The 72,089-nt window shown below is 44.4% G+C and overlaps 2 protein-coding genes across 2 annotated transcripts; one reads left to right on the top strand and one right to left on the bottom strand.

The window, feature by feature from the left end:
- Positions 1-42,828: 42,828 nt before the first annotated feature.
- On the top strand, positions 42,829-43,924 carry LOC125547002 (dirigent protein 16-like). Its single transcript, XM_048711061.2, has one exon. It carries the CDS (start codon positions 42,929-42,931, stop codon positions 43,748-43,750), a length of 822 nt encoding a protein of 273 aa, XP_048567018.1. The 5' UTR covers positions 42,829-42,928; the 3' UTR covers positions 43,751-43,924.
- On the bottom strand, positions 43,876-47,207 carry LOC125545227 (UDP-glucuronic acid decarboxylase 1). The gene is made up of 7 exons (XM_048709117.2): positions 46,503-47,207; positions 45,968-46,115; positions 45,798-45,877; positions 45,237-45,320; positions 45,073-45,147; positions 44,487-44,579; positions 43,876-44,407 (listed from the first exon to the last, which is right to left on the bottom strand). The coding sequence occupies exons 1-7, from the start codon at positions 47,190-47,192 to the stop codon at positions 44,219-44,221; spliced, it is 1,359 nt and encodes a 452-aa protein (XP_048565074.2). The 5' UTR covers positions 47,193-47,207; the 3' UTR covers positions 43,876-44,218.
- Positions 47,208-72,089: the final 24,882 nt, after the last annotated feature.

Here is a 72,089-nt window from a genome sequence, read left to right as displayed (position 1 = left end):
GGCCTTCAGGATACAAAGGTTCCTGAGTCATTTTACCAGTTCTAGTAGCCACTCTAACATAATAGTCATTATTCTTACTATTCAATTCATTGAGCAAATCATTTTGAGCTTTAAGTACTTGTTCTACTTGAGTGGTAACCATAGAAGCATGTTTACTAATGAGTTTAAGTTCACCTTTAACTCTAGACATATAATCACCCAAGTGTTCAATCATATAAGAATTTTGTTTCAATTGTCTACCAAAATAAGCATTGAAGTCTTCTTGCTTAACCATAAAGTTATCAAACTCATCCAAACATTGGCTAGCAAACTTAGTAGGAGGGATTTCAGCTTTATCATATCTATAGAGAGAATTTACCTTTACTACCTGTGTCGGGTTATCAAGACCATGTGTTTCTTCAATAGGCGGTAAATTAAGACCATGTATTTCTTCAATAGGAGGTAAATTCTTAAGATCTTCAGCTTTAATACCCTTTTCTTTCATAGATTTCTTTGCCTCTTGCATATCTTCAGGACTGAGAAATAGAACACCTCTTTTCTTCGGAGTTGGTTTAGGAATAGGCTGAGGAGTTGGCTCAGGAGCTGGCTCAGGAAGTGTCCAATTATTTTCATTTTCAACATATTATTCAATAGAATTTCAGCTTCATCCGGTGTTCTTTCCCTGAAAACAGAACCAGCACAACTATCCAGGTAATCTCTGGAAGCATCAGTTAGTCCATTATAAAAGATATCAAGTATTTCATTTTTCTTAAGAGGGTGATCAGGCAAAGCATTAAGTAATTGGAGAAGCCTCCCCCAAGCTTGTGGGAGACTCTCTTCTCCAATTTGCACAAAATTATATATATCCCTTAAGGCAGCTTGTTTCTTATGAGCAGGGAAATATTTAGCAGAGAAGTAATAAATCATATCCTGGGGACTACGCACACAACCGGGATCAAGAGAATTAAACCATATTTTAGCATCACCCTTTAATGAGAACGGAAATATTTTAAGGATGTAAAAGTAGCGAGTTCTCTCATCATTAGTGAACAGGGTGGCTATATCATTTAATTTAGTAAGATGTGCCACAATAGTTTCATATTCATAGCCATAAAAAGGATCAGATTCAACCAAAGTAATTATATCAGGATCAATAGAGAATTCATAATCCTTATCAGTAACAAAGATAGGTGAAGTAGCATAAGTAGGATCATATTTCATTCTAGCATTCAGAGTTTTTTGTTTAAGCTTAGCTAATAATTTCTTAAGATCACTTCTATCATTGCACGCAAGAAAGTCTATTTTAGTTTCTTCATCCATAACATAGCCCTCAAGCACAATAGGCAATTCATATTTATTAGGAGAGCCGTCATCATCACTTTCATAAATACTATCGGTTTCAATAATTTCATCTCTCTAGCCCTAGCAAGTTGTTCATGAAGAAATTCACCAAGTGGCACAGTAGTATCAAGCATAGAAGTAGTTTCATCATAAGTATCATGCATAGCAAAAGTGGCATCATCAATAATATGCGACATATCAGAATTAATAGCAGAGGCAGGTTTAGGTGTCGCAAGCTTACTCAAAATAGAAGGTGAATCAAGTGTAGAGCTAGATGGAAGTTCCTTACCTCCCCTCGTAGTTGAGGGATAAATCTTGGTTTTTGGATCTCTCGAGTTCTTTATAATGATAAGCGGATATAAATCTCAAGTGACTCAAAGAATAGAGCTATGATCCCCAGCAACAGTGCCAGAAAATAGTCTTGATAACCCACAAGTATAGGGGATCGCAACAGTTTTCGAGGGTAGAGTATTCAACCCAAATTTATTGATTCGACACAAGGGGAGCCAAAGAATATTCTCAAGTATTAGAAGCTGAGTTGTCAATTCAACCACACCTGGAAACTTAGTATCTGCAGCAAAGTGTTTAGTAGCAAAGTAATATGATAGTAGTGGTAATGATAGCAAAAGTAACGGTAGCAAAAGTAATGTTTTTGGTATTTTGTAGTGATGATAACAATAGCAACGGGAAAGTAAAGAAGTGAAGAACAATATATGAAAATCTCGTAGGCAATGGATCGGTGATAGAGAATTATCCCGGATGTGGTTCATCATGTAACAGTCATAACCTAGGGTGACACAGAACTAGCTCCAATTCATCAATGTAATGTAGACATGTATTCCGAATATAGTCATACGTGCTTATGGAAAAGAACTTGCATGACATCTTTTGTCCTACCCTCCCGTGGCAGCGGGGTCCTAGTGGAAACTAAGGGATATTAAGGCCTCCTTTTAATAGAGTACCGGACCAAAGCATTAACACATAGTGAATACATGAACTCCTCAAACTACGATCATCACCGTGAGTGGTCCCTATTATTGTCACCTCGGGGTTGCCGGATCATAACACATAGTAGGTGACTATAGACTTGCAAGATAGGATCAAGAACTCTCATATATTCATGAAAACATAATGGGTTCGGATATGAAATCATGGCACTCGGGCCCTAGTGACAAGCATTAAGCATAGAAAAGTCATAGCAACATCAATCTCAGAACATAGTGGATACTAGGGATCGAACCCTAACAAAACTAACTCGATTACATGATAAATCTCATCCAACCCATCACCGTCCAGCAAGCCTACGATGGAATTACTCACGCACGGCGGTGAGCATCATGAAATTGGTGATGGAGGAAGGTTGATGATGACGATGGCGACAGATTCCCCTCTCCGGAGCCCCGAACGGACTCTAGATCAGCCCTCCCGAGAGAGTTTAGGGCTTGGCGGTGGCTCCGTATCGTAAAATGTGATGAATCCTTCTCCTCTATTTTTTATCCCCAAACACGAATATATGGAGTTGGAGTTGAGGTCGGTGGAGCTCCATGGGGCCCATGAGGCAGGGGCGCGCCCCCCACCCTCGTGGCTAGGGTGTGGGCCCCCTGGCCTTGATTCTTTGCTAGTATTTTTATTATTTCCAAAAAATAATCTCTGTGGAGTTTCAGGTCATTCCGAGAACTTTTGTTTCTACACATAAATAACACCATGGCGATTCTGCTGAAAACAACATCAGTCCGGGTTAGTTCCATTCAAATCATGCAAGTTAGAGTCCAAAACAAGGGCAAAAGTGTTTGGAAAAGTAGATACGATGGAGACGTATCAGAACCTTGTAGGCCTTCGAACGCCGGATAATGTAGCGGGCCTCATTCTGATCCTCGGGAAGCTCCTCCTTATTAAGGTAGGCCAGGAATGGTTCGGTCCATGGGGCAATGACTGCCATAATGAGATGGGCCGACAGTGTTATTTCGCTGGTTGAGCCTCCGAAGATATCGGTGTGTTCGGAATCTGGGGTTGTGTTCAGATCCGGACTAGTGTTGCCGCCCTCCCCCTGCCACACCACAGATGGCTTAAAAAGCCTTTCCAGAAAAATGTTGGGTGGGACGGGGTTGCGCTTAGCGCCTATGCAAGTAAGAACGTCCGCCGCTTGATTACTTTCTCGGGCCACATGATGGAACTCGAGTCCCTCGAACCGAGCCGACATTTTTAGGACAGCATTACGATAAGCTGCCATCTTTGGGTATTTGGCATCGAAGTCTCCATTTATTTGAGATATTGCGAGGTTTGAGTACCCGCGCACTTCTAGGCGTTGTATGCCCATGGAGACAGCCATCCGAAGACCATGCAATAAGGCCTCATATTCGGCTGCGTTATTGGAGTCTGTGTATAGTATTTGGAGTATGTATCGAATGACGTCTCCAGTAGGGGACATTAAAACGATGCTCGCTCCTAGTCCTGCCAGCATTTTGGAGCCATCGAAATACATAACCCAGTTGGAATATGTGTCGTACTCTTTAGGGAGTTCGGCCTTTGTCCATTCGGCGACGAAGTCAGCCAGTACTTGGGATTTGATAGCTCGAAGTGGTTTATATGTAATGTCAAATGGGAGGAGCTCAATGGCCCATTTGACAATCCGTCCTGTGGCATCGCGGTTGTTTATTATGTCGTTGAGTGGTACTTCGGAAGCCACTGTGATCGAACACTCCTGGAAGTAATGTCGTAGCTTTCGGGATGCCATGAAGACCGCGTATGCTATCTTTTCATAATGGGGGTACCAGGATTTGCATGGAGTAAGGACAGTGGATACATAGTATACTGGCTTCTAAAGCGGGAATTTGTGTCCGTCCTGTTCTCATTCAACGACGAGTACGGTGCTCACCACCTGATGTGTTGCCGATATGTACAGCAACATGGGTTCGCCGGCGTTTGGTGCGGCCAGGGTTGTGTTGCTCGCTAGAAGAGTTTTTATTTCTACCAGTCCGGCTGTTGCCGCATCCGTCCACTCGAAGTGATCGGTTCACCGTAGAAGACGATAGAGTGGCAGTGCCTTTTCTCCCAATCTGGAGATAAAGTGGCTTAGAGCTGCCACGCAACCCGCGAGTTTTTGGACTTGTTTAAGGTCTGTTGGCGTAGCCAATTGTGACAGAACTTGGATTTTGGCTGAATTTGCTTCAATTCCTCTATTGGAAACGATGAAGCCCATCAGCTTTCCTGCAGGGACGCCAAAAACACACTTTTCTGGATTGAGCTTAATGTCATATGTGTGGAGGTTGTCAAATGTGAGGCGTAGGTCATCTATTAGTGTTTCGGCATGCCTTGTCTTGATTACGACGTCATCCACATAGGCTTCAACTATCTTTTTGATTTGTTTCTCCAGGCATGTTTGGATCATGCGTTGATAAGTGGCGCCGGCATTCTTGAGTCCGAGGGGCATGGTGTTGAAGCAGAATGGCCCATATGGGGTGATGAATGCTGTTGCAGCTTGATCGGACTCCTTCATTTTAATTTGATGGAATCCGGAATATGCGTCAAGGAAGCATAATGAGTCATGTCCTGTGGTAGCATCAATGATCTGGTCAATGCAGGGGAGGGGGAAGGGATCCTTAGGGCAAGCCTTGTTGAGGTCTTTGAAATCGACGCACAGGCGCCAGGACTTGTCTTTCTTTGGAACCATCACCAGGTTTGCCAGCCAGTCTGGATGTTTTATTTCTCTAATGAATCCTGCCTCGATTAGCTTGGCTAGCTCCTTCCCCATAGCTTGACGTTTGGGTTCGGAAAAGCGCCGCAGTGTTTTCTTGACCGGCTTATATCCCTTCAATATATTGAGGCTGTGTCCGGCCAACTCGCGTGGGATTCCTGGCATATCAGAAGGGTGACAGGCGAATATATCTCAATTCTCGCGCAGGAACTCTCATAGCGCGGTGTCAACCGTTGGGTCTAGTTGTGCACCAATGGATGCTATCTTCTTGGGGTCCGTTGGATGGACTTGGAATTTTACTATTTCTTCTGATGGTTTGAAGGAGGTGGATTTGGGTCGTTTGTCTAGGACCACATCATCCCTGTCCACCATGGAGCGCAATGCGGTTAATTCTTCGGCTACGAGGGCTTCAGATAATGCCTCGAGGGCCAAGGATGCGGTTTTATTCTCGGTGCGGAGTGCTATGTCCGGATCACTAGCTAGAGTGATTATACCGTTGGGCCCAAGCATCTTAAGCTTCATGTATCCATAATGGGGTACCGCTTGGAAGCGCGTAAATGCATCTCGCCCAAAGAGGGTGTGATATCCGCTGTTGAAAGGGGCCACTTGGAAGGTTATTTCTTTGGACCGATAATTCTCCGGCGTGCCGAATACCACATCGAGTGTTATTTTTCCCGCACACCGCGCCTCCCGACTGGGAATAATTCCTTGGAAGGTCGTGCTGCTTTACTCAATGCGGCTCTTGTCTATTTCCATTTTGTGGAGTGTATCTTCGTAGATGAGGTTTAGTCCGCTGCCACCGTCCATGAGGACCTTGGTGAGCCGAAAGCCGTCCACGATTGGACTGAGGACCAAGGCGGCTGGTGCTCGGACTGTCCTATATTTTGGTTCGTCACCGGCATTAAAAGTTATAGTCGTGTCGTTCCAAGGGTTTATTGTTGCTATTTGATAGACTTCGGCGAGTCCGCGTAGTGCTCTTTTGCACCTATTGTTTGAGGCGAATGTCTCGAAGACCGTCAGTACTTTGGGGTCGTTGTCCTCTAGGGGGTGTAGTTCTGGGTTATTCTTGGTGAGGATATCCTCGCCGCTCTTGGCCACTTGCCGGAATATCCAACATGCTCTAAGGCTATGTGTTGGTATGTTATCCGGTGTTGCGTGTATTTTGCATGGCCCATCGAGCCATCTTTCCAGAACGGTTCCGCGCCCCGTACTGGACATATATTTATTTACTATTGAGCTAGGAATGTTGCACGGGTGCGCCCTTTTTGCCTGAATGAGGGGTTGAGTGGGGACCGAAGATTCCCAGCAGGCTGCTTGAGTTTTCCAAGCGCTTTCCATTGCGTTGTACTTCTGTACGATAGTTGCCAAGTCAGCGAAGTGTAGGATGTGACGGCGGTTGATGGCGTTGAGGATTCCTAAGTGTAGGATGTGACGGCGGTTGATGGCGTTGAGGATTCCTTCGTCCCTGCAATTGTTGCGGAACACTAAGATTGCTTCCTCGTCGCGGCAATCTTTAATCTTGTTTTTGACAAGAAGGAATCTGGCCCAGAAGTGGTGGACCGTTTCCTGAGACTCCTGTTGTATGCTCATGAGAGCGCTTGTACTCGGGTGGGTGGGTGGATTTAAATCTAAACCCTGACCCAGTTTTCGATCCGGAGTCTGAAGGTCTTCCGAACTTAACAGATCGGGCTCCGGGATATCCACTGATTTCTTAGGCCCGTCGTCTGATTCTATGTTCGGAGGGCAGGATGCATATCCTCGCAGGTAAGTGTCCGGCTCTTCGAGACCACAGATACGGACATAGTCCGTCCTTAGTGTGGAGGAAGAGTTGTCGACTCGCTCCTCGACTACCGCTATCTGGTGGGTGATCGGTGGAGATTTGATTTCTCTCTGATCGGGTTTAAGCCCAATTTGATCGCAGTCTGTAGCGACCCCCAGGGCGGCGATGCGATCTAGGAGCTCGTTTAAGGATGAAAGCTTCGTTGGATCCATCTACTTGGAGTGTTCGGAGTCGATACGAAGGGGGTTTTCTATGACCCGAGAGGTCATCATCGGCTTAACAACCGAACGGGCGGGCATGGTAAAGCCGCTCTGCCGGAGTGTTTGGCCTAGAGCCAGCATTCCTCCGGTGGTGATATTATCCTTGAGAACAAGGCGAGACATCGATCCTGTCATCGACGTCATAGTGGAACTCTCAATGAAAGCACCAATGTCGGTGTCAAAACCGGCGGATCTCGGGTAGGGGGTCCCGAACTGTGCGTCTAAGGTCGATGGTAACAGGAGACAGGGGGCACGATGTTTACCCAGGTTTGGGCCCTCTCTATGGAGGTAATACCCTACGTCCTGCTTGATTGATATTGATGAATACGAGTATTACAAGAGTTGATCTACCTCGAGATCGTAATGGCTAAACCCTAGAGGTCTAGCTTGTATGGCTATGGTAATGTATATCTCCCCTTTCCGGGCTAAGTTCTCCGGTTTATATAAGCACCAGGAGGATCTAGGGTTACACAAGGTCGGTTACAAAGAATGGAATCTACATATCCGGTCGCCAAGCTTGCCTTCCATGCCAAGAGAGCCCCATCCGGACACGGGTGCAGTCTTCGGTCTTCGTATCTTCACAGCCCATTAGTCCGGCCCATGGCTAACAAGTCGGACGCTCGAGGACCCCTTAGTCCAGGACTCCCTCACCAGCCGACCAGCTTCGTCACGTTAGCTGGATCTGGGGCTTTGCCTCGGCGAGCCAACCTTTGCCAGCATCGCCATGCCGTCGCTTCATCGCCCATTAGGCAATGAGTGTGTGGATCTAGTCCCAATTTTGGAAGTAATCTCTCTTCATATTGCTACAACAGATAAACCAGGTGCTATTAATCCTCGTAATTTTTTCTTGCTTTGGTTTATTTTTCCTGGGGAATTGTTACTCTGGTTTGTTCCATCATCTGTACACAAGTCTGTCAAATGGTGGCCGCATTAACGATGGTCGTGTGGTGGTTCGGTCAGTTTCCGTATACAGTTCGACAAATGTCGAATCTGGAACTCAGACCGGCCTATGAATTCAGGCTTTGCCACGCCTTCACCGCGTCACGCCGACGCCCTGCATCAACATTGACTTCGGCTCCATGCCACATCTCTTTAAATAAATTATTTTTGCGAAAAGCAATTATGCAAGGATTTTATATATTTATATTATTCTTTTTGGACCGCACTATTTTATGTGTGTAGGTGATCGACTTCGACTGCGTTACGCAGTCACTTCGGCAAGCCAACGTCGTCGTCCCAATTGGCATAAATCGGCTCGCATGATCACCTTGTTGATTGAATTGCCATACCGCCATGTTCAGTTGCCTCGGGGACTTCGACATCATCAAGAGGGTCCTACCTCGTCGGGTGTTCGACTACATGCCATATTTCTTTTATTATTCATTTTGCATAAATTATTAATCATGCAACTTTTATTATTTTTTATTATTATTACTATTATCTCCGGCTTGCACTATCTTCTGTGCATAGGTAAATGATCCGGATTGGGCAGCGCTGTCACCTCGGCGTATCAACATACCACGTCACCTGGATGGACCGGGGGCTTCGTCATCTCTTCATTAACCACGCCGGGTACTTCGGCGTCACACTGCCGACCTGCATCGGCCGTGCTATGTTGCCACTTCAAAGCGTCGAGCTCTTCGCTCTGCCACCTCGGGACCGGCTTGGGGCTAGGACCTCGCCCGTCGTAAGCTCGGACCGCGTCATCAATGTCGAACACATTAACGAGCTAAGTCACTTTTATGCTCAAAGTTTTACATTTTTAATTTGTTTTCGGTTCGACCATGCTCACATACGTTATTTGTTAAAAACACTTCTCTTACCCAAGTTTACTGGGGGGGCTCTTAAATTTATATGAGCCGTTTTATAGTAAATGTGTTTTCTTCCTAGTTGTGGCAAAATCTTTTTCTAGCACTCCTTTTTTCGGCGCGAGTGTGTGGTCAATAGCCGGATAGCCCATTTTCTCTCTAATGACCGCTCGAGTTTAGTTCGCTAAACTGGCCTAACGAGAAGTACTACGCCTTTGGGATAGGAGGTTGAAGCCGAAGGCTGACCCACTCGACGTCTTGAGATCAGATGTGTCATGTTAAAGTACGACGGAAGCACAAACTAATTTTAGGACCAATTTTCGGATTGGCACCAACAAAATTGATTTAGTTCAGACATAGAGTTTCCGCATAAGTTTTTTGGTTTTTTAATCTTATGGCACTTTTTGATCTATTTGTGTGCTTTTTTATGAGGCGGGACATCCTCTTGACCGAGGTACACTACGTAATAATCCAGCTTGGGAAATCTTTTTCGACCCATAGTTCGGCATTTTTTCTGCCGACCTGCACCTCGGTGTTGGGTCCGAGCATAAATCCTGCAGTACATTGCCTGACACTTTTTAAGCATCAACAATATCAACAGGGGGTTGTGACTTGAGCCGAACCCACCAAAAGCCAAGGTACTCCGAGGAGTCCTCGGCAAAATGTTCTCGGATATTGCTTTATATGCATCAGTTTTGAATTGTGTCTTCGGTCAATAGTTGGGTTGCCCGGCTCCTGTGCCTGCCTCCTACGTTCCGCTTTGTTCGGCTAGGTGCGCAAAGGGAGAACCACTGCGATTGTGCTTCCAGCTAGCATGGTTAAGTGCCTCAGTGGAAAAAGCCAAAAATCGACTGTCACAATAAGCGTAAATAGGTCAGCGATCCGATGAGTGTATTAAACTATAAGATTGATAGAGGTCACCCCGTGTTAAAATACGGTGTTTACAACATTGGACGAAGTGTTTACGGCTTGACCTCGACTTTCGCCGAACACTAACCGGGGCTAGTTACTGGCCTCCCAACTTTAAGCTCGTATGACTAAGTGAAAGTTATAAAGCCCGCATATCTGATTGCCTCATTTCTGCTAACACAATCGCCTTCGGGCACCGATACGTCGGCTAAGGGTTGTTTTGTTATCGCAAAAACACCCTGCATAGCATCCACAAGGGGTGGAAGCCGACGATGGGCCACTTTCAACTGATAAACGGTCGCAATGGAGTCAAAATAAACATATCATCGGTGTTTGTATTTAATATACGAGGGCTGCTTTCTGCAATCATTGTTATAAAGCCATAAATATGCATCAATTTGACTTAAGATTTTGGCCAAGATGGGTTGCCTGGCTCCTGTGCTTACCCCTACGTTCCCGATTGTTCGGCTAGGCGGTAAAGGGAGCACCTCTGTGATTGTTACTACCGGGTCATCCGAGTTAGTACCTCGGACTAGGTGAAGCCAAAAGCTAGCGATCTTAAAGGATATAATTGGTTGGCAACGACGGAAGTGAAAATTTTGGTTCATTAATACCATATAGTTCGGGAACTTTCCCCGAACTAAATCCTCAATATTTTCCTCCCACATTGATTGGAGGTGAGGTTTCATGATCATGATCAACATGACAACCCAAAGAAAGGAACCGATAGCGGGATTATTTTCTTTGGAAGATGTTTCATATCTCTCTGCGTACCTTTGTTTATAAAACCATATGGCTGGATTGCCTTGTTTTCCATAAATCTTTACCCTTATAATGGCTTTATAAAGTAGGACAAACACTCCCCGGCTTCTGGCCGAGGAGGTTGAAGCCGATGGTCGGTCAACAAAGTTTTGTACAGTGCGGATCCGAGCATTAATGATGTAAAGTACTTGGATACATAGAATCATTACACATAATTTGTGATTTTACTCTTGATATCGATCCTTAATTCGGCCACCCGTGCCTGCATTAAGGCTCGGGGGCTACTGGGCTTCGGACTTATCATTCACTAATCTTAAAGGGGCACATCAATCCCCTGATCTGGTGTTGCCACCCGACCAGTGTCTCGGGGGCTACTGCATTGCCTATTCAATGCAGAAAATTCAAAGTGCTCAGTGTTCGGCTGGAACGGACTATGCGCAAACGCATCTTCGGACAACAATAGTATGCTGTCGAGCTGGGAATTGATCCTCGGGATGATTTTACGAATCAATCTGAGTCTCAGGGGCTACTAGGGTCCGCGGTTTGATATTATCCTTCAGGTACATCCCGGATATTAGGCCAACACGCACCTTGAGGGTTGCTGGCTATACATCTCGGCAGAGAATACATTGCACAATTCGAAATCAAATTCATAACAACCAGCCCATGGGAGGGGTGGTGCACCACCTCGGATACAGTCCGGCATTGGTGCTCGACCGCAAAAGATACCTCAGAAGCAGTCCGGCATAAAGCTCGGTTGCAAGTGGCTGGCTCCATAGAGGGCATCTCCGGCATTAAGCTCATTTGAACCCTTTTAACTTTTGAACACCAAGGTAACCTATGGATACAGTCCGGCGTTGGAGCTCGGATACATTCCGTCGTTGAAGCTCGGAAGCGGTCCGGCGTTGGTGCTCGGCTGCAAAAGATACCTCGAATGCATTCCGGCGTTGGAGCTCGGACGCGAGAGGACACCGCCGCACGGGAAACACTTCAAACCCGAGGTGGGCGTAAAAATAACAAGGCATTGATAACGACTGGTAACTTAAAGGGGATCCTCGGATACTCGACGTGTAAACTCTTCGGACTCACTTCGGTGATCCTCAGGATCGAAGATGAGAAGATTTGTTGAACCAGTTTTCAAGACCGATGACCGAAGATGAAGAGCAGTTCGGAAGAATCGAGGAGCGTCCCCAACTTGAAGACCGGTACAGGGGGCCACTAACGGTGTCCTGGACTAGGGGGTACTCACCACGTCGTCTCTCGACCAGGTGGATCGGGCCGAGGACCCCCATGGCGATTTACTCATGGGCCACTTCGGGCAGCCCATGCCACATTCAAGGAATATTCCACAAGACTTGATGATCAAGACAAGGACTCCTCTCCACCAACATATTCGACTAGGACTCTTGTTATCCTAGGCCTCTGGTACATTATATAAGCTGAGGCCAGGCTAGTCGATAGATCATTATGACATTATTCATCATACCCTCAGGTTTTAAACCACAACATATGATCTCACGGTAGATCAACTCTGTACTTGATATGCCATCAATATAAACAAGAGCAGGGCATAGGGTTTTACCTCCATCAAGAGGGCCTGAACCTGGGTAAAACATCGTCTCCTTCGTTCCTGTTACCATTGATCCGAGAATCCACAGCTCGGGACCCCCTACTCCGTGATCTGCCGGCTTTGACACTAACAGCGAGGGGCTCAAAATCAAGGATTAGCCAAGGATTTGTGGGGGTCGCGTCCCAAGAGGTCTCGCCGCCACAACCGAAGGGACCCTGAGGAGCCATTGTCAGGAAAGGACGTGACACGCGGGAAATCACAAAGATAAGGTACTTACTCGTCTACGGCTATGTACTTCCTCTGCTTCAGCGGCCGGTAGGCAACACCACTGAGGATTGGAGGGCCCTTCCTCTTGTGGAGTGCTTCAAGGTTCAGGCGAAGCTGGCCGAGGCTCGGGGCGTGGCTCTCAGCAGCTGGGGCACTTGGCGAGGCTTCTGGGCACCAGGCCGCACCTACCCACCAGCCGCCACCTTAGGACCACTCGCCCGAGCTTCGATGGCAATCTCCCTAGGAGCGTCGGGCCGCACCAGCTCTCCAGCGGCCGCCTCAGTAGCGACTGCCTCGGGAGCACCTGGCGACACCCGCTGCCCAGCAGTCACCCCAGCTGTACCCGGTGGCGTTGGCCCCCTGCATCCACAACCGGGGCACGCGCCGCAGGGTCGATGAGCAAGGCAGCCACAAAGATGGGATTCTCGCGAGGCCCTTCAAGCCCCACCGGGCGCTGCCCCCACTCGTCAAAAAGGGGCATCTGCCTCATGAAGTACTCCTTGTTCGACCATTGGTACAGGAGGCAGCCCTCTTCCGGAAGCGCGCCCGACGCTCGGTCGCCCGTCGGAAGCTCGAGCATCGTGCGCAGCGTCTTGGAAGGAAGCGCAGGCACTTGGAGCCTCATGGGGTCCTTGCTTCCGGTGAAGACCCACATTGGGTGAGAATGGCATTGGAGTAGAGCGATGTGTCACCGGACGAACTCCTTCACCACCATCGGCGTCGTCACCCCGACCTCCTTCAACCTGGTCAGCCTAGACCATACATGGGCAAGCCGGCGATCGACAAGCTTCACGTGCCCCCAGCCGAAGCTGGGTACCGCCGGCACTCGCGGGAGCAGGAGCAAGGGGTTGCGCACGCTGACATCCACATACACCCACTGCTTCCGAAACCCCCTCACATCTGGCTAAAGCGCAAAGTCGATGCCCGAGCCGGTCGTCTCCACTACGGCCTGGAAGGCCACGCATCTCAAGCGCTGGTGGGCGTCGACCAGATGAAGCGAGAAGAAATGGCGAAACAGGGCTACGGAAGGGGCAATGCCACCATAGCCTCACAAAGGAAGGCAAAGACAGCAACGGAGGATGATGGATTGGGGGTCTAGATGCAATGCCTGGATTTGGTAATGCGAGATGATAGCATTGATGAAATCGGAGAAAGGGGGATCAGGCCAGCCAGGAGAGCGTGAAGATGGATGGGGATCTCGGTGGCTTCCATGTCAATCATGGCCCGGGAAGCGGGCCAGACCGTCGTTGCCTTCCATTCATGGGAATCGGTGGCAAGGGCCGAACGGACCTTGGCCAAACCCTCTTGATTGATCACCATCGACCGTTCAAGAGCAGGCTCCAAGACCGGCTGAGATTCAGCTGGAGTGCAGGCTTTCCCCTTCTTCGACCGAGGGGCCATGGCGACAAGAGAGGGTTGGTGCCAGCGTCGAATCTAGGGGAAGAGTTGCGGGTTCGCGGAAGAGAGGTGGAGACAAGGGCAAGCACGACGAGCGATGAGGGAAGTTCTACGCTAACAATGGGCGGCCGCCCGGCCTGGCAGTTATTAAGGTTGTGTGGGGAAGTGGAGGCGCCCACGTCCAATCAAGCGCCATGCGTTGACCAAGGCCGCAGGCGGTTAGGGCCTGCAGTGCTCCGCACTTGCCCTTTGGCTTTGCCTCGAAGCCAAGTCCGAGCGCGCCTTGGGCCCAGGGGCTACTGTCGGTGTTTTGGGAATGGGGGTACCCAGACTTGCCTGCCCGCGGCCCACAGCGTGGCTCCATCGACAGCCTGGCACGGCCCACCTCCAGCATAAAAAACTCAAGACCCTCGCGAGGGGCCAAGCCTCGCGGGACGGACGACACCAAGACCTCCACGCGGAGCGGCCTCCTCAGGCCGAGGAGCGGAGATTTCCATGCAAGCTTCACCTCGTGAGGCTCAAGATGACGTGGGCCATGACGACCAAGGCCAGGCGAGCGCCAGCGGGTGTAGTGCACCAGTTTCCTCTTTGGTGCTAAAGAGGCAAGCGCAAGTCCGGAGTCCCGAGGAATCAGCCAAAGGTTTCCATTCCGGTGCTACAAGAACAAGAGCGCCAGGACGGCAGGGCGGAGGTCATCGCCGAGCCCACCGCGGCGTCATGACCAGAGGCTTTTGCAGGCGAAGACTACTTTTGTCAGGATAACATGTACTAGTTGTCCCCCTTAGAATTTGACCGTTGTGGGATCCCTTCCCGCCTTCATTTGGGAAGAGGACCAAGGCCACTATAAATAGGGCCTAGCCACCATCGTCGAGAGGGACCAGACGGGGTCAAATCCAGTCTGTCCTCACACTCACCAGCTCACTGGAGCACAAGAACACGCCTCCTCCTGAGGCTATTCTCCCACTGTACTAGTTCATCCTCAGCCCCTCAAGGCCAATCCACCACAAAATAGGAGTAGGGTTCTACACCGCAAGGTGGCCCGAACCTGGGTAAATTGTTGTGTCTTGTTTCCTTCCTGTTCATCGAGCTAGGCCATGAGATCGGTGAGTAGGCAGCCTTGGGAGGTTGAGTTCTTTGCATGCACCATAGAGTTCGAACCTCTCAAGGGTTTGCAGAACCCGAAATCCGACAACATTGCTCGGCCCCGACCACCCACCATAACCGGGAACTCCCTGATATTTTCCTCGCCCTTGCTTCTACCACGGTTTTTTTCGTCATGGACGGCCCAAATAATGTCATGCAGCTACGTCTTCGGCCCGCCCAGGACGAAACACCCATTTTCTGTCATGATTTTTTGTCATAGAAGTAAGAGCCCAACACATCTATGATGATACCGGGTTTTGTCACAATCATCATCTTAGAAGTGTCATAAGCATGACAGGGGAAAAATTCGTTCGGCCCAAAATGTCACGGATGTGTCTTTTTTTGTAGTGAGGGTTAGGAGACATAGGATCTTAATCCAACCACCTGAAATGGTCGACTGACCCAAATGATGAAAGTCAGGCAACTTGCATGTAGACACTCTCATATATTCAGTACTATTATTGTAGGTGCAAGCAGTGTCCTCAACCCATCAAGCTAAACAACATGCCACTCATAATTCCAAACTTAGTTGCTCAAATACGAATATGATATGATGCTAACATGTACTGAAAGAGAGAATGTTTAATTGGTCAGTTAATGTTTCTACTTTACTTTCGAAAAGCACATGCGCCACATATCGAGGGATAGCAGGGAGTTGCGTTCTTTATGCGGTCTGGTTCATCATGTGTGGCCAACCAACATTTTATTATCCAAAATCTACTTGCTCTTCTTTAGCATGCTCCTCTTCTGTTCTTCCTTTGTAAGTACTCTCTCCGTACTAAAATATAAGTCTTTGTAGAGATTCCTCCATGGACTACATACGAAGCAAAATGAGTGAATCTACACTGGAAAATGTATCTATATACATCCGTATGTGATCCATAGTGGAATCTCTACAAAGATTTGTATTTAGGAACAGAGGGAGTATAATAGTTGTACAGTATGTTCTTTGTAGTGAAGAGGAGCAGGGACATTTGCAGTGCATAGGTCTATTTAGTTGCTTGTCATGGACGCTTTCAACTCTTTGTGTTGGTCTTCATGTTGATTGTCATGGACACTTTCAACTCTTCGTATTCGATTGTATGTGTTGCCTTTGAGAGTTAGACTGATAGTAATAGTACTATGCCTTCAGTTGTAGAGAGCTGGTATGCGAAGCCTTTCTAGCCATACCGGCAATCCTAGCACATATATTCCAGCAAGTTCCACTTTCCTGATTTTACTCTTGATGCTTAGGGTTTTCCCATTATATCTACACTACGATCTGCGTAGGTACTTTATGTCCTACTAGCAGTTGTCCACCCTTTAAAGCTAAATAACACAACAATCATATGTCCTAAGGTTCTTAAAATACGAATGTGATATGATACTAACATTAGCTAACAGACACACATTTAATTGGTTAGCTAATGCTCCCACTTGAGTTTCCAAATGCATGTGGCCGCATATAGAGAGACATCATGGAATTTCATTTCTTTGTGCGCTCTGATTCATTATGGGTGGGCAACCAACATTGTATAGAAAGAAGGGGAATCTCAATAATATGCTTCCCCTTCTATTCTTAACATGTTCCTCTTTTGTTCTTCTTTAGTAAGTACAGTATGTTCCTTGTCAGGAAGGGTAGCAGGGACATCTGCAGTTGACAGCTCTATCGGGCCGGTTCTGCTACATGATTTCGCACTTCGAGTTGGTCTGCCATAATATCTCGGAAATGGTGGGAGCCATGCGGTCTTTGATAGACTAAACTGATAGTAACAGTTTGCGCCTTTAGATGAATAGAGCTGGCATGTAGGTGATCGATAGGCTGCATATTAGTAGCGGCAAAACCCTGTATTTTCCAGCCAGTTCCGCTTTTCCATTTATTTATGGTGGTTATGGTGTACCCTATTATCTACACTATGATCTGCCTACTAGCTCTGTGCTCTCATTATCATGGTTTGGCAATAAACTTTCCATACGGTATATTATGAACCTATCATCTGCCAACTATCCTTACATCTGGAGCTCCCAACAGAGAGCCTATTTTTTGTGTAGTTGTGCCAGATTATATTAATCTACTCACCATATTATAGCACACATGGGCTATCTCATCAGAATCCAGTGATAGCACACAAGCGTTTACAGGGAGCCCTATTATATTACAATATCCTCTGCATTACAAAGATAATCTCACTACTATTTATGTTTTCATGCTTTTTAGATATTGTACGTAATCACAATGAATATAAGAATGCACACATCAGAAGAATATTGCGGAAAAGTTCAATGGGTAACAAACTTGGCATCAAGGGATTGAGGTTCATTGTGGATGCAATGAAACCCACGTGCTCCCGACCTATATATTCGTATTCATAATATGATCCTAATGACTATTCTGAGCTCAAGGAGTCAAAGGCAGATGGCCTATCCTATTCACCCAATAAGGTGCCTGTTCTAATTTGGCAAGGTTTTATTGGTTGCACATATCTTGCATAAGGTGTCTTGCATTTATTTTTGCTTCGTTGCTCCACCATATGCTTAGTTTACTCATGATATATGTGAAGATGACATGCCCATCCATTATCAACACCTATTCCATTTGTCGTCATACCATGTGTTTTCCATTCCAATGTTATTCTTGTGTTTCAAACATCCAAAAGGAAGAGGGTGATTGCAGAACCTGAAGGAGTACAAGCAAAGTCCTTGAAAAAGGTGGTGCTACCAGAGAAATCACATAGCACCCAACGTATATTGGCGATAGAACCAGCACCGCAAAACCTAGGATATCGCAACTATGTTGGTCGCTGCTTTGCTCTTGTGAGTACCTATTGTCCTATCGTTGTCCTTACATTCATACCTGGTGGATTATGTGACATCATTGTGCATTATAGCTTGCTTATCCACTATTCGCTCCAAATTATCAGATATATATTAATGCTTAAATTAATGTAGAATAAACTCAATGCTTATGAAGAAATTTAGTTCTGCATTGTTCTTGTAAGTATTTGATGTCCTTCATCACTGTACTTATATTTGTCAGCTAGTTCTTCATGTACACTTTGCAACTTATTTTCCCTTGTCCTCCATTTTCTACACATTATATCTACATTTACTCTTGCCAAAATATTAAATAAAACCAATGTTACTGAAGAAGTTTAGCTTCGCATTGCTCTTGTCAGTGCCTTTTGCTTGTATGCTATATTTACATTTGTACTCTGCATCTTAAGTTAAATAATCGCCATTTGTTCCTATATTTTCACATCTTTATTTACTCTTAACAAAATGTAGAATAAAGTCAATACTCTTGAACAAGAGTGTGCGGTAAACTTCTTGAATTGCCCCCCCCCCATCAATATGGACAAGGGCTTTATAGACCCTATCTTCACTACTAATGTAAGTTTGTCCTCCTCGAGCCTTCAAACTTTGTGTGTGTATTTGGATAGCTATGAGTGCAAATGTTGTTTATTTTTGTAGTCTGCATCAAATTTCTTATCCAAAGTTTATAAAGACGAAGTACATAAACATAAGTTTGTCCTTCTCAAATTCAGTCTTTAGTTGTACAACCTAGTTCCTTATTCGTACCATGTAAATTAAACTAAACATAGCAAGTTATCTTCTTTAGCACTATGTGTATGCTTGTGTTCTTGATCGGTAATCCAGTGGTGTGGTGAAACTACCAACAACAGCACAATGTCATATCCTGCTATGGCTCAACTATGAACAATGCAATATTATATTAATGTTATTTAAATCGTGTTTCTTTATTTACCAATCTAAAATGGTATAAATTGAAAGTATAGTCGCCATTCATGCTTATACGTTGTTTAGAACTACATGTATGCTTGTGTTCTTGATCTGTAATCCAGTGGTCTGGTGAAGCTGGCCGCTCCTACACAATGTCATTTCCTGTCGTCTTAACTATGAACAATGACTATTATGTTAATGCTATTTTAAACTGTGTCTCTTTATTTCTGACAAAGAAATGAGATGAATTGTCAACACTGATGCTTATACGTGCAAAACCTGTTATCTACCTACTTGTTTCTCTTTCAGGGTGACAGCACTGCTGCTAGGAAGGACTACCACAATGATAGTGAGATGAACCCATTGTTTGTCCCTCTAACACTATTCTAGAGAAGACGGCAACACATATCGAGGGTAGGGATACAACCACGAAGTCATATCTTTATGTAGTGTCGAACTTACTCAGTGACACAAGCTCGATGATGTCGCCGCCTGAATCTGTTCGACTTCTTCAGTCTGAAATTCAAGCAGAAAGACATGCTTCCGCTCAAATCCGACTGGAACTCCAATCTCTATGCAAGATTAAATGTAAGTACAGGACGTCTATTGATGCTATGCAGCTTAAGTTGGTGGATATAAGCGCCAAAGAAGCGCAGTCTCATTAGGTTTCTAAGCTACTTGCGCTGCAGCTCCTGGGCCGGGCTAACCTTTCTTGAACTGTGTTGAAGTGTTGTCGGTTCTGTCTATTATTTTTTCGGCTTGTTTATGTAATACGCTGTCTGGTTGCCCTTTATTATCACTAGCGGCGAACTTTGATGCCCAGGGGATGTAATATGTTGTAGTTTCTTTGTTGTATAGTCTAGGTTTATTCTTCGTCACGATGTTGTTATTTATTTGTTGTTTCTGCTGTCATCGCTCTGAGAAAAGGTCATAATATTCGATCGGTGCGCAATGAGCCAATAGGTTAGGTTTATAAAATAATAATTTATGTACTAAAACTGGTCGGTCGCCAATCGCTAGTACGGGCCGAACCGTGGGCCTACAATCATCTTGGGCCATTAGTTAGGTCTAGTCTTAATCTGGCCCACTATTAGTTTCAGGAATTTAAAAGGTCGAGTAAACCGCTTGCCTTAATTGGTTTGGAAAATTAAATAGGCTTTTAACAGATTAAAAACTAGATTCATCCTTAATTGTGGCGAACAAATCATGGGCCGACAGCGTGCCATAATATAAATCGGCCCATTATTGGCCCATTCAGGTGACGAGCCATTAACAGGGTGAAATGTTTTTGAGCCTTGGTTGACCCAATTACATGACGGGCAGGAAGCAGGCCGGATGTATAACAGGCCTAAATTAGGCCCAACACTCTCAAGGGCCTTTAATGGGCCGATAGGTAGTTTGGGCTAGAATGTATCCACGAAGACTACGGGCCGTTAAGAGGCCGAAAGTAACTACGGACCATAATTAGGCCCAGGTGCAACTCGGGCCTTTATTTGGCCGAAAGTGAAACCGGGCCGAAAGAGGCCCATACATAGACAGGGCCTCTAACAGGCCGAAACTAATATCAGGTCGAACTGTTAAACGGGCCATTAAGAGGCAAAAGAGCAAATCAGGCCGCCAATGGGCCTAATGGCACAGTAGTTGTTAAAAGGGTTGTATCTGTTATGGGCCGTAATTTGGCCCAAGAAATGAAAGTCAGTTAACGGGCCAGATCAGGTGTGGACCGTAATTTGGCCCAAACTGTTGCAGGATGTTAACGGGCCGAAACTGATGTGGGCTGTAAACTGGCCCAGAATATTGCAGTCATTTAACGGCTCGTATCTGATGTGGGCTATAATTTGGTCCGGAAAATGTTAGGCTGTTAACGGGCCGGCCCATTAGATCGGATGAAATCTTGTGGGCATGTTCCTGGGCCGGCTTTTAAACCTATATGGGCCTCTCTTGGGCCATCCCACATGTCAATGTTTCATTGGCGATTCTTGTCAAATGGATGGTTGACATCTGTCCCAACGTTGAGCCGGCATGTGGATCGTCGACGAATGAGAATTTTACACGTGGAAAATCGCCATTGGTCTGGGCTGTTAACGGGTTATCGGATCCAAACCGGGACCCGATAGCTTAACGGTGACCCGTTACGGTGGATGCCACGTGTCGGTTACCCTTGACAAAAGCACTTCTATGACGCGTGATTTATCGTCATGGAAGTGGACACTTCTATGATGATAATTTTGGTAATGTCATGGAACACTTCTACGACAGCACATGTATGACTATCTTGATTTTGTCATAAAATCGTCATGGATGTACATGCATGACAGAAAACGTGACCTACTGTGACAAACACGTATATTTCTTATTGTTGAAATCCAAAATTAAAGTATCTGGGCTCTCTTCAAGCTTTCTCACAAACAGTTTAAAAATAGATTTTTATTTTTGAAGTTTGGATAAACCATTGCTTCGTCTGGTGTCTACAATACATATGACTCATTATCATCACGGAAGTGTATTTTTTTATAGTGTACTATACTAGTAGTACTACTTGTATACTACATACTCCCTCCTTTCCGGTTTATAGGGCTCATCTCAAAAAAATGTTTTTCCGTTTTATAAGTCTCAATTCTACTACTTACCACCACATGTTCAGATTTCAAGGTGTATTAAATCACTACATGCAAGGATGAAGGAAAAACTCACCAATGCATGTAGAAGTTCTTGGTCATTTAGTGGTCATGCATGCATGTGGTGCAATGAATGCATCGGTATACATAACTTTTTGAGAAAAATGAGATTACTAATTAAGTCCTTTTGAAACCACGAAATTAGTTCCACCATTCGTCATCTACCTTGGTTGAAGAGATTTTCAAATTAAGCCCTATAAATCGGAAAGGGGTATGTACTAGTAGTAGTATTTGATTTGACAGCTAGCAAACCAGGACGGTAAAAAAACCCTGAGAAATGGACGGTAAACTAGTAAACCAGGACAGTTCCCAATACGGCTTTAACAGACGAAGGAGAGGGTAGCAGTTCCTGAAATACTAAGTGGCCAATGATGCATCCTCCTTTAATTAGCATGCTGAGGGAAGTAATGAGAGGAGGACGAGGAAAAGAGGCAGCACAGTATGAATGCAACATAGTTTGCACTGATATAAAGGCACCCCTCCATTCCAATGCATCTACCACGTCGTACACACCTACACTAAGCGCAACAGTGGTCACTCCAGACCCATGGTGGCGATGGGCATGAGCGGCCAGCGGTTGTGCCAGATGGTCCATGATGCCGCCTGCGACATGGAACCGAGGATCATCTCCGGAGGGAGTTGGCGGCCCGTTGGTTCATGGCTATCGTTGACGCCATCTACAACTCCCGGTTGGACAAGATTATCGTTGCCACCTTTAACAAGTTCACCGTCGTCAAGAAGCTCATGGACGACATCGCCGTACTCCTCCAGCCAGCATGCTTGGGCTCCTCATTGCCTACCACCCTAATCGGCCTCCATGGCGAGAATCTCTTTCAAGGACTGGTGGCCCTACGACTGCCTGCTGACGCAACAAAGAATGTCCACCTCAAGGTCGCACTCGCCACGAGGTGCCTCGCCCTGCAATAATTCGTCAACCTACACATTCGCGTGTACAAGGAAGTCGTGTACATAGGTATCTACAAGGCCGGTGAGGACGCTACGATGTTAGCCTTCGTCAAACGGTTGGAAGCCTTGGACGCCTTTGTCGAGAAGAACCTTGACCTCGCCACAAAAGTCGTCGCTCCTGAGCCGTCGGCCGGTGGCCCGACACGCTGATTCGAGGAGGAGGAGGAGGAGGAGGTCGTACGTTGATGGATGCATCTTTCTTCTTGCCTCCTGCAACCACCACTGCGATCGCTTCATCGTGGCCTTAATTCTTATTGTGCTATTGCATTCTCGTTCGAGTCAATAAAGACATGTGCGACCCCTTTGCTCACATTTGGAGTCAATTATGTGCATCACTGTAACTAGTGCTGAAAAAAGGCCTCTAGATTGGATCTCGTGATTCTGTAACTTGCGGCGGCGGAAGAAGTATTTCGTCGACTCCTATAGGTTTTCTGGGATTTTAGAGTATTTATAGGGTCGAAGGTAGGTCAAGGTGGTGCCTATGTGCCCCACTACCCATCAGGGCACCAGAGGCCCCTCGCACGCCCTGGTGTCTAGTGGTCCCCACAGGCCTCCTCTCGTATACTCTAGGAGCTTCTAGGGTCTCTTATCACTAGAAAAAATCTCCAAAAACTTTCGTGGCAATTGGACTTCGTCTGGTATTGATATTTTGCGAAGTCAAAACAAGTAAAAAACAACAACTGGCACTGGGCACTAGGTTAATAGGTTAGTCCCAAAAAATGATATCAAGTTGCTAGTAAATGTATATAAAACATCCAAGATTGACACTTTAATAGCATGGATCAATCAAAAATTATAGATACCTTGGAGACGTATCACCCCCCTTTAGACATACCTTTGATCCTACAAAAACACGTCCGGACTGCATGTTCCGGACGTATGTGAACGGTTTGAGGGCCAATGTTGGAGATGCCCATCTCCAACACTGTCTCCTAAACAAGCACAATATTTATCCGCGGACTAGTTTGGACTGGTCCATAGACACGAATATGAGAGCCGGCCATCCAACTCTGACCCCCTGAGCATATGTCCATGTTTTATTCTTTTATCAACAACAATCGAAATAATTATAGAAATAGCAAAATTCATCCATAAATTGCTTGCATATATTCCTAGTACAACAATAGTTCAAATTAAAATATTACATTTGAGATAATCGGATGTTCACCGAGTTTTTCAAATTTATTGATTCCAAATTTAACAATACTCGAGTCAGAATCGGCACAAGCCCTTTGACACATTGTTAAGCTTCATCAACAATGTATGAATATAAATGGCCCACCCTCTATCATGTAGTACAACACTACAATGCATCCGGGTTATCCAACGTGAAGATTATCAACTCGAAACATTGAGTGAATCAATGAATTGACCAACATGTAGAGCAACAAGAACAAAACTTACGATCTCCATTGGTGACAAGCCCGATGGTCACACACTAACACTGTCTCCACTCGTGCAATCGCACCACAAAACATCATGACGACATTGGAGATGGTATGCCATCGATGGGCTAGCGACTTCACATTGCGATCATGGATCACATACATGTCACAACACGAGGTGTTTTTTTCTCAAGAAATGAAGCACACACATTTTTTCGAAAACATTGAGCCTCCTTGCCACATATCTACAAAGTACGCAGGTAGGACCTTCCACGCAACGCACATCAATCATCCTCCATCATCGTCTACCCTGCCATCGTGCTTACTCTAGACGACGCTAGAGCAAAGTGGGGAGGAAAGAGAAGTGGTGCGGTGTGGTGTGAACGGTACCGCAGTCCTGCTTTAATATCCATGTTATGCGAAGGGACGGGAAGACGGATTCAATGTGGTGCAATGGCCATAGTCGACTTCTTGGTCATCGCATCGACATTGAAGCGATACCGCCTGCTGATGAGTGATATTTTTACACTCCTCTACCCTTAATTAAATTGATATATTTCATTAAAACTAAGGTATTTGCTCTGATATTGACACTAATGACTAATGATGCATAGGATTCCAAAATCCTCTCTTTATTGTGTTTCCACAGGAAACAAGCTATTTATGAATGAAATCAAGTGAGAATATGGCACCCCGGCTCAGAGCACCGGGATGCCCCGTGTTCTAGCCTAGAGATCACGTCTCCTAGAACACAACACTGCTTGGCATAGAACAAAACTTGTCTTATTACAAATAATGGGGTACAAGGGTTCTGATATTACAAGGTTTACATAGGCAAGGCGGCACTGCACCTGCTAAGGTAATCCTATGACAGCAGCAAACAACTCGTAGCAGCGGAAAGACTTCTAGCAACAAAACAACAATGATGATGGACTCCTCTACAAAGGGACACTGACCGGGATACATCCTAGCTCACAAACTCGGGATCCTTGGCATTCAACCATGGCAACACCTGCAATCTAGCATGACACGCCAGGTGAGTACTTTGAATGTACTCGCAAGCTAACAACAACCAAAAGCATCAAGGCAAAACAATAACATAGCACTAACAGGTTAAGTTGTGAACAACTATTATGAGTGGAGGTAAGTAATAACCATGATATGTAAACTAGTAGTAACGATAAATCCTCGTTTATGTTCACATGGACCATCTCACTCTTGACTATCCAGCCAATCAATATATCCTCGCGATCACTCCGATATCACCTCATAATCATCATCAAGATCATCCCATAATCATCACCAGCTTCCTGCTAAATTGTTGCTTGCTCAAATAATAGTATAAGTCATTCCATCATCATAGTGTTGATCTAACAATGTGACCTACTACAAACTTCCCAATACCATGGACATGACTATTCGAATATATTTTTACACTCTGCAGAGGTTGCACACTTTACTCACACTCTGAAGCTCCTAGCCCCGTACTTTTGTACGCTTGCCTTACGATGGACCGGTGTTGCTTACACAAACTCATCTATGTATTCCTCTTTTACAGTACCACCGACATACCTCTTGGGCCATGCCTTGGGTGACCCTGCGTCACCCTTGTGACACCTCCCCCCCCCCTCGGTGGCTAACCAAAACTATCCCCGTCGGGTCACGAGCTCAATAACCAAACCAGGTACATGGGATTATAGCCACCTACCTGATCAGGGTAGCACACATGTATAACCTTCCCTCTTTGGAAGTACCGATAAAAGAGTATATCGATAAACCAAGCCAGGCCTCCCCATAAAGACAGATGTGGCTGCACTAGGTAGTTCGGTTCAGTGGCACTTGACCAAAGAATGACGGAATTTAACCCCAAGGTATATCTCTGTCATAAGGTTACTCCAATATCATTTATCAACCGGTGACCCAAGTCATAGCAAAATCCAACCAACAATCCAAATAATAATATAGCCATATCATTTCTACTTACTCCATAAGCCTAATATCAAATGTGATCATAATGAATATCATAGTTAATGATCCTATTAATCCAATGGTAACATGGCAATATCAAGCTTGTAAACTACTAGTCATATCCAATCCAATCACCAACATGGCAGTAGCATAACCAAATAATACTCCAAAGATTTGTCATGGAAAAATCATTTCTAGTTAATTCAAGTTAGGGAAAATTATTAATTAAACCATGGCATTGCATTGCAACCATGCAAATGAGAGTTGTGGCTTGCCTTGATCCAATGGAGTGTTGAAATACTCCTCGTCTTCACACACAATTAATCCCTCTGGAAAAACATCATTAATAAGTAAATATAAATATGACATAAACCAATTTCTTTGTCTTGAAATTCTAGACAGCAGAGAAAAATGTCAAACTCTACCAAAAAAATAAAAGAGCTCAAAAGAAAATTAATGTAAAAAGAATCATCTCAATTGAACTTTTATTTTGGGAGATATTGATGGTCAAAGTTTGGGTCAAACTCGAATTAAAATGGATTTAAACTGATTTTCAAGAAATTCCTGGAGAAGCCACGTTGATGTCGTATTTCCAAAATGTGTTTTCACTTGAAAACACTTCTGTTGGGGTTTAGCTCACTGGCAGGTGGGACCTCCCCATCAGTTTTGAAAGACGGAGAGAGAGAGAGAGAGAGAGAGAGAGAACAGAGGACGGGGGTTCATCGGTGATGGAACGGTGACGAGGAGGCAACACTAGAGCTAGGAGAGGGCGGATGCGGATCGAGCGCACACTGAGAAGTCCATCTGTACCTGCATCTCATCGAATGGTGGACGGATGGCGTCGGTGTCATCGTCTCCAAATGCGGCACACCTCGGGCATTGATGGTTCTAGTGATTCGGATGACAATCGGCTCGGGTAAGGTGCTGGGGAGGGTCAATGGGTTGTGGGGAGATGGATGTTGGGCTCTGTTTGGCAGGAGGAGCACCAGAGGGAGCTAGGTAAGAAGGGAGCCGAGTGGCATAACTCTCGCTGGAAATGGAGAAGGAGGGCTCCCCGGCTTTGCTCCTGATCTCCAGGGGTGGTTGAGGAATGAGTGGTGAGGAAGGATGGGTTCAGGGGCAGCTTAAATAGCCAAGGAGAAGATGTCGTGCCCGAGAGCCGCCGTGGGGATGCAGACGAGCTCCAGCGAGGGCGGTGTGTGGCACATGCCTTTGGGAGTGAGATGATAGGTCAGAGGAGAGGTAGTGGAGCTGCAGTGATGCAAGTGAGTGATATGTCTCCAACGTATCTATAATTCATGAAGTATTCATGCCATGTTAGCAATAAGTTTATATGGTTTTGATGCACTTTTATATGATTTTCATGGACTAACATATTAACTGAGTGCCCATTGCTAGTCGTTGTTTCCTGGTTGTTTTTTGGTTTTCCAGAAAATCCATACCGAACGAAGTTCAAACGCGACGAAACTTTTTGATGATATTTTTGGACATAAGTGAAAAATCATGGATATCGCCTAGAAGGGGGGTGAATAGGCACTTTAAAATAATTACAGTTTAGGCTTGAAAAAATGCAGAATAAAACTAGCGTTTAATTTGTCAAGCACAAAACCTAAATCGACTAGGCTGACCTATGTGCACCAATAACTTATGCTAAGCATGATAAACAACTAAGAGATAGCAAGATATATATCATGTCATACCATGGCTATCACTAAGTAAAGTGCATAAGTAAAGGGCTCGGGTAAGAGATAACCGAGGCACGCGGATACGATGATGTATCCCGAAGTTCACACCCTTGCGGATGCTAATCTCTGTTTGGAGCGGTGTGGAGGCAAAATGCTCCCCAAGAAGCCACTAGGGCCACCATAATATCCTCATGCCCTCCCACAATGCAAGATGTCGTGATTCCACTAAGGGACCCTTGAGGGCAGACACCGAACCCATACAAATGGCAAATCTTGGGGCGGTCACCGAACTCGTACACTTTGGCAACCCTTGGGCGTGGTCACCGAAACCCGTACAAATTGCTCGAGGCAATCTCCACAACCTAATTGGAGACCCCGACGCAAGCCCGGAGCTTTACACCACAATGATTGAGCTCCGCGACGCCACCAACCGTCTAGGGCGCCCAAGCACCCAAGAGGAACAAGCTCTAGGGTACCAAGCACCCAAGAGTAATAAGCTTCTCAACTTTTCACTTCCACATATCACTGTGGAGAACTCAAACCAATGCAACTAATGCAATGGAAAGGGCACACGGAGTGCCCCAAGTCCCTCACTCTCAAATCCCACGAAAGCAACAAAAGCTATGGTGGAATATGATAGGAAGAACAAGGAGAACACCAAGAACTCCAAGATCCAGATCCAAGGGGTTCCCCTCACATAGAGGAGAAAGTGATTGGCGAAAATGTGGATCTAGATCTCCTCTCTCTTTCCCCCCAAAAACTAGCAAGAATCCATGGAGGGATTGAGAGATAGAAAGCTCGAAGATGGTCAACAATGGGGACAAAACACGAGCTCAAAGGATGGGGACCATTGGGGAAGAAGCCCCCCTTAAATACCCCTCCCCCCCCCCGAAATCCAACAATTATGTCCACAAGTCATGTGCAAGCGGTACTACCGCTCGGGGGAGTGGTACTACCGCTTAGCACGGTCAAAACAGCCCGACGAGATAGAAAAACACAAATGATAGTTCTGCCGAAGAGTTAGTACCGCTAGGGGGAGAGGTAGTACCGCTCGAGGGAGCAGTACTACCGCTTAGAGAGGTACTACCGCTGAAGCGGATTGGGTAACAGAAGCATAAAAATAAGAGGAAGTGGAAGCGGTACAGTACTGCCTAAGCGGTACTACCGCTCGAGGGAGAGGTACTACTGCTCTCTACTACCGCTCAAGCTGAAAAACTGCCCAAGAAAAATAGAAGGATCAAGAAAACCAGAATTGCCATAACTTTTGCATATGAGCTCCGAATTGAGCAAAATCAAGCTTGTTGGATCAATGACGACGAGTACTATCCAAACAGTGACTGGTTAAAGTAAGAAAAGGCAGTAGAAAAAAGCCAATGATATAGAGATGTGAAACCTCTATGGATGAAGAACCGGCAAAAATTCCAACATCGAAAACATCACAGAAGATGCATATGAACTCTTTTTTGATGAACTCGAGCTTATCATGAAGATGACCATAAGCTGTAAAACTCACAAAAATAAACCCAAACAAGAACCAAGAAAGGTGATGAAAGGATGCAATGGTTTGATCTCTCTAAGAATGATACGATCAAGCTAATTACTTGAGAGCCCCCCTTGATAGAAAGACAATCAATCCTATAACCCGGTCTCCCAACTACCATCATGAGACTGATAATATAGAAAACCCATCAAGGGAAAACCTTTGCCTTGCACATAGTGCACTTGAGCTAGATGATGACGATCTTGACTTCCTCAAGTTGGACCACCTTTCTTGATTGCTTTGGCTTGATGAAGACAAGTAGATTGCTCCCCCATAATCCACTATGGGTGAGCCACTCTTTAGCACATCTTCACAAGTCCATTGTCACCACAATGGACGGCAAGCTTCAAGCATGATCTCTTCGTGATGCTCCACTTGAACTTGCACACCGCAATCTTGATGACGATCACCAATTGATGTCATCCTCATGGGTTGTATGAGATCTTCCTCTTGACGCAAGCCCATGGAAACATACCTAACTCCACATAGAACTCTCACGTAGACCATGGATTAGTACACAAAGCATAATGGGCAATGCTTACCATACCATGGGATCACTTGATCCCTTTCGGTACATCTTCTACGCTTTGCGTGTTGATCAACTTGATTCACACTTTGACTTAGTCTTGATCAACCTTGTGTCATGTCTTCTACATGACCAATCTTTGGATAATTCCTTGAATAGCACATTGGTCATCTCCTGAACTCCTTGAAACCAACACATGGACTTCAAGAAATGCCTATGGAAAAATCCTCCAAATATAACTCAACGCAGCCATTAGTCCATAGATATTGTCATCAATTACCAAAACCAAACATGGGGGCTGAAGGCACAAGTGCTCCCTAGGTGGTTTTGGTAATTAATGACAACATATCTCTTGTTGGACTAACACTTTTACCTAGTATGTTTCAAATAAGTTCAACAATGAAGTGGCATGGACTAGAGGATGTGGAACCCCTTCAAAATGCTAAGGACAAAGGATTGGCTCAAGCTCCAAGCTCAATACTCTACATTTACTATTTTAGTGATCCAAGATCACATTGAGTCTATAGGAAAGCCAATACTATTAAGAAGGGATGAGGTGTTGCTTAATGGCTTGCTTGCTCAAAGTGCTTAGTGATATGCTCCAAAGCCCTCAACCACTTTCTCACTTGCAAATATGTCCCACACCAAATATCCAACTCGGCGCCACCGATTCTTTCTATCCGGAGCCACCGAGTTCAGTTGACATAGCCACTGCCAGAAACCCTAATCAGTTTGGTCTCACCGATGGGATCTCGGTCTCACCGAGATGGGCTTGCAAACTCTCTGTCACCTATTGCAATATTTTTGGTCCCACCGAGTTTGCTTGGCCAACTCTCTATTTCACTTATTACCCAAATCAGTCCCACCGAGTTTGAGTAATCGGTCAAACCGAGTTTTTGGATTTACCCTAACCCTAGCACATCGGTCCTACCGAGTTGATCCAGTCGGTCCCACCGAAAACCCTAACGGTCACTAGATTTGCTGAATCGGTCCGACCGAGTTTATCAATTCGGTCCCACCGAGATTGGCAAGTTGTGTGTAACGGTTAGATTTTGTGTGGAGGCTATACATACCCCTCCACCCACTCTTCATTCGTGGAGAGAGCCATCAGAACATACCTACACTTCTAATACACATTTTCTGAGAGAGAACCACCTACTCATGTGTTGAGGCCAAGATATTCCATTCCCACCATATGAATCTTGATCTCTAGCCTTCCCCAAGTTGCTTTCTACTCAAATATTCTTTCCACCAAATCCATATCCTGTGAGAGAGAGTTGAGTGTTGGGGAGACTATCATTTGAAGCACAAGAGCAAGTAGTTCATCATCAACACACCATTTGTTACTTCTTGGAGAGTGGTGTCTCCTAGATTGGCTAGGTGTCACTTGGGAGCCTCCGACAAGATTGTGGAGTTGAACCAAGGAGTTTGTAAGGGCAAGGAGATCGCCTACTTCGTGAAGATCTACCGCTAGTGAGGCAAGTCCTTCGTGGGCGATGGCCATGATGGGATAGACAAGGTTGCTTCTTCGTGGACCCTTCGTGGGTGGAGCCCTCCGTGGACTCGCTCAACCATTACCCTTCGTGGGTTGAAGTCTCCATCAACATGGATGTACGATAGCACCACCTATCGGAACCACGACAAAAACATCCGTGTCTCCAATTGCGTTTGAATTCTCCAAACCCTTCCCTTTACATTCTTGCAAGTTGCATGCTTTACTTTCCGCTGCTCATTTACTCTTTGCATGCTTTCTTGATATGTATTGTGTCTGTTAAACTTGTGCCAAAACTCCACTTCAACTTAAAGAAATTAAAAACTGCAAATTTGGTACTTAGTGTCTAATCACCCCCCCCCCTCTAAACACCTCTTCTCGATCCTTTCAATTGGTATCAGAGCATTGGTCTCCATTGCCTTGGTTTAAACACCTTTGGAGGAATATGGATGTGTCTACTTTGGGGAGTCTTAGACTTAGAGTGCCTATTCTTGATGGAGAATATTCTCATGAGTGGAAAAATGTAATGCTTGAGATCTTCAATGAATATCACTTGAACAAGTATATTGCTAGCCCTTGTGCACCTCATGTTGATCCTTTGCATCCTACCCTTGATGAGTCTATTGACATGATTCGCAATCTTAGAACTGTTAATCTTATCACTAGAGGCTTGCCTAGAAACTTGATTGGATGTTTGCCTACTCTTAAGTGTGCCTACACCATATGGAAATTTCTCGAGGAACTCTTTTCCAAATTATTCCTTGAAAGATCTAGATGAAATTCTCCATAAATCCATTGCCTTGATTAAGATGAATTCCAATGATCCCAAATTTGGTGACTGCTTATTTGAGCTTACTAATCTTACGAGTGCCAAAGGAGATGTTGGAATCATTAGCAATATCATTTCGAGAGCTATTAGAATTCATAAAGATAACTATAGAAATGATCATTTATCTAATGAATTACCCTCTCTAGGAATTGATCGATCACAAGATGATGTTGAACATGGATACTCTGATGAGGATGATGATGATAGTGACTATGATCTCGATGATGCGATGAGACACTTTGGTCTTATGGCAAATCTTCGCGGCTACATGGCTGGAGGAAAGGAATGGGTTCTTGATAGTGGATGTACTGATCATATGACCGGAGATAAAGATATGTTCCGTGAGCTTGCTGAAAACGACGGCCCTCGAAGATATGTCACCTTTGGTGATAACTCAAAGGGTAAGGTGGCTGGCCTTGGTAAGGTGGCCATCTCACATGATAGCTCCATAAAAATGCCATGCTCGTTGAATCTCTTAGCTACAACTTACTGAAGTAGACTTTCAGTATCTAGACTTGCTGATTTCGGTTTCAATGTCCTATTTACTGAAGTAGACTACCAAGTGTTTTGGAGAGATAATCATAAAATGATCTTTACTGGTATACGTAGAGGAGATCTTTACATTGTTGATTTCACTAAAAAGGCTCAACCTAGAACTTGCTTAATTGCTAAATCTTCTAAAGGCTGGTTGTGGCATAGAAGGCTAGGCCATGTGGGCATGCAAAACCTTGACAAACTCATTAAAGGAAATCATATCCTTGGCGTTAACGATGTCATATTTGACAAGGATAGACTTTGTAGTGCTTGTCATGCAGGGAAACAAGTTGGAGGAAGTCATCGTGCTAAGAACATCATGACCACAAGAAGACCACTCGAGCTACTTCACATGGATCTCTTTGGTCCAAATGCCTACAAGAGTCTCGGTGGTAACTCATTTGGTCTAGTCATAGTTGATGATTTTTCAAGATTTACGTGGGTGTTCTTTCTTGATGACAAATCGCAGGTCCAAAAGATCTTCAAAAACTTTGCTAGGAAGGCCCAAAATCAATTTGACGTGAAGATCAAGAAGGTTCGGAGCGACAATGGAACGGAGTTCAAGAACGCAAATGTGGACACCTTTCTTGACGAAGAAGGGATTACACATGAGTTCTCGGCTATGTACACACCTCAATAAAATGGAGTCGTTGAGAGGAAGAACCGACTCTTATCGAGATGGCAAGAACGATGCTTGATGAGTACAAGACGCCAAAACACTTTTGGGCGGAAGCGGTTGAGACAGCTTGTCATGCAACAAATCGCTTGTATCTTCACAAGCTACTCGGCAAGACGGCATACGAGCTCCTCACCGGTAACAAACCCCAAGTTGGATACTTTCGAGTATTCGGCTCAAAGTGCCACATTCTTGATAAGCATCATCGTTCTAAATTTGCTTCTAAGTCTCATGAAGGTTTCCTACTTGGTTATGGCTCAAACTCTCACACATACCGCGTCTACAACAATTTCACCCGAAAGGTTGAAGAAACGGTAGATGTGAAGTTTGATGAATCTAATGGCTCGCAAGTAGAGCAATTGCCAATTTACGTAGGAGACAAAGATCCCTCAGAAGCAATCCAAGACTTGTCTATTGGCAAAATTTGTCCAATGGAGATAAAGGAGAGTACCTTGTCCGTCCAAGTGGAAGCTTATACCTCACGACAAGGTGAACCAGAGTTGATACAGAAGCATCCACGAGTGGGACACACCAAGATGAAGAAAACGAGGAAGTGCACCAAGACGAACGTCAACAACCTCCTTCTCCACCACGACAAGAGAACGACAATGCTAACAATGAAGAAGGCCAAGAAGAAGAACAAGATGAAGAAGATGTTCAACCAAGACCCAAGCAAAAGCTTCCATGAGTTCGAGCAAGAATTGCTAAAGATCATCCTATGGAGCAAATCTACAATGATATCCAAACCGGGAGAATCACTTGCTCTAAAACTTGTTTGGCTAACTTTTGTGAACATTACTCATTCATCTCTAGAATTGAACCTATGAAGGTTGAAGAAGCATTGGAGGATCCGGACTGGATAAATGCTATGCATGAAGAGCTACACAACTTTGAGAGAAATCAAGTGTGGACATTGGTCAAGAAGCCCGACAACAACCACAACATCATCGGTACCAAATGGGTGTTTCTCAACAAGCAAGATGAAGATGTACAAGTGGTTCGCAACAAAGCACGTCTCGTCGCCCAAGGCTACACACAAGTCGAAGGTATGGACTATGGTGAGACATATGCTCCCGTTGCTAGACTTGAGTCCATTCGCATCTTACTTGCTTATGCTAATCACCATGATATCACTTTGTACCAAATGGACATTAAAAGTGCTTTTCTAAATGGTGAAATTGAGGAGGAAGTTTATGTTAAGCAACCTCCCGGCTTTGTCAATCCTAAGAAACCTAATCATGTCTACAAACTTCACAAAGCCCTTTATGGTCTTAAACAAGCTCCTAGAGCATGGTATAAATGCTTGACCAAGTTCCTTATTGAAAAAGGCTTTGAAATTGGAAAATTTGATTCTACTCTTTTTACTAAAAGGGTTAATGGAGAACTATTTGTATGCCAAATTTATGTCGATGATATTATATTTGGATCAACTAACCCTCATATTAGTGAAAAGTTTGGGAAGCTAATGTCGGAGAAGTTTGAGATGTCTAGGATGAGTGAACTAAAATTCTTTCTTGGTTTGCAAATCAAGCAAACTAAGGAAGGCACCTTTGTCTCTCAAACGAAGTACACCAAGGACTTATTCAAGAAGTTTAATATGCAAGGATGCAAAGGTATGACTACACCCATGCCTACTAGTGGACATCTTGATTTGACCAAAGATGGTGAACCGGTTGATCAAAAAGTTTACCGCTCTATGATTGGTTCATTATTATATCTATGTGCTTCACGTCCCGATATCATGCTAAGTGTGTGCATGTGTGCACGATATCAAGATGCTCCTAAGGAATGTCATCTTAAGGCCGTGAAGAGGATAGTGAGATACTTAATACATACACCAAATTTTGGCATTTGGTATCCAAAGGGGGCTTCCTTTGATCTTGTTGGCTACTCTGACTCGGACTATGCCGGTGACAAGGTTGATAGAAAGTCTACTTCGGGTACTTGTCAATTCCTTGGTAGATCTCTTGTGTCTTGGTCTTCCAAGAAACAAAACTCGGTATCCTTATCCACCGCCGAAGCGGAATACATTGCCGCTGGTTCATGTTGTGCTCAATTACTCTGGATGACCCAAACTCTTAAAGATTATGGGATATATGTGAAACATGTTCCATTACTTTGTGACAATGAAAGTGCTATCAGATTGCTCACAATCCCGTGCAACACTCTCGAACTAAGCATATTGAAGTTCGTCATCATTTCATTCGAGATCACGTTGCTAAGGGTGACATAAACCTTAAGCATGTTCGCACTGATAAGCAATTAGCGGATATATTCACTAAACCACTTGATGAGAAAGTGTTTTGCAGGTTAAGAGGTGAATTGAACATCATTGATGCTTCAAACTTGGAGTAGGAACTCCATTGGATACATGCAAGACTTGAGCTTATGACTAATCACTTGATATTTCTCCTATGATGGTAATCTTATGTCTTGAAAATTTGCATCTTGCATGTTATCTAACCCTTGTAGGTACTTGGATGAATCTAATTCTATGAGATTGCAACTCACTCACATCTTGAGCAATCTCTACATCACCAAGTCTCTACACAATGGTGGTTGATGACAAGGAAGCACGAAACCTTTCAAACATATCCTTTGACAAATTCTATGTTGAGTTTCATGATTGTCATGTTGGATACACAAGTGCTCTTCCTTGCGAAAACTAACCCATGTAGGTAGATGAACTCAAAATCCAAAGGGTGCTCCCAACTCTTGATGGGCTACATCAACCTTGAGCAACCCACACAAGTTCAACTACATGATCAAGATCAACACCGCCACCCAAGGTATGTTATTCCATCTTAGAGTAGCTTTACTCCAAGTCATGAGTCAAAGCAACTCGACAAGATGTGAATACATCATGATACTTAAACGAAAAATGGTAACCCCATTTTGAGCTTAAATGATGAGTACGACCTATGATCAAGTGATCTCACTTGACTCCTAAGTCAATGTACTCTAACATAGGTGACTCTGTCACCGCCCAACTCTAGATGAAGTTCTCTTGTGTTCTTTTCTGTGTTCTTGCATTTGTCTCATGCATATTTGTTTCCCCTTCCACAAAAAACTTCATCTATATCTTTTAGTTTCTTTTCTTTGCTTTTTGTTCTGCATTTTCTGCATCCAATTCATTGCAAATCTTTGTGAGATCTTATTTGTCCAGTGAGCTCAGGTGACAAGTGTTCTTCTCTGTGATGAACTCGGTTCCACCGGTTTCATGTCTCCGGTCTAGCCGAAGCTTTTCGGAGCAACCGAAGCATACAACTCGGTGACACCGATTTCACTACAGGAAAAACATTTTTCCATTTATTCCTGTTTTATTCTTGATCCAGCTCCACTCAATGAATCTTGTCCTCTGCAAGCATCACATTTACCTTAATGCTTTGTACTGTGATTCAAGGACCGAACACATTCACAACAAATTCCAGAAGACCCTTCTTGGAAATAGATGTCAAAGGGGGAGAGAGAGAGAGATCACATCAAATCTTAATCATATCTCTAGGGGGAGAGATCTCTAGGGGGGAGGGAATACTCTAGAAAAGAGTAATCTCCAAGGATCCCAGATGCTTGATGTTCAAGAGGAGAGATGCCACATGTCTTCTTGGGGGAAAGACATGTTCATATGTGCTCATTTGCATTAGCTCTGTTCATTTGTTTCTTTGAGCTCTATGTTTCTGTTCCCTATCTTCTCCCAGTATCCCATGCTAGATTCAGGGGGAGCAAGACTTCCAAGGGAAAAAATTAATTAAATTCATTGCATATCTTTCTCTTTGGGGACATGTCAATATCTATCGTGGTACTCTGTACTCACTCTACATGTCATCCCAGTCTTGGTACTCTTGTGGTTTCTTTTGTTTGCTCTAGCTAGTGGGTGCATTTGTGTTATCTAACCTTGTTTACGCAGGCTCATTCCATCCTAGCCAACTCAAGACCACAAGGTAAGTATATGCATCATAGTCATGTGTATGAGAAATTCTTGCTGATGTACATACTGTTTGCAAGAAGGACTCATGGGCATGAAGGTACATTTCTCATATTTTCATCATTTTCTTTGATGCATATAGCCAAGATACGTGTAACACTTTGCTACTCTGTCATGGTTATGCTCTCACATGCTTCTATATTCCATATTCACATGATTGCATACATGTAGGGGGAGCCTATGCTTGTTACATGTCTTTCCAAAGCTTTACTTGCTATTCTCTATATCTTTATCTAAAGCTTTGATGTATGTTGCCATCAATTACCAAAAAGGGGGAGATTGAAAGCACAAGTGCTCCCTAGGTGGTTTTGGTAATTAATGACAACATATCTCTTGTTGGACTAACACTTTTACCTAGTATGTTTCAGATAAGTTCAACAATGAAGTGGCATGGACTAGAGGATGTGGAACCCCTTCAAAATGCTAAGGACAAAGGATTGGCTCAAGCTCCAAGCTCAAGACTCTACATTTACTATTTTAGTGATCCAAGATCACATTGAGTCTATAGGAAAGCCAATACTATTAAGAAGGGATGAGGTGTTGCTTAATGGCTTGCTTGCTCAAAGTGCTTAGTGATATGCTCCAAAGCCCTCAACCACCTTCTCACTTGCAAATATGTCCCACACCAAATATCCAACTCGGCCCCACCGATTCTTTCTATCCGGAGCCACCGAGTTCAGTTGACATAGCCACTGACAGAAACCCTAATCAGTTCGGTCTCACCGATGGGATCTCGGTCTCACCGAGATGGGCTTGCAAACTCTCTGTCACCTATTGCAATATTTTGGTCCCACCGAGATATGCAATCGGCCCCACCGAGTTTGCTTTGGCCAACTCTCTGTTTCACTTATTACCCAAATCGGTCCCACCGAGTTTGAGTAATCGGTCAAACCAAGTTTTTGGATTTACCCTAACCCTAGCACATTGGTCCTACCGAGTTGATCCAGTCTGTCCCACCGAAAACCCTAACGGTCACTAGATTTGCTGAATCGGTCCGACCGAGTTTATCAATTCGGTCCCACCAAGATTGGCAAGTTGTGTGTAACGGTTAGATTTTGTGTGGAGGCTATATATATCCCTCCACCCACTCTTCATTCGTGGAGAGAGCCATCAGAACATACCTACACTTCCAATACACATTTTCTAAGAGAGAACCACCTATTCATGTGTTGAGGCCAAGATATTCCATTCCCACCATATGAATCTTGATCTCTAGACTTCCCCAAATTGCTTTCCACTCAAATCTTCTTTCCACCAAATCCATATCCTGTGAGAGAGAGTTGAGTGTTGGGGAGACTATCATTTGAAGCACAAGAGCAAGGAGTTCATCATCAACACACCATTTGTTACTTCTTGGAGAGTGGTGTCTCCTATATTGGCTAGGTGTCACTTGGGAGCCTCCGACAAGATTGTGGAGTTGAACCAAGGAGTTTGTAAGGGCAAGGAGATCGCCTACTTCGTGAAGATCTACTGCTAGTGAGGCAAGTCCTTCGTGGGCGATGGCCATGATGGGATAGACAAGGTTGCTTCTTCGTGGACCCTTCGTGGGTGGAGCTCTCCGTGGACTCGCGCAACCGTTACCCTTTGTGGGTTGAAGTCTCCATCAACGTGGATGTACGATAGCACCACCTATCGGAACCATGACAAAAACATCCGTGTCTCCAATTGCGTTTGAATTCTCCAAACCCTTCCCTTTACATTCTTGCAAGTTGCATGCTTTACTTTCCGCTACTCATTTACTCTTTGCATGCTTGCTTGATATGTATTGTGTCTGTTAAACGTGTGCCAAAACTCCACTTCAACTTAAAGAAATTAAAAACTGCAAATTTGGTACTTAGTGTCTAATCACCCCCCTCTAGACACCTCTTCTCGATCCTTTCAGGGGCACCACATGTTCTTTCAATAAGAGACCCCTGAAGCTTTGTGGGAGGACCAGAAGACCCGCAAGGCGATGACAAGGCAACCCGGCGCGCCCTGGGGGTTGGCCATGTGTTGTTGCCTTGTGGGGCCCTCATAACTCCTTTTCGTGTGATTCCAACGCTGAATTTTTTATAAATAGAGAAACCCCAGAAATAAACCTAGAACTTCGACTCCGCGACTGCAAGCTTTTGTTCTGAAGAGATCCCATATGGAGGCCTTTTCCAGCACCCTACCGGAGGGGGAAATCATCACCGGAGGACATCTTCATCATCCCGTGGTCTCCATGACGAGGAGGGAGTTGTTCATCCTCGGGGCTGAGGGTATGTACCAGTAGCTATGTGTTTGATCTCTGTCTCTCTCTCGTGTTCTTGATTCAGCATGATCTTGATGTACCACGAGCTTTGTTAATATAGTTGGATCATATGGTGTTCTTCCCTCTCTATCTTGTTGTGATGAATTGAGTCTTTCCCTTTGAGGTGTCATTACTATCAGATTGAATATTTTGGATTTGGGAACACTTGACGTATGTATTGCATGTGGATACCCGTGGTGACAATGGGGTATCCTATTGAGTCACTTGATGTATGTTTTGATAATAAACTTACGGATTCCCCAGGTGACAATGGGGTGATCTAGGCACATATGTTGATACACGTTTTTGTCCCACTTTCTCTAATAGAAACATTGGGGTACTCTTGGAAGTTCTTTGTGTTGGATTGAATATTATGAATCTAAAATTATTTGATGCATGTCGGATAATTAACTCACGGATACTTGTGACGACATTAGAGTATCTAGGTGACATTAGAGTTGATTGATGTGCATCATATGGTGTTATTTTAGTATGAACTCTTGGGTTGTTTGTGACACTTATAGGGATGGCTCAATAGATTGATCGAAAATGATAACTTTGAGGTGGTTTGCTACCTACAATAATTTCATCTTCTGTTCTCTGGTATTGATAAGAACTTTCGAGTGATTCTTTATCGCATGTTGAGGGATGGTTATATGATTCAATTATGTTAGCACTGTTGAGAGATTACACTAGTGAAAGTATGAATCCTAGACCTTGTTTTCAAGCATTGCGATACCGTTTGTGCTCACTTTTGTCACTTGCTATCTTGCTGTTTTTATTTCTTTGGATTACAAAAACCTATATCTACTATCCATACTACACTTGTATCATCATCTCTTTGCCGAACTAGTGCACCTATACAAGTTACCATTGTATTGGGTGTGTTGGGGACACAAGATATTTCTTGTATTTGATTGCAGGGTTGCCTGAGAGAGACAATCTTCATCCTACACCTCCCACGGATTGATAAACCTTTGGTCATCCACTTGAGGGAAATTTTCTGTTGTCCTACAAAACTCTGCGCTTGGAGGCCCAACAGAGTCTACAAGAAGAAAGTTGCATAGTAGACATCAAGTCTCAAAACCTGAACAAGTAGATGGAGAAGAACTTGCCCCCGGTGAAGAAGAGGAGCAACCCTATGAGGAGCAACCACAACAAGAAGCCTACACCACCTACACAAACCTCTACAGTCTCCCGGGCTCCAATGACATGAGTAACCTCACCGAGTCCCTTCAGGACACGTCGGCCTACATGAACACCGGCTTCTATAACTGGAGCTAAGGATGGGCTCCTGACCAACCGCCACAATGATTTCACCAATTTGGGCTTGCAAAAGCTTAAGCTTGGGGGAGGTCACTACCACGTCTACATCAAGATGTGGTGGTATTTGAATAAATTGTAATGAGGTTGTACTTCAGCTCGCTAAGCTCGGAAACACTCATGTTGGTTTGTTCCAACACTTTTGCTTTTTATTTGCTTTTGTTTTTCTTTTTATTTTCTTTCGTTTTTATTTTTGCCATGATGGTAAAGGACGAATAAGTGGTGCTGATGGAGGTGACGACGCGGCGGCGGCGACGCGCATGACCGCGCCCGACAATGGCGGATTCTTCACTCGCTTCCTTCATGACCTTCATTCAAGGTTGCAATGGATGGAGATGAGGCTTGGCCCCAGTGTCAAAACCGGCAGACCTCGGGTAGGGGGCCCGAGCTATGAGATCGGATCGATGGGTAACAAGAGACAGAGGACACCAAGCTTTTACCTAGGTTTGGGCCCTCTTTAAGGTGGTAAAACCCTACATCCTGCTCTTGCTTATATTATGGGTGTATCGAGGTACATAGTTGATCTACCCCGAGATCATGAGTTATGGTCTAAATCCTAGGAGTATGATGATGATGATGAAAGAATGATCTCTACGGACTAAACCCTCCGTCTTATATAGGCACCAGGGGTATCTAGGGTTACACATGGTCGGCTGCCATCTAGGGATTACATGCCGAATCTAACATATATACTTGAAGTGCACTCCAAGTCTTCGGTCGAGGCAGATTAAAGGCCTCTGAAGTCTCTCCTCCTCGATGGACTGGCGGTTCGGCCCATGTACTAGTCCGGGTAGGCTGGGACCCCCTAATCCAGGACACCGTCACTTGCCCCCCCTCCCCCCCCCCCCCCAATGCCTCTTGATGTTACGTGGATGAAGGCTCCAATGCGGGAGAAATCAATATGACGATGATGATGATTATTGTCGGTGGCTAACGTTGGACATGTATAAATAGCAGGCCTCCATTGGTCTCCTCCATGGATACAACTTCTTTATTTTCATCCAAGAGCTCTACATGAGACTAAACATCGCCCAATACCTTCCTTGATGTGCCAGAATGTTGTAGGAACAAATGGGGCAAAATCGGTGAAGAATCACGGAAGTTAAGGCTATTCCCGTTGCCCATGACGGCTCAAGTGAATGTCGGTACTGTCATGCATGGTCATACCACGCACTGTCTTTCGCTCTTGAGGCTGAGCATGGAGTTTAGTAATTCGGTCACCATTCCTCGTACAAACTTTGATTTGGGCATTTTGGGCTCGTTGGATATGTATCGAGAAGCCCAATAACCTCCTAATATTGGATCTTCAATTTGGTGCTTGTAATTCCTCCGTATTGATCCCAACCTTGGTCCTTTTATCGTGCTTAGTCCATGGGAGTTCCAAATCATCTACAAACACAACAAATACAGAAAACTAAGAAAAAATAGACTGTGCAATGCTCACAATAAAATGAGTGCAAACTGAAAATCATGCATAACGGACATGAAAGTGGCTCGATGGAACATGATATAATGAGTTTCTATGCAGCAAATGAGCTCTAAAATGGGTCAAAAATTACACCATCATTGATGCATTTCAAGGCACTGAGGAAGAGAGCTCGGCTTTTTGGCAAAGTGTGCAGGGTAGGTTTCATGAGCAAAAAGCACTACGACCCCGCCCCTACAAGATGAAGTCATCCATGACCGCAATCCGAAGTCACTAGGCCATCAATGGTACACCATTTAATTGGAGGTCAACAAGTATGCTGACACATATAAACAAGTGCAAAAGCGTGGCTAGGTGAAGGTGCGGACCTGATTACGGCTACCATGTATAAACGCTTTGCATAAAAGGAGGGTGAAAAGGAGGCTAAAAATTGAGTTATTTGGCACGGTCAGCCAGAATGGGGGCTTATGGTATCGATGGATCATGGATGTGAAAAACTTGTACATCCCATGCATTTTGGTTTAATTGCATTTGTTTACAACTATTTAAATGTATGGTTGAATTACTATTGATCTCGATAAATTTGTCGAAGGAAGGATGTTGGACAAGAGGCGAACATTTGGTGACTCCGGTTGGACGCCCTCCGCTCGGTCAGTTGTCTGTGAACACGTCAGATGTATCCGTGGATATTTGATGATGTTCGATAGGTGACCTGCGTTGGAGTTGCCCTTATAGATTTTGGGGGAAGGGCAAGAAGTAGCTTAACTCCTCAAACTGATTTTTTAGTGAGTTATAAGCCTTGTTGGAGTGGACAGAAATGCTCTAATCCTACAGTACTTTTCAATCGCCAATACGCTCTTGAGCTCACATGACCAACAACCTGATTTCATCTTAACCTGAGGAATGATCCAGGAAATTCTAATTCTTCCACGAAGGAATCACTATCTGATACTACATCCAAGGTCACAGATCGTCAAAGTGGGGGACAGCGTCTGGTCATGAATTAGCATCCATGGTCTTTGTGAACCAAATGGGGCTGCTGGTTCGTTGCAGAGCCAAATGGAGCTGCTGGTTCGTTGCAGAGCCAAATGGAGCTGCTGGTTCGTTGCAGAGCCAAATGGAGCAGTTTGCCTTTGTGAACCAACTCCACACTGCGCTACATAAGCAAATCACACAGGAAACGCCCGTAACCTCACGACTGAGCAAGATGCAACCACAAGATCGTGCCCACATCCTCACCGGAGCCTGCATTGCTCTCACGCTCCTACTAAGCACTGTAAACACGGCGTCCAGCCGCCGTCCGGCAGGCCACAGCCCCCCGCCCCCTCCCCACGGCTCCGGCCAGACCATAACGCTCTACACCAATGGAGCTGCACCACCAAACGCCGGCGGCACCCCTTCCTCGAAACACCCGGCCTTCACCAGCCAAGGCCCGATCGGCCACCCCGGCAGCTGGCTACGCACCTTGACGCGGCCTGGGGCGCTCCGCCCCGGCACGGTGACCGTCATCGACGAGCAGTTCCATGGAAAGAGAGAGTTTGGGCTGCCCTTGGCTGGGAAGCTGCAGGGCGTTCTTGTCACCAGCTTGGATGATAACAGCAACCATATAGTTGCAGTGAAGGCCCTGTTCACCGGCGATGGCGCGGAAGACAGCATCAGGTTCTTCGGAATCCATCACAACGGTCAGGAGGAGTCCCATGTCGCGGTGGTCGGAGGGACGGGGAGGTATGACAGCGCCACCGGTTTCGCTGTTATTAGAGCAGCAGATGTACCTGAAACAAGGGGAAATGACAGCTTCAGCAGGACTCTCAGTTTCAGTGTGCGCCTCAAGTGAAGGCTGTGAAGGCTGTGAAGTCTCACATACCATTCTGCAAATCAACTTCTCCGCAAGAAGCTTCAGAGTTTTCGACAAGTGAAACTTGTAGATTGACAGTTCAACACACACCGAAGGAACAAGACTTAACTGAACAGGATATATATGCAATCTCATCCCATTACATTTCACTCATATCAAGTATTCATTTTACAGTTAGGAGTTAACTGGAAGTCCAAAACTGAACCCAATAGCTCCTGAAATACAATCTCTTCACCTATCTTTCACTGCACTTCTATAGTTCCACATGTGGACAAAAAACCATTGGTTACTTCTGTCCAGTCTCACCAAGACGAAAACAAATTTAAATGATTCTACAAGGTCGTTATACAAACACAGAATTGTACTGAACGGATCCAGTTGGTGAAGCACGTTTGCCTATATTCGCAGCATTCAGAACCAAATAGATTCATCTCACTGTTGCCTTGATTACTCATCCAAGATCCTTTTGCGGAAATCTGTCACCATCAAGGGAAGGCCTTCCTTCAGAGATACCTTTGGCTCCCAACCTAGCAGTTGCTTGGCCTTGGTAATATCGGGCTTTCTCATATGGGGATCATCGGCTGTGTTGGGCTTGAATTCAATTGTCGACATTGGGTCAATTGTTTCCTTCACAACCTGGAAAAAGGCAGGATATTCATTTACTACGAACCATTTTAGATTAAAAAAAAGTATCTAAAAACACTCTTGTACAGACCTCTGCAAGTTCCAACATGGTGAACTCTCCTGGGTTTCCCAGATTGAAAGGGCCAATATGTTCACTCTCCATCAGAGCCATCAATCCAGCAACCTAAAAGACATGGATGGAAATATCATGACAAACTTAAGACTTGATAAGAGAAATCAAAAGGTCTGTGTAGCCATTGATCTGCATTCATCTAATAAAGATAAGCAAGCAGGTGATATGATGAAAAAACATTTGATATTTGTATGCAAAGGGGAAAAGTAGATGCAACAGACAAAAATACTGAAGCTATTTTTTTACCTGCGAACAAACCTATCAACAGCTAATTTCCTTGGCCTCAGTTTATGTTAGTTATTTGAAAGTGTTTCTGTGAAGGTGTGGGACTGAATACTATTGGTCAAACAAAAAGCACAAGAAGTTTCTACGGACAAAACATTTTGTTTCATCCAAGTTCATCGAGTATACAGCTAAACTACAAAAGAAAATGTTACTCTGAGAAATTATAACATGGAACAACAGAGAAAAAGAATTGCAACTAAGAGTATATATGAACACATGAGACAATCAATGCACAACAAGAATATTGCACAGTGCTTACCAGATCAGAAACATACTGAAAACTTCGAGTTTGTTTTCCATCACCATATACTGTCATTGGATGTTTGCGCAGTGCCTGCAAGGATACCCATGAGACATATAGGTCAGGGCTTCAGCGAATGGTGCAGCTAAAAACTAGTAATACATGATATGTGGCTAACAGACCTGTGCAACAAAATTGCTAACCACGCGGCCATCATCCAGGCACATACGAGGGCCATATGTATTGAAAATACGAGCAATTCGTACCTGCATTTATGCCAGTTAGCAAAAGTTTGTAGAGATTTAGCTACAATTAAGACAGTGTGGTCACATGCATTGTGCCAAGACACTAAAACATAGAGCATGTTAATGTAAACAGCATTTTAATTATTTATTGTCTCATGAATAATTATAGGATTCGAACAAAATTTAATGAATGAGTTGCACAGACCTAGATATTTTCACTTCTAAATAACTGAAATGGGACACATCAATTATGGTAACTAAAGATGATTGGATAATGCTTTCACTAGTTCACACTTTGCCAGCTAAGTGAATGCAAAGGAAAATCTTACAGGTCTAAGAGCATACAAAATACTACCTGTGATCCATTATAAGTGTCGCAGTTTTGAACTAACCCTGGTTCAAAACTGCAACACTTATTTTGGATCGAGGGATTAGTATTTTCCTAATTATAACATAAACCCGGTCAAAGAGACGGAGTAGATATAACTAGATAATTACCGCAACACCACCACCACGATGGTAGTCCATAGTCAAAGTCTCTGCTGTTCTTTTGCCCTCGTCATAACAACTCCTAACACCTGAAAAAGGCAAGGGTTTAATCCTCTGGAAGTAATATTAGGCGCTGAGCAGTGAGCACAATGAAGTGGTATAAACTAATAATGCAGTACCTATAGGATTAACATGCCCCCAATAAGTCTCCTTCTGCGGATGCTCAAGTGGGTCACCATAAACTTCACTTGTGCTAGTCAACAAGAACCTTGCACCGATTCGCTTTGCCAGACCCAACATATTCAAGGTTCCCATGACATTTGTCTTGTGCTAATTGTTAAGAGGACAAATTATACTGTATATCACTGAAGCACAATAAGAGAACTCTCACAACTGATCGTCTAAGGCAGTCAAATCTGAGAAAACAGATAGTTGCATCATAATAGACAATTATCTGTTCGAGATCGCCCTATTGCAAATGTAGGTTTTCTATGCAAAAAGTGGTAAATTAATGAAACAGAGCGCTCCTAAATCCAAGCAAAACAGCCAAACAACCACCGCGTGCGCTTGATCCGGGCCACAACCATCACTATTGTGCCCGATCTGCATCAAGCATACCTCCCACCAACCGCACAAAAAGAAGATCGAAATCGAGTCGCTTTCAATGTAAGCAAATCAAACAGTATGTATAGATCCAGGCGTCGAGAAGGATATGATCGTCTTGATGGGGTTGTACTTGTAGTGCACGGGCGATGCGGGGCACGCGAGGTGGTAGATCCGGTCGACCTCGAGAAGGATGGGCTCGACGACGTCGTGGCGGAGCAGCTCGAACCTGGGGTTCCGCAGGTGGTGCGCGACGTTCTCCTTCCTCCCGGTGAAGAAGTTGTCCACCACGATCACGCTGTCCCCCTGCTCCAGCAGCCTGTCGACGAGGTGGCTGCCCACGAAGCCCGCCCCGCCGGTGACGACGACGCGGCGAGGCGGCGGGCGGAAGCCCGTGGGGACGCCGCGGGGGTCGGACGAGTGGCCGACGAAGGAGAAGATGGGGCTGCGCTCGGTGGGGTTGGAGGCCGACAGGGAGAAGAGGTAGGGGCGGAGGAGGAAGAAGGAGGTGGCGATGAGCGCGCCGAGGAGGACGAAGAGGAGCCGCTGCTCGCGGAGGAGGTAGCCGACCCAGGTGCGCGGCCCGGGGCGCGCGGGCTTGGAGATCTTGGACGCCGGCGCGTGCGCCGGCGACGGGGCGTGGGTGGGGGACTTGTGGAGCTGCTTCATGGCGGGAGAGCGGCGGGGAGGAGGCGGCGTTTGGTGCGGTGGGTTGCTGGTGGGGGGAGGCCAAGAAAACGAGCTCAAGTGTGCGAGGAGGGGCTCTCCATTTGTTGCGAATTGGTCCTCCAATATTTCCATTTTTCTGTTGAAAACTGGGAATAACTTTGTTTTGCACCCCTGAAACTTTATGAAAGGTTGTGTGTGATACACTCGACGACAAAACCACGGGTTACTCCACAAACATATAAAAGCATCCGTGTGGTCTAGATGTTGAGCAGACACTAAAGATGAGAGAAATTGTTTAGCATCAATGCTAAAAGATGTGAGTGTACATGTTAAAAGCAAAAAATCGGATGCATGTGCTAAGCTTATCAATCAATGTTAAGCTAAATCAAATAACGTGTAGTCTGTTTATGTGCATCAAGTTTCCATTCAATAATAAAAATGAAAGTCCTTGGCGTCTATATATAGTGCCCAGTGATATATGATTATAAAAAGAGTTCGGGGAGGCAATAAAGAGAGTTGATGTGTACGTAGTAGTGTTTGATAAGGGGGGGGGGGGGGGGGGGGTTAAACGAGGGAGTTTGTATTGGAAGTTTGGATATTTAGTTTAAATTTGCATTCGGTACCAAACTCTCCAAACATATCTCCATCTAGATAAGTTTTAAAGTGCTTTGGATGTTACTTTAATGTGCTCTTGGGGACTAGTTTCTAATGATTTGGTTTTACCTGGCATGGTCTATGTGGTACCAATAAAATATATGTCACAATGGTGTCGACATCCATTTCATTAGCCTCATTTTTATTGCGCTTTCTGTTAGTCGTCATCTTTCCTCTCATTTAATAGCCATCGATAACATTGCTCCCAACTACCTTAGAGTGTAGTCTAGCCTCATTTTGCTCTTTTAGGTGTTTAATGAATGATGATGATGTTAAGTGGACCGACTGTGAGAGATATATGCAAAACGAACATAATCAAAGAAATCCTTACATTTCTTACTTAAATAGACCAATTGCACCAAACATAAGAGTATGAGCCATCGCGTGTGAATATCCAAGTCTAAGCCCGAGCTCGTCTGATCTTGGTGAACAGTAAAAAAATACTAGAAAACTAAAAATAATTTGGGAAAATGGATGGAAGATGTTCGAGTGTGTGATGTTTGTGTCAAATTTTGTGGTGTTTGGACATCTGAGTAGCTATTAGCAAAAAAATGATCCAAACAGTAAACTTTCTCATAGACCTCGAATTTGTTTTTTAGAGCTACTCAAATGTCCAAACGCCACCAAATTTGGCACGAATATCACGCACTCGAACATCTTCCATGCTAAAAAATCAGAATTTTTTTAAAAAAATCTAGTATTTTTTATTTTACTGTTCGCTCGAGGGAATAGATGAGCTCTGGAGCCATTTTATCCGCGTCCCAACCACGTGCACCTTTTTTGATAGGCGACTTGGGTTCATTAGCTTACTTTCCTTTAGACTAGGTAACATTGAGAAGAATGAAATGCAATGATCATCCTCCTCTCATCCCAGATGAAGGAGGCCTCACCATGTCCACCTTTTGTCTTCACTATATTGCCCATTAAACCATAGTTGGAGCCATCATAGGAGAATATGGCGCGTTGATAGACTTACATTTGGACAAAATCAACAAATATGTAAGACTGACCACATATGTGTATCGATTTGACAGGCTAAACATGTAAAATGTGGCTGCACCATTGAAACTAACCTACAAATCGTATTATGTGGTTTGATGCTCCAAAAACACGTTAAAGGTTTTCTTGTTTCCATGTGATTAAGTCAATGCTGAGAACGAGATAAACTACCATAAACAAATAAGTATATGCATGTCAAACATTAGTTTGGTCACTACGAAATAATTGCTAGAGTAGATTTTTGTGAAGCGCGATACTGGCTGTATGCAATGAGGAAGTTTGTATCGGGAGTTAGGATATTTAGTTCAAATTTGCATTCGGTGCCAAACTCTCCAAACGTAACTCCATGAGATAAATTTTGAAGTGCTTTGGATGTTACCTTAATGTGGTCTGGGAGACTAGTTTCTAATGATTTGGTTTTAGCTGGCATGGTCTATGAGGTACCAATAAAATATACGTCACAGTGGTGTCAATATCCATTTCATTAGCCTCCTTTTTATTGTGCTTTTTGTTAGTCTCCATCTTTCCTCTCATTTAAATTTTTTTAGAGAAAAGGCGTCGGCCGAGCCCGAGAAGAGCTAGAACCTAGTCCGATTTTAAATTAACAATGCCATCAACTGGCCAGGATTACATGGAAGCAACATACACAAAGGGAGAAAGCGGAAAAAGGGATACAAGGTGCAAAGAAGAACATCTCTAAGGCAACAATGTAACGCCCCAAGACCGGAGCTTCAGATGCCTTCCAGGGTTTCCGGGTTTTCGTTGTGTGTTTTGTCTAGTTCATTGCATTCATCATTGCATCATGTGCATTGCATCATGTCATCATGCAACCCGTTTTAAAACTCAACTAAATAAATTGCATGGATCTTTGATCCATTTAAACTGAGGGAATTCACATGGTGATTCTCTTTATAACATATCATCCTAATATTTAGGGAGCTATATTAAAATATTCCATTAACTTGGAATCACCCATAACACAATTGCACTACACTTCAACTCTTCCCTTACCCGACTCATCCTCCTACCCTTCCGTTTCGACCTTTTAAGTTAAATTGCAATTGAGTTGCAATTTTACTTTCTCCATTAATGTTCATCTTGTGCCCATAAATCATATCTATTATGTAGGGCCATCCTATAAAATTTAAGCCCATTTGATTTCAGTTTGGTTAGGTTATAAATTCATACAAGTTTGAATTAAATTCGAACATGTTTAAATTTATAGTCTGTAAAAATTTCCAAACTAATTTGTTTAAATCGGGCATATTTCATGGTTTCCAGAAATATGTACCTCCATCCCTACTTCAACCCCAAACCCTCTATACTTTTCTCTTTATTTCTGTTTACGCATTAAATATAAAGGGAATAAGAGAGAGAAGCCCAGCCTCTTGGGCCTAGTTCTGCCACGCCGGCCCATTTGCGCTGAGGACTCTGAGGCCCATCTGTAGCCCAGTCGCGCCCCCGTGGTAACCCTAGCCCATCCCTTCGTTCCCGTGCCCGCCGCATACTCCCGCATCGCTCCTCTTTCTCTCCCTCGATCTCTTTCCCTGGAGCGCCGCCGAGCTTTCGGTCCTCTCCCTCTCGCATCCGCGTGCACCCAGCGCCAGACCACGCAATCCACCCTCGCCGGAGAAGTGGACCACGCTGGAGCCCAATTGGCCTCCTCGCCGTCGTTGCGCCCTTTCCATCAACAGCAGCGCGCCGGATCCCTTCCCTTTGCTCGATCCCACGCTCGAGCAGGCGTTCAGGAAACCTCCCGCGCACTCGGTTCCTCTTGCCGTCCGTTGCTCCGGCTCCCTCCGGCCGTGCACCTCCCTTCCCGATGTCCTCCTCGAGCTACCTCGTCGCCCGAGGCAGTGCCTCCCCGCGTCCGGTCGCCGCAAGATGTCCATGACCAACGCCGCGATTTCCTCCTCTGCTCGCGAGCCTTGCTTCGCTGCTGCGCCTCCCTGACCTTGCTGCCTCCACGGGGCACCAGTAGCACATCCACCTCGCCGTCCGATGCTGCTCCACCCTGTCGCCTCTGCCAGCCCCACGCTGCTGCTTGCGTCCGCCAAGTTCGATTACCTTTTGCTGCCCCGATCAAGATCACCAAGTACCGAGATGACCCGCGAAGCCCCCTGGACGCCATGTACCACAACCGCTACATTCTGTTTCATCTCTGTCGAGACCAAGAGGACGCCAAGTACCAGGATGACGACGACCCGTCAAGTTCATCTACGTGTGTGTACCACTACGCCGGAGTCCTCGGATCCGTCAAGTTCCACTATGAGATGTACAACTACCGTCGACCTCGAAGACCTCGGATTCACCAAGTTCCCACGACGACAAGTGTGACCCTTCGGATGCGCCGAGTTCGTCTACACAAAAACGCTTCATGTCGGCAAGACCCGCAAGTCGGACCCCGAACGATCGACGTCTCGTGGATCATGTACAACTACCGTCACCCCGAAGACGTTGGAGTCATCAAGTACCTCTCTGAAATGAACGTGAACGACTACCGTCGCAAGAACGGGACTGGAAAGTCCGAAGACCCCAAGTACCACGACACCGATGACATGAACGTATACGGAAACTCATGCAACGATAAACATGTACCTCTACCGTCGCTGAGATCGCGAGAACCACTACCGCCGTCGCGAGAACGTCTACTTCCTCTAATTTGCACCGAACGAGAACTATCCCGCTTGCACGCTTCGAAGGTATAACCTCGAGACGATGTCCGTGAACGAATGCTTGCGATGTATGAGTTGCACCCTATGTTTGCACCGTGTCCGAGTTGTCACTTGCTCGGTCCTCCTCTTCTACCGCTAACTCGTGGGGACCTGGTTACCAGGATCACCCCACCATCTTTTGCACGCATCCGCACACTTCTCCTTTGCATCGGTATCTCAATCGAGTTACCAGAACCGTTATCGTTGCCGTGGCACTCCCTTTCTTTCCACCACGGTGACAAATGCTTCATAATGCTCTTATCAACATTTTCATTAAAATTGCATAATGTTGAACATGTCATCCGCATCATGTTAACAACTTCAAGTTGGTTTAATTGTTGTTTGCATTAAATTGCTAAATGCATATGGGGATCTACCGGATTTGTTGTTGGTTATATCCGGCCCCATTTAAATTGTTTAGATGGCATAGTTTTGTTATGCTTCACCTCTTGCCATGTTAACCAACCTTTAATATTGTTGAGTACCTAACCAGGAGTGAACTAAATAATTAATGTGGTGTTTCGTCAATATGCAACGGAGTTGCATATTGAGCTCCACTTAATTTGTAGAATTGCTTGTGCACTTTTCCATGCCATGCATATTTAAACCGGACATGCATCATACTTGTTTGCGCATCGTGCCATGCTTATGTGGTGGTTGTTTACTATGTTGTTTGCTTCTTTCCGGTGTTGCTTCTTCGGGTTGGTTTCGATAACGTCGGGTTGTGAGGATTCGTTCGACTACGTCCGTTTGTCTTCTTCATGGACTCGTTCTTCTTCCTTGCGGGATTTCAGGCAAGATGACCATACCCTCGAAATCACTTCTATCTTTGCTTGCTAGTTGCTCGCTCTTTTGCTATGCCTATGCTGCGATACCTACCACTTGCTTATCATGCCTCCCATATTGTTCAACCAAGCCTCTAACCCACCATGTCCTAGCAAACCGTTGTTTGGCTATGTTACCGCTTTGCTCAGCCCCTCTTATAGCGTTGTTAGTTGCAGGTGAAGATTGAAGTTTGTTCCTTGTTGGAACATGGAGATGTTGTTCCTTGTTGGAACATGTTTACTTGTTGGGATATCACAATATATCTTATTTAATTAATGCATCTATATACTGGTAAAGGGTGGAGGGCTCGGTCTTATGCCTGGTGTTTTGTTCCACTCTTGCCGCCCTAGTTTCCGTCATATCGGTGTTATGTTCCCGGATTTTGCGTTCCTTACGCGGTTGGGCTATTATGGGAACCCCTTAACAGTTCGCCTTAAGTTAAACTCCTCCAGCAATGCCCAACATTGGTTTTACCATTCGTCACCTAGCCTCTTTTTCCCTTGGGTTTCGCGGACTCAAGGGTCATCATTATTTTAACCCCCCTGGGCCAGTGCTCCTCTGAGTGTTGGTCCAACTTGTCAGCTACCGGTGGCCACCAGGGGCAACTCTGGGCTGGCCTACCGGAAGTTTGGACGATCCGGTGTGCCCTGAGAAAGAGATATGTGCAGCTCCTATCGGGATTTGTCGGCACATTCGGGCGGTGTTGCTGGTTTAGTTTTACCCTGTCGAAATGTCTTGTAGAACCGGGATACCGAGTCTGATCGGAATGTCTCGGGAGGTCTATTAATTCATTAACCGTGAGATCTTGTGATGGCCTAAGTTGGGACACCCCTGCAGGGATTTGAACTTTCGAAAGCCGTGCCCGTGGTTATGGGCAGATGGGAATTTGTTAATATCCGGTTGTAGAAAACCTAAAGTTGATCTTAATTAAAATGCATCAACCGCGTGTGTAGCCGTGATGGTCTCTTTCTGGCGGAGTCCGGTAAGTGAACACGGTGTTGGAGTTATGCTTGACGTAGTTTGTTCTAGGATCACTTCTTGATCATAGTTGTTCGACCGTGCTTTTGCCTTCTCTTCTCGCTCTCTTTTGCGTATGTTAGCCACCATATATGCTAGTCGCTTGCTGCAGCTCCACCTCATACCTTTACCTTACCCATAAGCTTAAATAGTCTTGATCGCGAGGGTGTGAGATTGCTGAGTCCCCGTGACTCACAGATACTTCCAAAACCAGTTTGCAGGTGCCGATGTTACCGAGCAGGTGACGCAACTAAGATCAAGGAGGAGCTCTTTGAAGATCTTGTCCTTTATGTTGTTTCGTTCTAGTTGATCAGTAGTGGAGCCCAGTTGGGGTCGATCGGGGACCGTGTCGCATTTGGGGTTGTTCTTTTATTTTGGCTCCGTAGTCGGGCCTTGATTGTATTTGGATGATGTAATGCTTTATTCATGTAATTGTGTGAAGTGGCGATTGTAAGCCAACTATGTAACTCTTTCCCTTATGTATTACATGGGTTGTGTGAAGATTACCTCACTTGCGACATTGCTTTCAATGCGGTTATGCCTCTAAGTCGTGCTTCGACACGTGGGAGATATAGCCGCATCGAGGGCATTACAAACAACTAGTGGGCAAGAACACACCTCGCCGTTGCCAACGACCGCCGCTACACCTACACCAGCTAACCTACTAAGGCCATGGGAGGAGGGGCACCACCGTGCGAGTATTGTGATCTCTGACTGCCACCGAAGGGCCAAACAAGGCAACAAAGATTTGTCTCTGCCGCCGCAAAGGGCCATGATACGTCTCCAACGTATCTATAATTTTTGATTGCTCCATGCTATATTATCTACTGTTTTGGACCATATTGGGCTTTATTTTCCACTTTTATATTATTTTTGGGACTAATCTATTAACCGGAGGCCCAGCCCAGAATTGTTGTTTTTTGCCTATTTCAGTGTTTCAGAGAAACAGAATATCAAACGGAGTCCAAACGGAATGAAATCTTTGGAAACATGATTTTCTCATCAGATAAGATCCAGGAGACTTGGACCCTCCGTCAAGAAAGCCACGAGGTGGTCACGAGGGTGGAAGGCGCTCCCCCCTAGGGCGCGCCCCCTGCCTCGTGGGCCCCTCGAAGCTCCACCGACGTACTCATTCCTCCTATATATACCTATGTACCCCCAAACGATCGGGGACGGAGCCAAAAACCTAATTCCACCGCCGCAACTTTCTGTATCCATGAGATCCCATCATGGGGCCTGTTCCGGAGCTCCGCCGGAAGGGGAATCGATCATGGAGGGCTTCTACATCATCATCCAAGCCCCTCCGATGAAGTGTGAGTAGTTTACTTCAGACCTACGGGTCCATAGTTAGTAGCTAGATGGCTTCTTTTCTCTTTTTGGATCTCAATACAATATTCTCCCCCTCTCTCATGGAGATCTATTCTATGTAATCTTCTTTTTGCGGTGTGTTTGTTGAGACCGATGAATTATGGGTTTATGATCAAGTCTATCTATGAATAATATTTGAATCTTCTCTGAATTCTTTTATGTATGATTGGTTATCTTTGTAAGTCTCTTCGAATTATCAGTTTGGTTTGGCCTACTAGATTGGTTTTTCTTGCCATGGGAGAAGTGCTTAGCTTTGGGTTCAATCTTGCGCTGTCCTTTCCCAGTGACAGAAAGGGCGGCAAGGCACGTATTATATTGTTGCCATCGAGGATAACAAGATGGGGTTTTTATCATATTGCATGAAACTATCCCTCTACATCATGTCATCTTGCTTAAGGTGTTACTCTGTTTCTTACTTAATACTCTAGATGCATGCTGGATAGCGGTCGATGAGTGGAGTAATAGTAGTAGATGCAGGCAGGAGTCGGTCTACTTGTCTCGGACGTGATGCCTATATACATGATCATACCTAGATATTCTCATAACTATGCTCAATTCTGTCAATTGCTCAACAGTAATTTGTTCACCCACCGTAGAATACTTATGCTCTTGAGAGAAGCCACTAGTGAAACCTATGCCCCCCGGGTCTCTTTCTCATCATATCAATCTCCATCACTTTATTATTTCTTTGCTTTTTACTTTGCCTTTTACTTTTCACTTTGCATCTCTATACCAAAAATATCAAAAAAAAATATTTATCATCTCTATCAGATCTCACTTTCGTAAGTGACCGTGAAGGGATTGACAACCCCTAAGCGCGTTGGTTGCGTTGAGCTATTGTTTTTGTGTAGGTACGAGGGACTCACGCGTAGCCTCCTACTAGATTGATACCTTGGTTCTCAAAAACTGAGGGAAATACTTATGCTACTTTGCTGCATCATCCTCTCCTCTTCGGGGAAATCCAACGCAGTGCTCAAGAGGTAGCAAGAAGAATTTCTGGCGCCGTTGCCGGGGAGTCTGTGCTAAAGTCAACATACCAAGTACCCATCACAATCCCTATATCCCACATTACATTATTTGCCATTTGCCTCTCGTTTTCCTCTCCCCACTTCACCCTTGCCGTTTTATTCGCCCTCTCTCTCTCCTCCCTCTCTTTCTCTATTTGCCTCTTTTTGCCCGTTTGCTTTTTGTTTGCTCGTGTGTTGGATTGCTTGTTTGTCGCGATGGCTCTACCTAGATTTGGTGATCTTCACCTTAAAAGGTTAGAGGAGATCGAAAACAACGTCAGGAAGTTTATGGTTTTGCAATTTGAGCATAATAATTTCTTTAGAAATGAGCTTAAGGAACAAAAAAGTTTCATGAATTATATGAATAAAGAGCTCGATGATATGTCTAAAGAATTTGATGGTATAAGATCCCAAATTTCTCGTCTTGAAAAATTAACTGCTGAAATTTCGGATATGCAAGCTACCTTAGTAAATAAGATGGCCGCTAAACCCAATTCCTATGAAAATCAAGATGAAGATCTAAAAGTTATTGATGTTTCTCCTATTAAATCTTTGTTTTGCAATATAAATCTTGATAAAACTGAATATGATCCACCCTTACCTAGAAGGCGTTCTAAGAATTCAGAGTATTTAGATCTTGATGATGAAATTGATAAAAGTGGGATTAAAAGAAATAAAACCTTAGATGTTGCTAAACCCACTATATTGGATTTCAAGGAATTTAATTATGAAAATTGATCTTTATTTGATTGTATTTCCTTGTTGCAATCCGTGCTAAATTCTCCTCATGCTTATAGTCAAAATAAAGCCTTTACCGAACATATCGTTGATGCCTTGATGCAAACTTATGAAGAAAAACTTGAGTTGAAAGTTTATATCCCTAGAAAACTTTATGATGAGTGGGAACCTACTATTAAAATTAAAATTAAAGATTATGAGTTTTATGCTTTGTGTGATTTGGGTGCTAGTGTCTCTACTATTCCCAAAACTTTGTGTGATTTGCTAGATTTCCGTGATTTTGATGATTGCTCTCTAAACTTGCATCTTGCGGATTCCACTATTAAGAAACCTATGGGAAGAATTAATGATGTTCTTATTGTTGCAAATAGGAATTATGTGCCCGTAGATTTTATCGTTCTTGATATAGATTGTAATCCTTCTTGCCCAATTATTCTCGGTAGACCTTTCCTTAGAACGGTTGGTGCAATTATTGATATGAAGGAAGGGAACATTAGATTTCAATTTCCATTAAAAAAGGGCATGGAACACTTCCCTAGAAAGAAAATAAAATTGCCATATGAATCTATCATGAGAGCCACTTATGGATTACCTACCAAAGATGGCAATACCTAGATCTATTCTTGCTTGTTATGCCTAGCTAGGGGCGTTAAACGATGGCGCTTGTTGGGAGGCAACCCAATTTTATTTTTATTCCTTGCTTTTTGCTCCTGTTTAGTAATAAATAATTTATCTAGCCTCTGTTTTGGTTGTGTTTTTTGTGTTTAATTAGTGTTTGTGCCAAGTAGAACCGTTGGGAAGACTTGGGGAAAGTCTTGTTGAACTTGCTGTAAAAAACAGAAACTTTAGCGCTCACGAGAACTGCAGTAATTTTTATTTGGAAAGTTATATTTAGTTAATTATTTTTGCAGATGTTTAATAGATAAATTACTCACGTTCAGAAATTTATTTTAGAATTTTTGGGGTTCCAGATCTTGCGCTAGCTACAGATTACTACAGACTATTCTGTTTTTGACAGATTCTGTTTTTCGTGTGTTGTTTGCTTATTTTGATGAATCTATGGCTAGTAAAATAGTTTATGAACCATAGAGAAGTTGGAATACAGTAGGTATGACACCCATATAAATAAAGAATGAGTTCATTACAGTACCTTGAAGTGGTCTTTTGTTTTCTTTCGCTAACGGAGCTCACGAGATTTTCTACTTTAAGTTTTGTGTTGTGAAGTTTTCAAGTTTTGGATAAAGATTTGATGGATTATGGAACAAGGAGTGGCAAGAGCCTAAGCTTGGGGATGCCCATGGCACCACCAAGATAATCTAAGGACACCTAAAAGCCAAAGCTTGGGGATGCCCCGGAAGGCATCCCCTCTTTCGTCTACTTCTATCGGTAACTTTACTTGGAGCTATATTTTTATTCATCACATGATATGTGTTTTGCTTGGAGCGTCTTTTATGATTTGAGTCTTTGCTTGTTAGTCTACCAAAATCATCCTTGCTGTACACACCTTTTGAGAGAGCCATACATAATGTGGAATTTGTTAGAATACTCTATGTGCTTCGCTTATATCTTTTGAGTTATATAATTTTGCTCTAGTGCTTCAGTTATATCTTTTAGAGCATGGTGGTGGATTTGTTTTATAGAAACTATTGATCTCTCATGCTTCACTTAGATTATTTTGAGAGTCTTAATAGCATGGTAATTTGCTTAAAATCCTAATATGCTTGGTATGTAAGATTAATAATAAAATGTTCTTATGAGTGTGTTGAATACTAAGAAAAGTTTGATGCTTGATGATTGTTTTGAGATATGGAGGTAATAATATCAAGGTCATGCTAGTTGAGTAGTTGTGAAATTGAGAAATACTTGTGTTGAAGTTTGCAAGTCCCGTAGCATGCACGTATGGTAAACGTTATGCAACAAATTTGAAACATGAGGTGTTATTTGATTGTCTTCCTTATGAGTGGCGGTCGGGGACGAGCGATGGTCTTTTCCTACCAATCTATCCCCCTAGGAGCATGCACGCAGTGCCGAGGTTTTTGATGACTTGTAGATTTTTGCAATAAGTATGTGAGTTCTTTATGACTAATGTTGAGTCCATGGATTATACGCACTCGCACCCTTCCATTCTTGCTAGCCTCTTCGGTACCGTGCATTGCCCTTTCTCACATCGAGAGTTGGCGCAAACTTCGCCGGTGCATCCAAACCCCATGATATGATACTCTCTTTCACACATAAACCTCCTTATATCTTCCTCAAAACAGCCACCATACCTATCTATTATGGCATTTCCATAGCCATTCCGATATATATTGCCATGCAACTTTCCATCATTCCGTTCATCATGACACATTCATCATTGTCATATTGCTTAGCATGATCATGTAGTTGACATAGTATTTGTGGCAAAGCCACCATTCATAATTCTTTCATACATGTCACTCTTGGTTCATTGCATATCCCGGTACACCGCCGGAGACATTCATATAGAGTCATCCTTGTTCTAGTATCGAGTTGTAATCATTGAGTTGTAAATAAATAGAAGTGTGATGATCATCATTATTAGAGCATTGTCCCAAGTGAGGAATAAATAAAAAAAGAGAAAGGCCATAAAAAAAGAGAAGGCCCAAAAAAAAATGAGAGAAAAAGAGAGAAGGGACAATGTTACTATCCTTTTACCACACTTGTGCTTCAAAGTAGCACCATGATCTTCATAGTAGAGAGTCTCTCATGTTATCACTTTCATATACTAGTGGGAATTTTTCATTATAGAACTTGGCTTGTATATTCCAACAATGGGCCTCCTCAAGTGCCCTAGGTCTTCGTGAGAAAGCAAGTAGGATGCACACCCAGTAGTTTCTTTTGTTGAGCTTTCATACATTTATAGCTCTAGTGCATCTGTTGCATGGCAATCCCTACTCCTTGCATTAACATCAATCGGTGGGCATCTCCATAGCCCATTGATTAGCCTCGTTGATGTGAGACTTCCTCCTTTTTTGTCTTCTCCACATAACCCCCTCATTATATTCTATTCCACCTATGGTGCTATGTCCACGGCTCGCGCTCATATATTGCGCGAAAGTTTATAGGTTTGAGATTACTAAAGTATGAAACAATTGCTTGGCTTGTCATCTGGGTTGTGCATGATAATAGCATTCTTGTGTGACGAAAATGAAACATGACTAAACCATATGATTTTGTAGGGATGAACTTTCTTTGGCCATGTTATTTTGAGAAGACATAATTGATTAGTTAGTATGCTTGGAGTATTATCATTTTTACGTCAATATGAACTTTTGTCTTGAATCTTTCGGATCTGAGTATTCATACCACAATTAAGAAGAATTACATTAAAATTATGCCAAGTAGCACTCCGCATCAAAAATTCTCTTTTTATCATTTACCTACTCGAGGACGAGCAGGAATTAAGCTTGGGGATGCTTGATACGTCTCCAACGTATCTATAATTTTTGATTGATCCATGCAATATTATCTACTGTTTTGGACCATATTGGGCTTTATTTTCCACTTTTATATTATTTTTTGGACTAACCTATTAACCGGAGGCCCAGCCCAGAATTGCTGTTTTTTTGCCTATTTCAGTGTTTCGGAGAAACAGAATATCAAACGGAGTCCAAACGGAATGAAATCTTCGGAAACGTGATTTTCTCATCAGATAAGATCCAGGAGACTTGGACCCTCCATCAAGAAAGCCACGAGGTGGTCACGAGGGTGGAGGGCGTGCCGCCCTCCACCCCTAGGGCGCGCCCCCTGCCTCGTGGGCCCCTCGAAGCTCCACCGACGTACTCCTTCCTCCTATATATACTTACTTACCCCCAAACGATCGGGGACGGAGCCAAAAACCTAATTCCACCGCCGCAACTTTCTGTATCCACGAGATCCCATCTTGGGGCCTGTCCCGGAGCTCCGCCGGAAGGGGAATCGATCACGGAGGGCTTCTACATCATCATCAAAGCCCCTCCGATGAAGTGTGAGTAGTTGACTTCAGACCTACGGGTCCATAGTTAGTAGCTAGATGGCTTCTTCTCTCTTTTTGGATCTCAATACAATGTTCTCCCCCTCTCTCGTGGAGATCTATTTGATGTAATCTTCTTTTTGCGGTGTGTTTGTTGAGACCGATGAATTGTGCATTTATGAACAAGTCTATCTATGAATAATATTTGAATCTTCTCTGAATTCTTTTATGTATGATTGGTTATCTTTGCAAGTCTCTTCGAATTATCAGTTTGGTTTGGCCTACTAGATTGGTTTTTCTTGCCATGGGAGAAGTTCTTAGCTTTGGGTTCAATCTTGCGCCGTCCTTTCCCAGTGACAGAAGGGGCAGCAAGGCACGTATTGTATTGTTGCCATCGATGATAACAAGATGGGGTTTTTATCATATTGCATGAAACTATCCCTCTACATCATGTCATCTTGCTTAAGGCGTTACTCTATTTCTTACTTAATACTCTAGATGCATGCTGGATAGCGGTCGATGAGTGGAGTAATAGTAGTAGATGCAGGCAGGAGTCGGTCTACTTGTCTCGGAGGTGATGCCTATATACATGATCATACCTAGATATTCTCATAACTATGCTCAATTCTATCAATTGCTCAACAGTAATTTGTTCACCCACCGTAGAATACTTATGCTCTTGAGAGAAGCCACTAGTGAAACCTATGGCCCCCGGGTCTCTTTCACATCATATCAATCTCCATCACTTTTATTATTGCTTTGCTTTTTACTCTGCCTTTTACTTTTCACTTTGCATCTCTATATCAAAAATACCAAAAATATTATTTATCATCTCTATCAGATCTCACTTTCGTAAGTGACCGTGAAGGGATTGACAACCCATAAGCGCGTTGGTTGTGTTGAGCTATTGTTTTTGTGTAGGTACGAGGGACTAACGCGTAGCCTCCTACTGGATTGATACCTTGGTTCTCAAAAACTAAGGGAAATACTTACGCTACATTGCTGCATCATCCTCTCCTCTTCGGGGAAATCCAATGCAGTGCTCAAGAGGTAGCAGGCCACCACCCTTTCACCCAGGCTCGATGGGTGTCGCACCGGCGACCAGCAGAGTGGTTCCCCAAGAACCCAAATCAAGGTGACCAAGCTACCCAAGGGGAGACAATAGGAGCAAACCCACACACAACAGGGACACAACCACCCAAGCACCGTCACCGAGAGCGGCAAGATAGAACGTCAGACGAGAGATGTCGAATGAAGGCGCCGAACCACGGAGAAGGCCGAGAATGGCAGCACAATACATCGGTCGAGGTTAGGAATCGCCGGAAACCACAGGCGCCGAGAGGGACATCGATCCCCTCACACAGACGGTCGGGACCATCCACACTAAGAATCGAGCAGGTGCCGAAGATGAAGCCTGGCCGCCACACGCCGTCATCGAACCGCCGCCAACATCACCACCGCTCGAGCAGCCTCCAAACAACACCTTCAGGAAGGATCACGCCACCACGATGCCGTTGTCGCCTGGAACAGGGGGGTCTATGGCTTTTACCTTAGCTCCAGGGAGGGGTGGGAGGAAGGGGATCCTCGCCGAAGCCTTAAACAAGGGGACAACAATGAAAGGCGCCGCCTTCGGTGTGTGCGCTCCTCCGACCAAGGGATTCCTCCGGATCTGCCTCCAGCCACCAGATCCGAAGCACCGGCACCCGAGGACGGCGGTCGGAGCCACTAGGGGTCAGATCCACAGCAGAACGGAGTAGATCGGGGTCGAGGATAAGCTTCTACATGGCAATCCAGCAACTAGCGGGGGGCCGTCGTGGCAGCCGACGCCCACGACCTCCCCGTCGCCCACACAGCCGGGGAAGAGGCCCACCTGCACCCACCGGCGCTGCCCGCCGCACAGGCCGCGCAACGCGCCACCACCCAGGGCCACCGCCCTGGAAACCGAGGCACTCCACCCACAATGGAGCCGCTCGGATCCCCGCAGCCACCTTCACCGGTGCCACGCGGCCGCGCCGGTGAGCACCTCTGGCAGCGGCGGAGAGGGGAGAGACGAGGACGAGACAGGCGGGGAGGCTAGAGTTCGTCCTCGAGTCGCCTCAGAGGAGGCGGCGCGGAGGGGGGGTCTATAATTTTTTTCTATGCTTTGGGCATATCCTCTCATTTAATAGCCATCAACAACATTGCTCCCAACTATCTTAGAGTGTAGGCTAGCCTCGTTTTGCTCTTTTAGGTGTTTAAATGAATGATGATGTTAAGTGGACCAACTGCGAGAGATATATACAGGGTGCAAAATGGACCGAATCAAAGAAATTCTTACATTTCTTACTTGAATAGACCAAGTGCACCAAACCTGAGAGTATGAGCAATCGCGTATGAATATCCAAGTCTGAGCCTGAGCTCGTCTAATCTTGATGAACAGTACAAAAATACTATAAAAACTAAAAACAATCTAAAAAATGAATGGTAGATGTTCGAGTGTGTGATGTCCATGCCAAATTTCGTGGTATTTGGACATCTAAGTAGCTATTGGCAAAAATAAAAATAAATTGGGTTCAAACAGTAAACTTTCTCACAGACCTCAAATTTGTTTTTTTCTCGAGAGCTACTCAGATGTTCAAACGCCACCAAATTTGGCATGAACATCACGCACTTGAACATCTTTTCTAGTATTTTATTTATTTATTTTACTATTCACCCGAGGAGCAGATGAACTCGGGGGCCATTTCGTCACGCCCCAACCACGTACACCTTTTTTGAGAGCCGACTTGGGTTCATTAGCTTACTTTCCTTTAGACTAGGTAACATTAAGGAGAATGAAATGCAGTGATCATCCTCCTCTCATCCGAGATGGAGGAGGCCTCGCTATGTCCACCTTTCATCTTCACTCTAGTGCCCCTTAAATCATAGTTGGTGTTATCATAGGAGAAGATGGCGCCGTTGAGAGATTTAGATTTGCACAAAATCAACAAATATGTATGACTGACCACATAATTCTATCGATTTTACAGGCTAAACATGTAAAATGTGGTCACACCATTGAAACTAACCTACAAATCGTATTACATGGTTTGAAGCTCCAAAAACGTGTTCAAGGCTTTCTTGCTTTCATGTGATTAAGTCAATATTGAGAACGAAACAAACTACCATAAATAGAGAAGTATATGCATGTGAAACATTAGTTTGGTCACTACGAAATAATTGCTAGAGTAGATCTTTGTGAAGCGCAATACCAACACTTCACATGTATGCAATGCAAGCATCCGCGACAAGTCTAAGACTTGAACTCAGTTGGACATGTTCAACCATCAAAAAACTAATCAACTAAACTACACCTGATTCGCCGCTATAAGTAGGTTTTGGATACAACCCAAGCATACTCACATCGTTTATAGGTACATGACCTAAAAATATTGTTGCATGTGATTTGGTCAAGTGACATGTTCTTTGTTCTCCGGTGAACAGATGCAAGAAAGCATGTGTAGTCAAAACGTAGCAATTTGATGAGAAACAACATGTGGTCGTATAGTTAGGAGGGCGGTTATACCCCAAACCCATCGGAGATTAAAACCCATGTTTGACGCATTGTGTCTCCTAAAGCGAAATATTATTTCAGTAGGAGGTGACGTCCCCGTCGATAGCAAGGCACCTATGGTGACTTCGTCAATCTCAAGACTCGCCGGATCAATCTCTCAGAGGTACTCATAATGGTTTACATCCAATATATGTATTCATTTGATGTGGGGTTGAATTTTTTTAAATAGTTTAAATATTCTAGCTTTTTGTCACCAATGAATCGATGAGCTACCGGTACAACCAGTAAAAACTTGAACCGAAAACCTCACTGTTCAATTGCCAGTTCAGTTTTTTAAACAATGCATAGGACCGATCAAACTACATCGGCAATACCGGCGTGGCAGGTCGCTCTGATAACCTAAAGTGACAATAGAGCATGCCTCAACCGAAGAACAACATAATCACCGGTGCATGTCAAGCCTACATGTTCCCGACGCGACAAAGCTATCACTAGTGCATGTCAGAAATGGAAAATGTTGGGCATGGCCATGTGACTATACTCACATATGATTTTTATAATAGAAATATCAATATATTTCCTATTTTTCTTGGGAAATTTAGAAGAAAATAAATGTTTTCCTTATTTCAATATCGTTTCTACCTTTTCAAAAAGTAAATAGATAAAATTAGATAACTTTGAAATTAAAACTTCTAGAGGAAATAGTGTTCATATACATAGTAGACCTCAAAAATGTTTTTAATAAAATGTTGTTTTGTAAAATAAATACTTTCACTTCAAAACTGTATTATAGGGTTTTGAAAATAAAATGGTTTAAAAGTTGTTTGGCCAAAATAATTTATTACAAAAAGATTTTTTGGCTTTACCCACATGACATGATCATTTGTAAGCGTTTGGCCCGAAGGATTGAAAGAGGATAGGATATGATTTTCAATGATTTAAATCTGATGAAAACACCAAATATAACAATTAAAATAAATATCTAAAGGAAATATCATTCCAAGATTGTTTTTCCTTCTTCTTTATTTTTTTCCAAATAATGACATTTATTATTCTAACTAAATTAATGCAAACCAAAGGATGTGAAGGCGCATTGGTACTTCACTGATGTGTTGTTTTGTAGCCACCAAGACTACCGTATGAGCCCCTTCGAGGTGGTCTTTGCTAGTTGAGATAAGGACGAAGGAGAGCAGGACGAAGGAGAGCTCGAGAATGTCAACTGGGTGAGTGTATTCTCATCGAAGACTCATACCTTGGGGAAAATGGCCAATGTTCAAGTAAGCACCACATGTTCTTATCAAAGTGGTACTTTCATGTAAGAAGTCATAGATTGAAGAATTTGGACACAAAGCAAATGAAAAGGAGAGGAGTGTGTACATGGCTAGGGTAGATCCAACCCATTTTTGGGCCGAGGAGATTTAATCTATTATTTTTATACTAAACTCTTATAGTTATTTAAACTAATTGTGTCATATTACAGTTTTTGTGAGTATAATTTTCTATTACTTAGCTATCATATTATCCACACAACAATATTGCTAAATACTCCCTCTCTAACTTAATATAAGATGTTTTATGAAACTTCCATGGTGTCGAAAAACATCTTATATTAAGTTACTGAGGGAGTAATAGTTATAGTATTCTATGTTATAGAATTCCAATGTATATTACTGGAAATTTTCTTCTACCAAATATAAACAATATGATGTAACAAAAAATATCTTTTTTATTCAAAAATATTCTTGAATTAATTTTTTAAACACCATAAATTATACAGTGTATACACATATATTGGTCGACCTATATGTGTGTTCTCATATTTTAAAATATTATTAAATATCACGACCGACATTTCTGAATCATACACATTAAAAAAATCTTAATAGTGGTTTCTAGTGTATATTAAGTAAGCATATTCAATATAGTGCATGGCAAATGTGAATTGTAAATTGGCTTCAGGAATAAGTTGAAAACGTGTGCCTTCTTTGTGCATGTATTTAAATCAACAACATAAAATTTTCTCGGTTGTACTTTTGCATATAATTTGATTATCTGTTATGTTCGTCTAGAATTCACTTGGTTTTATTTGGTGCATATGAGCTCCTGCCAATTTCTCAAATAAAAAACTATGTATTAGTTTGAACACATAAATCTGCGACGTCCAACAAAGCACCAATCTAGTTAACATTTGGGACGTCTGGGACCACTTTCATAAATTTCACTATGGTGTCTGGGACGTCCATCACACACACAGAGACTAGCAATGTAAGAAAACTCAACTTCACCAACTTGATTGTTTTCTCTCATGTGGTATGAACTATTAGTATGTCGTGTGAACTTGCGCTCCTACGCATTGGATCTCTCTTTTTATGTATTCAGTAATCTTTTGGATATAATATATAAATTTATACTAGTTACTATTATCATTTAAGTATTTGGGCCCACCCCTCTCAGGGCCCAGGGCGGTCACCCTTTCTCCCTACATTACTAAACAGTATAACTTAGCTAGCTAGGGCCCCTCACAGCGATTTGATGTCCTATACCGTTGGATCCCGCAAACGGATGTACTAGATCATTTGAACCTCCTACTGTGCATCACTGGGACTCTTCACCCGTACGCCGTGCGTTATGGCTAAGCCCAAACGTCACAGGGCTGTTGCTCTGGAGATGGACCTAGAAGCCCTCTCATTAATCGGGCCAAGAAACTCCAGCAGGGCCTGCTAGGCCACGCGAGTCCGCACAAGCCAGGCCCGTCCCCCGTCGATCAGTTCCCTCTCCGGCGAAACCTAATTGCGCGACGGCGGCGGCAGCGGACGGCACCCAGATGCCGGTGACATCCTCTCTCCTACATCCCGTGGTTCTTCTCTCCCCTTTCATGGCAATACATCGCGCCGCCATGCTCTACCCTCGATGGTTGCTCCATGTGTCTGATCAAAAAAATTAGTGGCAAAGATGTTCCCCGCGAATGAGGGGCTGGGAGCAACAGCTCTAATGTTCATTCTCATGGAGACTTGCCTTGTACCACCTGCAAATATTGTTTCTATTATGCCCATCTATGTTACTACAGTACAGACTGCAGAGTGGCTCATGGCAGGGAAGTTGTGTTGTCTTTGTCAGGCGCTAGACCGCAGGAAAACCAATATTATAACTAGCATAAAAAGGCGTTGAGAAGGTAATATGCGATGTTGCTCTTGTTCCTCTCCTTTCTATCTCATTGATTTTTTTAGTTCTAATTGAACTAGGAAGGTCAACCGCCCCAATGATTCAGGGTTGTCGCATCCTCTATCTGAATGCTACTTCCAGGATGAGCAATGAGAAGAGTGACAAGGAAATCGTGTAATAAGAATATAAGCAAATTCATGTTGCCATTGACAGTGCCTGTAGATCCACCATCTTCCAGGATCATGTAAGGATAATACTTTTTGACTTGTACTATTGTTACGTATTAGAAAGTGTGAGAATGTATTTTTTTAATCATTTCCTTCCAGAAGATTGTATATGTTTTGATTTATGGAGTTATCATGTAATGCTTCTTGATTCCCAGTTTTAATTCTGATTTACCTCTAAAACATTGCATAAATTCTTGCACATAATGTACTTGATTTCTGGAATTTCTTGCGGTTTAACTACATGCAAGATCTGTGTCGTATTTCATAAGTTGTTCGTCTTCATGACTGATTAGATGAAGAAGTAGACAGTATTTTTTTGTGTTACAAATGATTTTAACTTAGATAATGTACACATCTTTCAAGAACTATTGCAAAACATAGCAGAGTACATAAGTCAAGTTACTCGAGACAGAGGCAAAAGTTTTGCCTCATCGATTAATTAAGAAAAAGAGAACCAAAGAGAAGGAGGAAGTCCAAACATGCAAAATTAAAAAAAGATAAGAAAGAGGAGGCAAAGACACAGTATTTATAAAATTAAAAACATTCGAGTGTAGTATTTTCTTCTTCATGTTTTTGTTTATTCCATTGTTCTATCGTGAGAAGGGACAGGTGCGGCCACGCGCTATCATGGTCTAGTGTCTCTGTACACGGTGAAGCTTGCGGAGTAGGCCGGTGGAGTTCATGAAGCATGTGGCGAAGGTCACTGGCGGTAACCTGCCCTCTGTGGCATACAAAGACATCGTTGAAGACCAACGTGCGTTATGGAGGATGATCTCCTTGATCGAGCACAAGGAGGAAGGGTGGGGCAATGAGGTGCTCACTGCCACCACTCCCATCGCGGCAAGATTGAGGTTGCGCTCTCCAAGATTTTTTATGGCATCTTCGTGCTGCTCAACTCCAACCTTGTGTCATTCACGTCGCCGATTCCAAAGTCTTCTATTGAAGATGAAGGGTGCCCGCCACAGGTAGTTGTCACCTCTTTATGTGCGACACGCCAATGTGAAGATTTAATACTTTTATGTATGTGCTGCTCTTTTGATGGAAGATATGATCTTTATATGAAGTGTTGGGATGTTGAAAGCACAAGTGCTCCCTGGGTGGTTTTGATAATTAATGTCAACATATCTCTTGTTGGACTAACACTTTTACCTAGTATGTTTCAGATAAGTTCAACAATGGAGTGGCATGGACTAGAGGATGTGGAACCCCTTCAAGATGCTAAGGACAAAGGATTGGCTCAAGCTTCAAGATCAAGACTCTACATTTTCTATTTTAGTGATCCAAGATCACATTGAGTCTATAGGAAACGCCAATACTATTAAGAGGGGATGAGGTGTTGCTTAATGGCTTTGTCAGGACCCCGATCCTAAGTCACACCGATCTAGCATGTAACACATCATATCACTTTGCGGCCTCACGCATGGTATTCCCACGGGTGCCACCTTACCTGGCCTGGGACCGTTTGCGCCTTTTGGCTCACGTATATGATAGTGTCGCTAGCATCCATATGACAAAGAACCCGGGCCGACATGGCTAGTCGTGAACCCAAAGCGGCACTAACCCATGGGGACAGGCATACATGAATCAACCTCGAGCATGTCGGTCAACATCGTGTGAATCCGGGCGGTAGCACTGGGCTAACAGGACTCCGGTAACCCGGGCTGTAGCAGGCTAGGCAGGACTCCGGATGTCACCGCGTGACATTTCCCCGAAGGGACAGACACAGGAACGAAGTGAAACACATGCCGGCCAGTCAAGTGTCCTGAGCAGTAGTGCTGGGCCAGCAGGACTCCGGTGAACCGGGCTGTAGCGGACTACTATGGCTCATGGAAGCACTAGACTACATTTCCCCATAAGAGAGGCTACCAAGGATAAACAACTAGATTGTCGGATCCCACACATACCAAGCATTTCAATCATACACACAATATGCTCGATATGTGTAAATACAACATGGCATCACAACAAGACTCTACAGACGACTACAAATGAAGAAGGCTCCGAAACTTGACTATCTACAAGACCCTCCCAAGGGTACAAGATCGTAGCTGAGGTAACAAGCTAAACGTCGAAGTCCACGCGGAACTACTAGCGAGACTGACGTCTCTCTGCAAAAACATAAAATAGGCAAACGTGAGTACAAATGTACCCAGCAAGACTTACATCAGAACTATCTACATATGCATCGGTATCAATAAAGGGGTGGTGGAGTTTGACTGCAGCAAGCCAGCTTTGACTCGGTGGCTATCCTGAACTACGATTGCAAGTAACTCTTTGAGGTGGCGCACACGAGTCCACAAATTCACCATATCAATACACCACTATGGATCCACTCCCGTCTCCCTACGAGAAGGCCATCCATAGCACTCACGCTTATCTTGCGCATTTTAGAGTATCCACTTTCACTTGTCTATGAACTATGCAAGGGGTCCAAGTTTCCATATCCGAGGAATCCGGCTATTCGAATAGATAATGATAACCCTGCAGGGGTGTACTTCTTCACACACGCTCTCGCCACTTATCGCCCTGTACACGTCATGTACCTCGGCAACCTTCAAGCGGAAGCCAGGCGAGGGAGTCGGCCACGACCTGACTAACCAACAAGTCTCTAGTCCAGGTTTATCGCCTATTCGGGTTCCATCCGCAAGGAGATCCGGCCGGGGTGTCGCTCACGGCCCCAAATGATGTGTGCAGGGTTCCCAAGCCCACCATCCGGGTGCCACTTGGTACACCGTGCCACAGTGCCTAGTCTGTCCCAAGCCTACCTGTACTGGGTGCCACTTGGTAGACTACTAACACTACCTACAAACACCAGAAACTAGTTGCAACTCCTGGACAGAGATCGAGTTGATTAATAAGCCGAGAGGGGCCGAGTTACCGGAACCCAATATGTGGTAGTAACTGTTCATGGATCACAAACACAGAACTCAGTTCCCGAGGACGGCTGTAATGAGACAACCCACCATGTACTCCTACATGGCCTCTCACCGCTACCTTTACCAAATCGAGTTCACACACTTAGCTCTCAACGGTAGGACATGTTCACCACGTTCCAATTCATTCCCGATGAATCAGACCAGACTCAACTCTAAGCAGTAGCAGGCATGACAAACAAGCATGAATGAGTAGGCACATCAGGGCTCAAACAACTCCTACTCATGCTAGTGGGTTTCATCTATTTACTGTGGCAATGACAGGTCATGCAGAGGAAAGGGTTCAACTACCGCAACATGTAACAGTTGAATCGGTGTTGCCCTAATGCAGTAAAAGAGAGCAGGAGCGAGAGAGTGGGATTGTATCGGAATGAACAAGGGGGTTTTGCTTGCCTGGCACTTCTGAAGATAACATTGAGTCTTCATCGGTGTCAACGATCACAGCGTCGGAGCAGCGTCTACCGAGAGGGGACAATTACCGGCAACAAGGAAGAACACAATCAATGCGATGCAAAAATATGATGCATGATCATGACATGGCAATATGCTATTGATTGAGCTAATGCAACTAGCAACAAGTTAAATGGAGTTGGTTTGAACACTAGGTTCAAAATCAAATTCAAACTATGAATTCAAATAGTGCATTATCATGTTTTGGACTAAACAGTGAGGTTAAGTTGTTCAAACATGCATGAAAATGCCATATTCAGATTCCTTGGATTTTTCTGATAATTTTTCATATATAATTTATTTCATTGGAGTTATAGATTATTTTCTATGATTTTTAGAAGTTTTAGCTATTTTCTGAAATTTCTTGAATAAGTTTAAATCGAGAAAATGATTAATGACATCTGCATTGTGTCACTACTGCGTCAACAGGTCAGCCGAGTTAACCTGGGTCAACTCTGACTGGTGGGACCCGCGTGTCATTGACCCAGGGACTAAACCACGGTCAAATCTGGTGCTGACTGGGGTTTGACCCTGTGGTGGGACCCGCTGTCAGTGTCTGTTAGTGTGCTAATTGGGGGATTAGCCGCTAATGATAATGCCACGTCATCATCGCTGGACTTAGGCCGGCGACGACCAGATCGGCGGCGGAAGTTCGTTAGAAACTCGCTACGGGGCTCGGTTTTGCGCGTGGTTTGTGTCTACGGGTAGCTGAAGGTGCGCCGCATCCAACGGTGGCGGCGACTGGGGCTGGGCTGGCTGGAGCTCACCGGAACGGAGCTCGCGGCGGCGGCCGGAGTTCGGGCGAGCTCGGTTTCAGCGTTTAGTGAGCACGGTAGGGCTAGCAGGTGGGTGCGTTAGGATCCTGAGGGCATACTGAGCATGATTACGCGCTCAGATGCGAGCTTCAGCGGCTGCAACGATGACGGCGGCATGGCCGGCGGCGATGAGCTCTCGGGCTCGGCGACAAACGCGGCTAGGGGGCGCTATCGAGTGCGGTAATAGGGGAAAATGAATCAGGAGCTCACATCGGTAACGTCGAGATGGTCAGCGAGCTCGGGGAAGCGATGACGGTGGTGAATCAACGGTGAAGATCCTCGGCGGCCGACGGTGGAGAAGGCGATGGTGGAGACGATGGAGGCCGTCCGGCTTGCTTCCTTCGGCGGAGAGGTGCTACAGGGGTTGGTCGAGCTCGTGGTCACGATGATGAGGCACGGGGGTGGCTGTGGCTGCGTGCAGTGTGAGCGACGGCGTCACTGGCGTTCGGCCGTGCGAGAGAGAGAGAACAGAGGAGGAGGGGAAGCACAGGGGAAGAGGGAATAGGTGCAGGGGGTGCTGGCGTCTCCAGGCGAGCAGCTGGACTCGCGGGGACGCTGCCAGCGCGAAGCAGGAGGTGGAGGCCTCCGCGGGTGCGCGCGTGTGTTCGCTCCTGC

Source organism: Triticum urartu, chromosome 3A, assembly GCF_056163025.1.
Source record: "Triticum urartu cultivar PI428250 chromosome 3A, HENAU_Tu73, whole genome shotgun sequence".
Lineage (NCBI taxonomy): Eukaryota > Viridiplantae > Streptophyta > Magnoliopsida > Poales > Poaceae > Triticum > Triticum urartu.
Note: the sequence above shows the minus strand (reverse complement) of the source record. Positions and strands in the feature narration are given on the sequence as shown.

Coding starts and splice junctions, on each gene's coding strand:
- LOC125547002 (XM_048711061.2), top strand. CDS start 42,929: ATGGTCTTTGTGAACCAAATGGGGCTGCTGGTTCGTTGCAGAGCCAAA.
- LOC125545227 (XM_048709117.2), bottom strand. CDS start 47,192: ATGGAAATATTGGAGGACCAATTCGCAACAAATGGAGAGCCCCTCCTC. Junction 45,148..45,236: donor TTAGCAATTTTGTTGCACAG/GTCTGTTAGCCA, acceptor GTATCCTTGCAG/GCACTGCGCAAACATCCAAT. Junction 44,408..44,486: donor CCATGTTGGAACTTGCAGAG/GTCTGTACAAGA, acceptor GCCTTTTTCCAG/GTTGTGAAGGAAACAATTGA.